The sequence below is a fragment of the Marmota flaviventris genome, chromosome 4 (assembly GCF_047511675.1).
Source record: "Marmota flaviventris isolate mMarFla1 chromosome 4, mMarFla1.hap1, whole genome shotgun sequence".
In the NCBI taxonomy this organism is placed as follows: domain Eukaryota; kingdom Metazoa; phylum Chordata; class Mammalia; order Rodentia; family Sciuridae; genus Marmota; species Marmota flaviventris.
In genome coordinates this window covers 76,877,630-76,943,073 of record NC_092501.1, presented here as the reverse complement: position 1 = coordinate 76,943,073, position 65,444 = coordinate 76,877,630, and the positions used below count along the sequence as shown (strand labels likewise).

General features: G+C 44.4%; 3 protein-coding genes across 4 annotated transcripts; 2 read left to right on the top strand and 1 right to left on the bottom strand.

The window, feature by feature from the left end:
• The first annotated feature begins 18,065 nt into the window (after nt 1–18,065).
• On the top strand, nt 18,066–53,723 carry Rassf4 (Ras association domain family member 4). The gene is made up of 11 exons (XM_027947915.3): nt 18,066–18,190; nt 27,552–27,642; nt 29,574–29,649; nt 40,945–41,087; nt 42,515–42,606; nt 43,284–43,441; nt 48,668–48,769; nt 49,091–49,142; nt 50,091–50,212; nt 51,032–51,129; nt 52,311–53,723. The coding sequence occupies exons 2-11, from the start codon at nt 27,581–27,583 to the stop codon at nt 52,369–52,371; spliced, it is 966 nt and encodes a 321-aa protein (XP_027803716.1). The 5' UTR covers nt 18,066–18,190; nt 27,552–27,580; the 3' UTR covers nt 52,372–53,723.
• Depp1 (DEPP autophagy regulator 1) lies at nt 34,243–36,916 on the bottom strand. Its single transcript, XM_027947916.3, has 2 exons — nt 36,683–36,916; nt 34,243–36,089 (listed from the first exon to the last, which is right to left on the bottom strand). Exon 2 carries the CDS (start codon nt 36,060–36,062, stop codon nt 35,424–35,426), a length of 639 nt encoding a protein of 212 aa, XP_027803717.2. The 5' UTR covers nt 36,063–36,089; nt 36,683–36,916; the 3' UTR covers nt 34,243–35,423.
• A 5,690-nt stretch (nt 53,724–59,413) lies between the features above and the next one.
• Znf22 (zinc finger protein 22) lies at nt 59,414–63,718 on the top strand. Of its 2 annotated transcripts, none has more exons than XM_027947899.3 (2): nt 59,414–59,482; nt 61,779–63,718. In XM_027947899.3, the coding sequence occupies exon 2, from the start codon at nt 61,866–61,868 to the stop codon at nt 62,580–62,582; it is 717 nt and encodes a 238-aa protein (XP_027803700.3). In that variant the 5' UTR covers nt 59,414–59,482; nt 61,779–61,865; the 3' UTR covers nt 62,583–63,718. The 2 variants fall into 2 exon arrangements, with proteins under 2 accessions (XP_027803700.3, XP_071467389.1); XM_071611288.1 differs by lacking the exon at nt 59,414–59,482 and adding an exon at nt 59,732–60,288.
• Nucleotides 63,719–65,444: the final 1,726 nt, after the last annotated feature.

The window sequence follows — 65,444 nt, the reverse complement described above, 5'->3', positions numbered from 1 at the left end:
ACCATGCTCTGGGGCTGGGGCCAAGTATCAGAAGTTGCAGAGCCACTCAGGGAAACAATGCCACTCTGTGCTCACTGCTGGGAAAGCAACACTCATTCCAGAAGCATTGCTGAGGGCTCCCTGTATCCCCACCACGGGGTTCTTCCAAGATTCCAAGTAGATGATGCAAACTAAAAGATTCTGAGATACTATGACAACATTCACCAGTGACTGCCAGGCACAGTACGCAGTGCTTGCTGTACCCCAGGATCCCAGAGACAGTGCCCTGGAGAGTCACATGGCACAGAGAACTGGCTCTGCCATACTTAGCCACCTGCTAGTGGAATGCATGATAAATACAAGTTTTTTCAAAATGGGAGAGAGGGAGGCAAGGGAAGGATCAATTGGAAGATAGTATTCTAGGAAGCAAGTTCCCTGCCAAAGGGATATGGAGGTAATGGTTAACCCAGAATGAATAAATATATTTGAATCACACATTTTTTGGTAAAAGGATTTGCAATATAGTTTTTATTTCTAAATAAGATTCCTTTGATCCTGGAGAGTGTTTCCGGGAAGAACAGATGTGTTATGCCTCATAGACAATACCAATGTATCAGCAATCTGATAAAGGAAGAGTCCTATGGTTTCCCAGTCCGTGTGAGAGGATTGGCACTAGCACTCCTTAAGAGCAAGTCTTAGATCACATGCTTGTTTGTTGTTGTACCATTTTCAACAGCCCCAACAAGTTATTGTGTGGAGATAAGGGCCAACCAGAAGCTTGCTTCTGTCTGGTATTCCAAATAAGCAAAGCTCTTTGTGCAGTCATGCAATAGTTTTTTTTTTTTTTTTTTTTTCTCAAATTGAATGGCAAATTGATAACAAACACATTCCCATAAGCCTTGATGGTGGGAGCATTTGAGCGGTTTCCTTAGTTGCCCTGAGAAGGGAAGTCAGAATCTGACTGTTCATAGCAGACAGGGAATGTAGGTATAGATAAGTGGGGATCTTGCTCCATTCCTGGTGGAATGGGGTCCTGGGTAGGCTCCTCTGCACAGAAGGATCCTCAGTGTGGAGGAGCCAGTGGTTGGTCTTGCCTGTGTTGAGTGGATGTGATGTGAATGCCATGACCATAGATGCACCACAGCCTAGGCATGTCAGGGCTTACACATCAGAACAGCCCCATGCTCATAGTCTGAACCAGTAGAGCTGAATGACCAGGTCACAAGAAGCATACCCAAAAGTGAGCTGTCGGAACCCATGTAATAAATATTTTTATAAACCCAATGGCTAAAGCATTGTGTTGGATGTGTGTTAGAGGTGAGGAGTTCCAGGTGATGATGTACGTGTGATTTAGAAACATCTAGGCTTTGTGGTGACTGTCATCAGTTAAAGGGGAGTCTTCTGTGTGTGCAGCATTAGAGAGTGGTGATGACCTTTGCTAAGATAGCAAAGTAAAGCTTGAAAACACTCTTACCACTGCCAAAAATAAAGCTGGGATGAGATAATTAATCATTAGGCAGACCGGAACCTTTACACCTTCCAGTGGACAGGGCAAGAAAATGACACCTTCCTCAAAAGAGATAAATACCATAGGTCTCCATTTGGTCCTCAGCCTGTGCTTTAGTCAGCTTTTTCTATGACCAAAAGACCTGACAAGAATAATTTTAGAGAAGGAAAAGTTTATTTGGAATTCACAATTTCAGAGGTCTCGGTCCATCGACGGGACTCCATTGCTCTGGGTCTAAGGTAAGGAAGAGTGTCAGGGAGGAAAGCAGCTCAAGACATAGCCACCAGAAAACAGAGAGAGCTCTGCTCACCAGGGACAAAATATATATTCCCAAGGCATGCCCTAGTAACCTACCTCCTCAGCCATACCCTACCTGCCTAGAGTACCCCTGGGTTAATCCATTCAAGTGGATTAATGTACTGATTGGTTAAACCCAATCATTTCACTTCTAAACTTTCTTGCATTGTCTCATACATGAGCTTTTGGAGGACACCATAGGTCCATAACAGCCTGGGATACCTTACACTTTTATCTGTATCCCCTGGTATCCCTACAAAGCAGATGTACTGATAAGCCTCATCCCTACTGAGAATCAGACTAGGTTGGCTGAACCCATTGTGTCCTGCCTCCTTCTCTTAGAAGAAACCAGAGCTGACACTTTGTCCATGTGGAACCGAGCCATTGGAATTAGAAAGAGGACTAAGCTGGGGATTGTTCAGTCCTCCACTAACATGCTGACTGCCCTTGGCCAAGACCCTTAACATCTTTGGTAAGTGTTCCTCAATTAAGTGTGAATAATGGCAATGGCTCAGTAAGATATGGAGAGGTGTTTTCAGGCTACAAATCACAAGTCATGGTAAGGTCCCCTGTTCTCATTGCTGTTGGACCTGTTGGCAGGTCCAAGGCAGGTCCAAGACAGGTCCAAGAATTTCTTCCTCAACCTCAGATTTTAGGACTTGAGTTTGGGGAGGGTATAACTGCCAACCCCAGCAGAGACAAAGAGCTACATGACCCCCACAATCATGAGGAGCTGTGCACTGGTGTCCTTCCTTTCTCCCATCAACCCTAAGGTTTTTGTTTCCTGTTTATTTGTTTTTGTTTTTTTATTTCTTTGGTTTATTGATTGGTTTGAGTTTTCTTAAATATCTTTATTGAGACAAAAATTCACATACTAGAAAATTCACCAATTAAAAGTGGACATTTAAGTGGTTTTTAATATATTTATAATCTAAGTTCACCACAATTTCCATAACCTATATTCACATTTTCTTCACACTTGAAAGTCCCCAACCCAGTCCCCATTTCCCATCCCCTGCTCTAGGAAACCACTCATCTACTTTTTGCTTTTTTAAATTTGCCTACTCTAGGCATTTCATATAAATTCATATAAATGAAATTATAAAACACCATGTAATATTTTCTTTTTTTGACAGCTTCTATCATTTTACTGATATTTTCTGTTTAATAATACTTCATCCTACTTTCCTTTAATCCTTTAGACATGGTTTCTTTTAGTTCTTTGAACATACTTAGGATTGCTTTGAAGTCTCTGTCAGCTACTGTCCTACATCTAGGTCACCTCAAAAGCTGTGTCTCTTGTCTGATTTTTTCCCCCAATGTAACCCACTTTCCTGTTTCTTTGTATGTCTCAAAAATTTGTGTTAACAACTGGACATTTTGGCTAATATATAAGGCAAACTTGGATACTGGCTCTCCCTTCTTCTCTGCCGGGTTTCTTGTTATTTGTACATTCATGTGTTTGTTTACTGACATGGCTGCACTAATTCTGTGAAGTCAGATAAAAGTCAGATTTTTTTTTCTTGCTTTTAATCTTTTAGTCACCTATTAGTTTCTGTTTTAGTCATTTTTTTCGTCACTGCAACCAAAAGACCTGGCAAGAACAATTAGAGGAGAAAAAGTTTATTTGGGGGCTCATGTTTCAGAGGTCTCATGCCATAGATAGCCAACTCCATTGTTTGGGGCCCAAATGAGGCAGAATGTGGTGGCAGAAGAGTATGCTGGAGGAAAAGTGGTCCAGGACATGGCCAATAAGAAGCAGGGTGGGGGGAGCTCCCCTCACTACTGACAAAATATAAATCCCAAGGGCACATCCCCAGGACCCACCTCCTCTAGCCACATCAAACTTGCCTACAGTCACCACCCAGTTAATCCCTATCAGGGGATTAATGCACTGATAAGTGTAAAACCCATAACTCTATCATTTCACCCCTAAACTTTCTTGCATTGTCTCACACATGAGCTTGGCAGCGGTGCCTCATAGCTAAACCATAACAGTTTTCCTTGAGTCTTTATAAGCCATTTATCTCTCTGGACCAATTAGATTCTTATACTTCACCATTGCAATCTGTAAGGCAGGGAGAGGAGGGGAACTTGCAGTCTTCTATTACGTATCAAGGAGTTTACACTTTCTCTACAGTTAGCCAGGGACCAGAAGCTGTGACATCCTTTCTTCTGATACTCTGGAAAAGAATCATTCTTGTACATATAAAACTGTTTGCCCGAGTGATTTTATTTTCAGGACTTTCGCCTGGCCCAATATTTAGTTAAAGGATGTACTTAAATCCCTTATGCCTATAAGCCATCTACCCTTTGTTGACGGATCCATGTGCAGATGGGGAATGTTTTCACATCTGCCCCCACAGCCTGATCTGATTGCCCCAGAATACATCCAGCCTAGCACTTGCATATAGCCTTCCAAACCCCTGGAATTGACTGATTCCCAAAGGGCTCTTCTTGGCTGTCTCTTTTCCATTTCCCTATTAAACATATGACTGTCCTGTTCATTTGCTTACTGCTACCAGAACCATGACTTACAAACACCCTTTTAATTGTTTTCCATCAAGATTTCCATTGTCTTTGGGGGGGGGGGGCAAGGACTGGGGATTTAATTCAGGGTCACTTGACTACTAAGCCACATCCCCAGCCCTATTTTTGGTATTTGGAGGTTTCACTGAGTTGCTTAGCGCCTTGCTCTTTGCTGAGGCTGGCTTTGAACTCATGATCCTCTTGTCTCAGCCTCCTGAGCCACTAGGATTACACGCCAGGCGTGTGCCACTGCGCCTGGAAAGATCTTCATTGTCTTTAAGAGCTCCATGATAATGGAATTCTCCACATGCTGTGGTAAACAGTCATTCCTCTCAGACAGAGCTCCAAGCTCTTAATTCTTACTGTCTTCTTTCTCCCTGAGCAAAACTTCTGCAGCTGCACAGGAGCTGGGGGTGGGGACAGCTGCCTCCCTGGAGGGACACTTTACCTTTGCTCTACAAGTAGGTACAGGAAGGAATAGCCCCTGGTATTCTTAGTGCATCCTTCCCAGAGTGGAACCTCTGTACTAGGAGTGAGTTGGGGCTGGGAAATCAAGGCTATCATATTTTCAGCCTGCTAAGCCTGGAGTAAAGCATACTGTGTATGAGTGGGAGCTTGGTAGGAGAAGGGAGTCAGCCATTTTGATATCCCTGACTGGAATAGAACTTCTGCAACACAGGGCCAAAGGGTATGAGGAACAGAGCATCTTGCTCCTCCCAAAGTGAGATCACACCCTAGATTTGGAAGTGAGGTAGAGGAAGCCCCTGTGTTTTGGATACATAGAGTTTCCATAAGGTGGAATTGAGAGGAGCATGCCATAGCCCCTTCCTCACTGTTCTTCTAGATATTTAGTAGATTTTCTTGAATGAGTGTTTCTCTGTTTGCTGTGTGCTCTTAGGACAATTTCCAGATAATTAAAGGAGCTATTATGTATAATTTGCTCCAGTTAATTTTTGTTTTTTCCGGGAAGAGTGTCCTCTGAGCTACTCTGGGTCAAGAAGTGTTGCTCCTAATTTTTAAAATGTTGTTTATTTGTTTGTTCGTTTTACAAAGATCATGAAAAAATGGAGGGCACTTATGAGAATTTTGACCATCCAGTGCACACCATAGGCCCTAAGCTTGAGCCCTGTGCCTGTTCTTCACAGACTGTGGGGCTGGAGCTTAGCGAACTTCTCTAAGCCTCCTTTCTCCCATTATAATGAGGGAATAAGAGTACCTCTATCTGAGATTGTACCTCTAGCTGAGGATTGATTTTAATGCTATAAGTTTGTTCCCACAGGGTCCTTCTGCCCTTGAATGCCCTTTTCATGGGACATGAGAGCCTACAGCTGCTCTGAGGTCATTTGCTTCCTCCCTGGTCAGCTCTGCTGGCATGCAGCTCTCTCTGCAGGCTGCAAGTTACTCTCATCAAGTCCCAGCTCCTGCTTTCAGCTCAGCCCATAGCTAGCACTTTGCCAATGACTTGTCAGTTTGAGAAACTAATCTGACCCATCCCATTCCTCACTGACTTTTCAAAGTCAGTGTATATCCACATGGAAGAATCTCTGGCCCATTCCCTGTAGGCACAGCAATTTTAAGATTTCTCTGCAAACTGACCAGTTATTCAGCTGTCACCTGCCTCTCAAAGCCCTGGGCTCAGCTGCTGGCCTTCTGGTGAATGGTCAGCTGTCTGACCACATGGAGAGGGAAGGAAAAGGGGAGTATTCTAGGGAGTTGAAAAGGGACTGTCCCTGTTGGCTGGAATGGGACTCTCCCTTGGGACATTCCTGGCTGACCAAAAGTGGATTGTTATTTTCCAGAGAAGAAGGAAGAACTAACCCATGACCTTTGTACAAGAGAGACAAGGGATTTTTGAGAAGCAGAGTTTTGGGATGTTGTACCCTGAGTTTCATGACATGACAAGGGAGAAAGAGAGAGAAACATCAAGCTAGAAGGCAGATGGCCAGCCAAGAGTGTGTTCCTACTTGTGATTTGGGTCAATGGGCTCATATGTAACTTAAGGGATGAGGCCATTTCTAAAGGTTCAGCCAGCTTTGAGCATCAGAGATGTCTAGCTATGCACATTAATGGACATTTCTCCAGGCTGTAGAATAAGACCAAGGAAAATTCAGCATGAGTATAGCAATATACTGTGCAATTTTTTAATTAAATTAGATTTAAATTTTAATCAAATTAAGATTCAATTGATTTTTTAAATTTTTTAATTAAATTTGAATAATCACTTAGGTCAGCAATCTAGGTAAATGGAAGTCTCAGAACCCAGAATAATCTGGGGTGGGTACAAAAGCCCAAGGGAATGCCTACCACCTCGTGGGTATATTGTGAGTTAAAGAGCAGATAACAAGTGAAGTGAATAGTCCCTGCCTTTAATGACCCATTTGTCCCTAAATAACTGCTTCTCTCTGAGTCTGCATATGGCTCACAGGGTGAGGGTGCCCCCAGCCCACTATCATCCTAGTTTCCAGGAAACTGGGTGAATATTTTCAGGCCCAGGTCTTGGTTCCTCTTTCCAGAATGGCACATGTTCCGTTCTTTTAAACCAGTAAATATAAACTTAGAAAATATGTTGCTAAGGACAAGTCAGTTTAATTTAGCAAATGTTTACCAAGCACCTACTGTGTGGGCCAGACAGCATGAGCTTCTGGGTCTGAAGGGGTGAGTCCGCCACCCTGTCTAGTCCCATGAATGGAGCATAAGTAAGTGGGACTGACGTGAGGAGGACATAGCATTGCAATACGCTTGCAGTGTGCCATGAGAAATTCATTCAGGCAGAAGGAAATCTAGGAAAGTAGTTGAATTGAGCTTCAAAACCAGGATTTTTACCAGTCACATCATTATTTATCCTGAGACAAAAGAAGCATGACCAAGTTCGTCAGAGTCTGAATAGAACAGATAGTCTTTCCATCCAAAACAAAGAAGGTTTTTGTGCAGTAGAAAGAACGTAGGGCAAACAACAATGACAAGAATGACTGACAGACCTGAGTGTGTTCAGGGTTTTCCGTGTTCTGTCTCCTCCAATCCTCACATCCTGGGACACTGCAAATGGGACTGAAACAGTGGATGGGAAAGCACAGCATGGAGAATCTCATAACTTACACACTAACCTACACAAGTTAAAAATGGTAGAGCCTGTGTTCACTGTATCCTCCAGAGCAGAGGCTCTTAATACCATTAGGAGACCAAACACCAATGCTGGCCAGTGGGACTTACCTGCCCAATGATCTTGACCCCTTCCTCAGGGCCTCCCTCCCGTCCTTTTTAAATGAGTGTAGTTTTGACCTAAGATTATATCATAGTTCTTGCTATTGTAACAAACACTAAGCAACTTAAGCAACATTTTTTAGTCTCACAGTTCTGGAAGCTTCCATCCAGGGGCCCAGGGCTTGCTGCCCTCTAATGCCTGGGAATTCTAGAGAAGATTTTCAGAGAGAGAATAGCCACATACAAGCTCCCCAAGCTCCTTGTCACTGACCCCAGAGCTCACTGGATAATTTCACCAATTCCCAGCAGCCTGGTGGGGGCCTTTCTTGCCTAAAACTTTAGAAGTCATTCTTCATTTCTTCATGTGTATTTTCAGTTCTTATTTCTCCAGCTTGAGTGGCTCACTGTGTCTCTGGCTGGGTCTTTCCTAATCACCCCAGAACCTTGCTCCTCATGCATGATGTTCTATAGAGTATAACTGTTCTCTTGTTCTTCTCTCTCTTCAAGATGTTCCCTTCTCTCCTTAGACTCTACCTACTCATCACATGATGAGTCCCAGCAATGACCTTGCCTCCTGAAATGGATCCACCTTATTTGCTGGTACTTTGAAGAGTTAGAGTAGGGATTAAGGAGCTTCTGCCCCAGGACACCACTGATTCTTTCCTTGCAGGTAAAGCCTGGGTTTTGATGGCTTATATACCTTGGCCAGCAGTGTGCTTTGCCCAGCCAGTCACAGTGGGTCCATCCACAGCAGGGCTCCGTATCCTGATCTGATCAATGGGAGCATTAGGAAATTTCTAGGAAAGGTTCCTTGGCATTAACAGAACCCTTGCTTCAGCCCTCCCCCCTGGAACCATTTTCAAATATCATGGGGAACTAAAACGAGTCTACTGAAGATGGCAGAGAACAAAAATGGAAATAACTTGGATCTTTTAAAATTTTTTTCTTTTATTAGTGAATTATAGTTGTGCATAATCATTGGACAACTTTTTGACACAATCATATATGCATGGAATTCAGTCCCTAGTTCCCTCCCTTTCTCTCTCCTCTTCCCTCCCCCAGTCCTCTTCCTCTACTCTCCTAGTCTACCTTCCACTCATTTATTTATTGATTTATTTATTTTTAATTGGTGCTTTATAGATACACATAAAGGTAGAATTTACTATGGTATATTTATACATGCACATAGTGTAATTTTGTCAAACTCATTCTTCCCCTTTCCTGTTTCTCCTCCCTCCCCCTCAATCTTCTTCTACTCCACTGACCTTCCCTCTATCTTTATGATACCCAATCCCTTCCTTCCACCCCCCACCTTATTTTGCTCTTGCACTTGGATCTTTAAAGATGACTTTGAGACAATGAAGGAACCAACTTTGGGACTACCCATTCATGGTTTTTTTTTTTTTTTTAAAGGTGAGATAATAAAGTCTTCTTTGTTGGGGATCTTTAATTTCTCACAGCTGAAATCATCCAAACCCTAGTGTAGCTTATTCATCCCTTTCAGCAGGTTTGATAGAGAGAAAAAAATCCGTATCACCCCCAGACTCTTCTTTTACCTGCAGACCAAATCAGGCCTTCTGCTTATTTGAGTAAAAAAGAAAAAAAAAAGTTTTATTGGAACACAAGCCACACTCACTCATTTACATATTGTCCACAGCTGCTTTTGCTTGAGTATTTTCAAGATAGATAGTATAACCTTTGAATATGAAAATGGTTACATCAGGCCCTTAACAGAAATGTTTGCCAACGCCTAATGTAGACTTATTAGGCTGGGGGGAAAAAAAAGTTCTTCAAAAATTGCCACAGGTTACATAGGTACATTAAAACATGAAATCTGCCGGGTGTGGTAGCACACACCTGGCGCAAACCTGTAATCTCAGCGGCTTGGGAGGCTGAGGCAGGAGGATCATGAGTTCAAAGCCAGCCTCAGAAAAAGCGAGGCACTAAGCAACTCAGTGAGACCCTTTTTCTAAATAAAATACAAAATAGGGCTGGGAATGTGGCTTAATGGTCAAGTGCCCATGAGTTCAATCCTGGGTACCCCCTCACACACACCAAAAAACAAAACAAAACATGAAATCCCAGAAAAAAGGTACTGTTCCATCCTGCAGAGTCTTGAATGCCCTGCAGTTGGACCACACTCTGTCACAGAGGTTGTGCCCTCAGAGACATGCAACTGGCATGATGGCTAATTTTATATGTCAACATGGCTACCCTATGGGGTCCAGCTAGTTGATCAAACGCCAGTTTAGATGCTGTGTGAAAGTATTTTTAAGCCAGATTAACATATAAATTAGTAGATATTGAATAGTGAAGATGACCCTCCATAATGCCAGTGGGCCTTATCCAATCCATTGAAGATCTTAAGAGGAATACTGAAGCTTTCTGGAAAAAAAAAATAAAAAAGCAGTTTCACTTCACAACTGAAACACAGAAACCCTGCATGAGTTTTCAGCTTTCTTGCTGACCTGCAAATTTCAGACTCATTGCAACATTGACTCTTATCTGAATCTCCAGCCTGCTGGGGCCTGCCCAAGAAATTTCAGACTTGCCAATCCCACAATTGCATGAACCCATTATTTCTTAAAATCTCAATCTCTTTCTGTCTCTGTCTCTCTGTATTTCTTTATCTTTTGATCTCAATAGGATATATATAGTCATTATTCAGTGTCTGTGGGGAATTTATTCCAGGACTTCTCTTGGATGCCAAAACCTGAGGATGCTCAAGTCCCTTACATAAAGTGGTGTTGTATTTGGGTATAACCTGTGCACATATACTTTAATCACCTCTAAGTTACTTATAATAGTGAATGCAATGTAAGTGCCAACAAATAGTTCTTGTATTGTTCAGGGAATAATGACAAAGAAAAATGTCTGTACATGTTCAGTACGAACACACTTTTTTTCCCCAAATACTTTTGATCCACAGCTGGTTGAATCTGTGGCTGTGGAACCAGCAGATACAGAAAGCCGTGTGTGTGTGTGTGTGTGAAGAGACTCTCTCTCTCTCTCTCTCTCTCTCTCTCTCTCTCTCTCTATATATATATATATATATATATATATATATATCCTATTGGTTCTGTTTCTCTGGTAAATTCTGACTAATATATTGATCATTATACTTCTATCCCTGGCTATAATGTCCAATGCTTATTTGTTTTACTGAGAGAATTTTCAAGGTGAAAAGCCAGAGATGATTCCCAAATGGAGACAAAATTTTAGCAATTATATGATGCTATCCTTTCTTGAACACATAGATCCTTAGTTCACAGCCATAAGGACTGGTAAGTCAGTTTGGGGATAAGCAGCCCCCACCCCCCAGGGGCTACACAGAGGTGGCTTTGACAGTAGGCTGGGGGTGCAGCTGGAACATCTTTCAAACACAGAGCTCAAAGGTCAAGCCTGGCTGGCTGTAGGCCAGTTTGTCTCCTCCCTCTTGGGGAATGTTTTGCATTCCTTCAAAGCTGCATACTTGGAAGAAGAGATGGTGGGAACCGTTTTCCTCCAGGACACAGGAGCTACCCATTCTCTTGCTTGCCTGAGGACCATCTATTTTGAAACACAGTCCCGGAACTGGACAGACAGCCCTTGTCTGTGCAAATTTTCTGTGCTTTCTCAAGCTTCCTTTCTTTTCTGTCTGGGGGGTCTCCACTTCCTTTGGCTGCTTCATATCCTGGCTTGAGGGAAGGTTCTGATTGCTTCCTAGTTCTCAACCTTGCATCTCCTGTTGGCAGCTCACTATTCATAGGAATTCTGGCTCCCGTGCAACACCAGGCCTTTTGTGGAGGACATTATTTCTGAAAACATCCTCCTGTAAGAAGCACTGCCCTCTGTACAAGCTTTGTACTGTCTCATGCCTAGCTCCCCAAGTCCAACAAACAGAATTGCTATTTGTTAAATGAAAGAAAATATTGAACAAAATGGAGTCACTTTCTAATATTACTAAAATCATTGTTATACTGCAAATGCACTTTGTTGCAGAATCTTGCATTGCCCCGTTATTTTCATCTTAGTTTTACGATGTCATCCATTCAAGGCATTACAATGTCAGTTAGTCATCATCAAAACATTTTCTGTGATTTCCAGGAGCCCCAGTCCAAAGTGGAAGGAGGAATGAAGTATGGATGAAGTATGGGGAGGTGGTGCAGGTCGTGGGGAGGCAGGGAAGCCTAAGGAAGTTGGGAGATGTCCCCTCCCTAGCCTTCCAATTTGTACTGTTGGATGGTTCCCCGCCCCCAACCCTGCCTTCAAAATTCTATATTTCCAATATCAGAAAAACGGGGGGAGATAGTGAATAAAAAGAGCTTTAGAGTCACTAACAAACTGGCCTATTGGCACTCTCTGCCTGTGGATCTGCAGCCATCCTTGTCCCCACATGTTTTTGGAGCACATGAAGTTTAGATAGTCACACCCTTTTCTCAGAGATCAGGTGGAGAAAGGGCTTGGGCCAAGCAAATGTTTCTCCCCAGAAGAAGTTTCAGCAGCAATTTTTGGCTATATCATCTTTTCTTTTTAACATTATAATCTTGTTCCATACTGCTTTTAATTATTCATGTCTTAGAAACTCCGTATAATTTATTATGATAAATTATGACATTTCATTACATAGAGGGGGCTATATCATCTTTTAAAGCAAACTCCCCCCTGCCCAGGCAACTCTGTGCTCAAACACTAATTAGCTCTGTAGAGTGGAACACAAAAACTTTTCCAAAGCATTAACCATAAAGAAAAACTAATACATTGTTGGGTATGTGTGTGTGTGTGTGTGTGTGTGTGTGTGTTGTATGTGTGTGCGTGCACGTGCCTTGAATTAGAAAACATTTATTTGCCATAAAGTCATTGAAATTTATGTCCATTTGGGGAATAAATTATCAGTTTCAACCTGCCTTTTTTATGAGTTCAGTGTCCCTTATATATTAACCTGAAGTTATTATTTCTATGCTAGCAAATGGTGCTGATGAAAGCAAATTCACATGAGAAAAAAAGATAAGTGGAATGCATTTTGAGAAGTCACCTGAAAATTAATGACAAATCCTCACAAAACCTTCTATATGTGAAGAACATGCAGTGGGGTGACCCTATTACTCAAGAATTCCACCAAAGCAAATAATGCAAGAAACACTCTGTAAATGGCCTTGTCCTGTAAATCAAGTACCATCCAATTGTTTTCTCATGAATACTCATTTAGAATTGAGACAGGATAGAACACATAAGGATAGGTTAAAAGAGAGAGAGAGAGAGAGACATGCAGAACAACATAAGAGTAGCCAAGATTAAATTTTGGAATTAAAAAGTCACTTTCACGTAACTTAATCACAAAGAGCAATATTCAATCAATTATTAGACCTTATTCACAGCTACACCAATGTAGTATTGTGTTCACAAAGCAGAATTCATCAAAAACAAAGAAGAAATGAAAATGACCCCTGCATCCTGGTAATGGGTCAATATATCAGTAAATGACCATCTCAGAAATAGTTAACATGTCAGTAAATGCCCCCTTCCCTGTCACCACTAGTAATGTTCAATATGCCCATTTACCAACAAAATGTACTAAAAATGCCCTCTTAGAGCATGTCCCTGTACTGTTGATTTTTCATGTATAAACAGGCCTATCTGAGATGTAGCTGTGGGTTCCTCTCCAATGCCTGCACACTACCCTTTCTTTCAGAGTATATACTTTTTTCCTTCTCTTAACAAATTTGGTCTGAGCCTCACTTTGATCCATCCTCTGGTTCTTTTTTTGTTACAAGATTAAGGACCCTAACGGCCCAAACTGAGGTCTATTTTCCTTTGTGGAGTCCTTCTCAGGACCCTTATCCTGTAGACAATCACACTAACTTCTTTTAAAATTACTTTTAAAAAAAAATCATTTGTTCTAAATTTTATGTCCGTGTGATGTTCCCTAGAAGTTTCTGTGTTAATGCAGGAATGTGCAGAGGTAAAACCATTACATTATGAGATCGGTAACCTAACCAGTAGGTTGTGAAACTATTCGATTATGAAAACTGTACCCTAATTGATGGATTAATTCATTTGATGGATGAATAATCTGAATGGATTATCTGGGTGGTAACTGCAGGTAGTGAGGCATGGCGGGAAGGAGATCAGTGGGGGCACGCCTTGGGGATTACATCTTGCCCCCTGGCTCCTCTTTCTCTGCTTCCTGGCTGCCACGAGCAGCACAGCTTTTGCCTGCCTTGCCCTTCTGTCATGTCCACCTCACCTGGAACCCAGAGCGATGGAGTCAGCTGTCCATGGACTGAACCTCTGAAACTGTGAGCTAAAATAAACTTTTTCTCCTCTTCGTTGCTCTTGTCAGGTATTTATGTCACTGTGATGAAAAGCTGACTAATACGGTTGGAGACAGTGAAGGGAAAGAATCATATAAAGTCATCCAAAAAGGCCTCAGGCAAGCAATCGTTCATTTTAATTCAAAATTCTACTTACTGTTTTCAGGGATTACACTTGAAAAATGACTCTCCTTATTAATTCTATTTACATTAAAGTATATGAGCTTATATTCAAAACCCACAAATCTAAAGTACAATCTTAACACTGTGATCGCACCCAGGTGTTTTCATTACTTTTTCCGGAAGCACTGGAGGGAGGAAGGTAATTTCTCAGTCACCCTGAGCAGCACCTTGCTGCCCAGATGCAAACTAGGGCAAAGAAGCCTGCCTCCAGGGTGGCCTTACATGACAGTCCCTGTGGCTTCTTTAAGCTTTTCTACTTGCAAATCAAACATAAATTCATTCTTTGTGGCTCATTAACAAAACATCAAACAGTGGGTGTTTCCATTTGGCTTTTTATGGATCTTACAAAGTCAGTCTGAACTGTTCACAAAGCAATGCCATTTTCTAAAGACTTCTGGTGTCAGATTGCTATAAAGAATAAGACAGCCCGAGATCAATATGATACCCTGTCCCTTAGTGGATTCCCAAAAGCCTCCTTTATTGGGGTAACACCATAGGGTAAGGAGTCCTGCAGAAACTTCTGTGCCACCTCAGCACTCCTGAGTATCCGTGACAGGTAGTTGTTGTCCTACTCTCATTCCTGATGGCACAAATACAACCACACCACATAGGGCCACCAGGGTGCAAACCCTGCATCTACCATGTTACTTGCTTGTCATTTTGGATGAAGTATGGAGCCTCCCTGAGTCTGTTTTCTTTCCTGACCCTGGCAACAAGGGGGGAAAATCAATCACATAACAAATATTGATGAAATACTTTGTAGTCTAGGCAGTCAGTGTTTAAGAAAACACAGTGCCCTCCCTCCAAAGAGCTTTCAACTAAGAAGTCAGACAGCATACTAGAGAGGGGTATGTGTGGGTCAGGAAATGGGTATGTTAGGGAGGGGGCCAGGAATACCTCAGAGAGAAGGTGATTTGTGAGTCAAGACCAGAAGGAGCTGAGGAATTCAGTCTTGCAGACATCTGGGGCAATCGCCTTCCATGGTGAAGGAACAGCAAATGCAAAGTCCCTGAAGCAGGAACAGTCCTGGTATGTGAGAGGAACAGCATGACTAGGGCAGAAAGGAGAGAAGTAAACGGAGATGAGATCAGAGAAGCCATAAAGAACACAAGATCATCTAGGCAAGAAGTTGACAAACTATGGCTCATGTGTCACATGTGTTATGCCATCTGTTTTTGTAAACAGTTTTTGTTTTTTTTTTAGGTGTGGTGCAGATATTCTATAATGTTAATACAAACCCAAATCTTTTTATCTTTATAAGCCACCAACCTCAGGACATGGACGACGTGTTGTTTCATGATCTCAAAATGGTTGCCAATGTTCCAAACATTACACATTGTATTTATATTTGAGACAGAAAAGCAGGGCAGGTGACATCTGTTCTTCTACCAGGAAAGCAAAAGATGTCTTCATCTACTGCCCCTGGCCAGCACGGGCAGCTAAACTAAAGGTCACTTGAGTGAATTTCCTAAGGTATCAGATAAAACACAGACACACAGTTTACCTTTAATTCAAGCCCTGGGTCAGCTCCTCTGCCCTCAGCCTCAAGCTCCCCAAACGGAGAGTGAGAAAGAGAGAGAGCTAGCACGTTCGGGAGTAGTCTTCTATTGGGGGGACTCTGATTCTTAAAAATTTCCATCCAAAAAAGGTCAAGAGGGGCAGGGTTACAAGGACAGGTAAGGTAACTCAATCCCTGGGGATGTAGGAAGACATGCCCACACACATGAAGACACATTTGGCAACATTTTTAGGACTCTCAAGATCGGGGCCACCATCTACAGCCACTTTGATGCGGCCAGACCACTGGAAGTGACCAACAGAGCCTCAACTAATCAGGAGAGGAAAATGCTGGTCACATGACTTGGGGCCCTCCCACATTCATCCTCCATCAAATCCTCTCTCTCCCACATAATTTCCCCCCCTCTCTTAGCCCAGAAGTAGATGTTATGGCACTGCTAGCTTCAAAGGAAGCTGACTGAGATGGATTTTTTTCATTCTTTTGACTGTGATACACAGTGAGAAACACATTTTATGTCACAGCCTAATACACACAATTGAAACACAAATGACACAAGCCAAGTTTTATGAAACACAACTTACAATGCGTGCTGTATACTGATATTTTCTCATCTATTCTTTTAAGTATGAGTCTCAACATCCACTTGATTAATCTCATGACCCATTATCAGGTTATATGTATAGTATAAAAAATGCAAGCAATCTTGATCCATTGCTAGGGCCTGGCATGTTGCTGCTCCAAACAAAGTGATTTCTCTCCTTTCTTTCTCTTTTTTTTCCTTCCCTTTTATTTTCCTTCCTTCCTTCCTTTTTTTCATTTTTTCTTTTCCAAAGGAGAAGGGAATGATTAAGAGTACTCACAGTATCTATAGCATTCATCATAAGTGAGGGGAGTGGCAGAGAAGGTTCTATGGAATACTGAAAAGCAAGGTGACCCCTCCTTCTGAAAGAATAGAGGATCCTGCTATGGATCATGTGAAATGCAAGTAGAAACACCCACTGCCTGGCAGACTCACAGAATTGCAAGATCCCTAACACAGTGTCTGACATACAATGGGTGCACAGGACACATGGGTTTGCTTCCCAAGCTAAATCACCACTCCAGGCTAGAAGAGCATTAACTGTGACAATGAATCATGCTCAAGTGCTGGGAAACCTTAGGGAAACCAAATATCTCCTGGATGTTCTCTTTACTTTTCCTATTGGAAATTAATTAATTTTGGGGATCTAATGCTCAGAAGTTGAGAGGTTGAATTTTATGTGTTGGTTTTAAAAACCTTTAAGAAGCATCCAATTATTGTTCTCAGCTTTAATGTGTCTGACTTCTGGGTTGTAGAAGGACAAATGTCAGCAACCACAGGGAACCCTGGACCCGGTAGAGGATGGGTCATTCTTCAAGAATACAAGCAAAGTAGAGATGGGGGAACTCCTCAATTGATCATCTTTAGTGCCTTCACATTTTTTATGTAAGAAAACAGGCCCAGAAGCGTTGCAACATGGGCAGGATCACGGAGGGAGGCAGTAGATGGCATAATCTCTTTGCTCCCAATCCAGCAGTCCTAACAACCATTAACACAGCCCCACTGAACTGAGGTCCTGGGACCCATTGACTCAAATCCCAAGTTGAATGTGACACATATACACCTGCATTTTTTAGAAGATCTCTATCAGATTTTAAAATGGTCCTGTGAACCTGGAAAAATTAGGAAACACAGACTGAGCAAAACTAAAATGACTTATGTTGAGGCTGAGGCCAAAAAGTTCGGAGGTCAGGACTTGGAATGATGAGATAAAACAGAAACTGCTAACCATAAGATACGCTCCCAATCCTGCCAACCCTCACCACAGAAACAGTGAATTCTTTCACTTTCCCTGAATGGCCTGTGGTTTTTCTGTCCTTTCTGCTTCAATGCCTGTAAAGATTAACTTTTTCCTTTCTTTTCCTTTCCTTTCTTTTTTTCATAGAATGAGAGTTATTACATGATACAAAAGTTATTGAACAGGCCATGCCAAGCAAATCGCCAGACTGCATACAGGTGCCCCTTGCACAATAAATAACAAAGGCTCGAGTGTTTATTGATAAGTCCCCCCTCCACTCCCCGCCCCACACCATCCCAAGAGGCAAAAGTAATAGCGGCGCCTGCGCAGCGGCCTTTGTTGTAAACCAAAGGGTCCACATCATCCAAGGGTCCACATTATGCAAGGGTCCCCTAGACGCTGTCAGCAGACCCGGTTCTTTGGGGCCAGGTCGAGCTGCTTTTCTTCGCGCATCCTGGAACGCCCTCGGGGACCACAGATTCGGGTCTCGCGGCGCGCCAACCGGTAGTCCGAGGACACCCGGCAATCAGTACGCAGACGTCCCAAACCTTCCCCATCCACCCTCCGGCACCGCCAGGCGCCAGGTCTCCGCGGGTGCCCAGGGCGGAGCGGGGCGGTGCACAAGAACGGTCCCATCGGCCAGTGAGAGGTAAGGGGCTAGTCCAGGACGGGAGGGGAGGGAAGGATGGGGAGGTGCCATTGGCTGGATAGGGGTAAGGGCGGGGCGAGGGGCGGGCCGGGTCCCAGTGCAGCAGAGCCGGTGGACCGCAGGCGCTGCGGGCTCAGCTCCCATGCGGGCGCAGCTCTGGTTGGAGGCTGGGACACGGCTCTGGCAGTGGCTTCTGGATGGAGCGATGACTGGACGGTGAGTGATGCCCGGGCAGGAGTGTTAGTGGGCGTCCATGGAGCACCACACCCCCGAGCCCCGGGCTGTCACCCGGCAGATGCGCTGGAGCCTGGGCACTTGTGCCCTTTGACCGCTGCGCGCGGAGTCTCCTCCCACTGCCAGCCTGGCGCATTGCGGGCTTCGGGCCCAAAGCTTTCAATGGGCACTGTGCCTGGCACCTCCTTCAAGAGGAAGTCACTTTAGGAGCTAAGATATTAGCATGATAGGTGAGTGCGGTCTCAGGCTTCACCTGTGCCCACCTCAACCCTCACCTCAGTCAGTCTCCTAGAAGAATAGATCCTAGAGTTGGGAAGAGAGCTTCAGAGCACTTTTGCACAACTCTCTGATTTCACAGATGGAAAACCGAGACCAAAATATAGGCAGAAAGAGGGGCTTGTCTCACAATCGCTATTTGTGGAGGGTTCGCCTTCTACTAGACTCTGTGCTAAGGGTTTCAACACAATATACCGCACACTCTGCGGCATTGTGATATTGACACTTTCATTATCCCCATTTTCAGATGAAAAACTGAGGCTTAAAGAATTACAGAAGTGTCTACCCTTACTCAGAAGAGCCAGTGGTAGAGCAGGAATTTAAACTCAGGGCTGGCTGTGCCTTCAGGCCTCCTTCACCCCACCCCCTGGCTTTGAAGCTTATACAACCTGCTTCCCTGCTCTTCCTGTGTCTGAACCTACATTGCTGAAGGATGCCTTAATGTTATCATGAGTCTGGCATAACCCTGACAAGGGAGGCCTCCTCTCATACCAGGCCAGTGCCAGGCCAGCCAGCACTTTATTAAAACTCAGTAAGCAGAGATTTAGAAACCCTATTTCACATGGGAATTAAATGAGGTCATGCAGCAAATGAGGCCTGGGATTCTGGAATTCAAACCCAAACAGGTTAGACTCCAAAGTTTGCCACCACAGTGGCAGAAGGGACCCTCACTGTCTTCACTATACTTAGCTGTGTCAATCAAAATCTGTTGTCAGAAATGATGAAAACAAAAACTGAAAGTGAATACTGTAACCAACAGGTAAATGCAAGTCTGCAGACCTCCTGATCCTCTGTGTAGTTCCTGGGCTACTGTCACTGGGACTGGAGGTTCTAGGGAAAAGAAAGGAGTATGCAGAGGAGAGAGGGAGAGAAGAGAAGATGAAACACATTGCAAATAGGTGAAAAAGTTGCTGGCTATAAGTTGTAATGGGGTGCATTTCACCACTTTGTCAGTGTATGATCAGTTTGTCTTTATTAGTTCTAGTCATAATTCTGTGTGTAGTGTGGTGTTTCCAGACTTGTCATTGAAAGTAAGGTTGATGCACAGATTAAAGTGTCCATCTGAACCCCAGGAGCCTCTAGTGGTGGGGGGACCTGGAGGTAGAGAACAGAATTAAGGTTCAGTATCACCTTGGGTCAGGGCCACCTGGATCATGGCAGATAAAAAGCATGAACAGAACTTGGGTGTGTGTCATTTTATTAATGCAAAGCCTCAGATGGCCTCTGTGAGGCCATCTGAGGCTTTGCAGCCCTGGGGATCTGATTCTGGTTTCATGAGTACACTCAGTCTATTTCCTCACTCATAGTCACTTCTGCAAGAAGATAACTCTCATCCTCTTTGAATTTTACATTCCCATTTCCAGAGCCTTATTGTTTCTCTGGAGCCCCTAGAACTCCTGACTCCCAATGTCAACAGTGATGTTAATGGGAGCTTCTGTTTATTATAGATGAGTCCATACTATGCCCATCTGAAAGGTCTCATTTGCCTTCATAAAATTCATCTAGAATTATAATTATTTGATAAATGAGAAACCAGAGAGGTTCAGAGGGGGAAGGGAACTTGCCAGGGGTCATACAGCCAGAGAAACACAGAACAGAGCTTTGAGCTCAGCGCATTACAAAGGTTGAGAGGTTATCTTCTCACAGAGTACACTGAAGAAAATATTTTGAAATTGTTTTAAAGTAAATTAACATCAAGTAGGAAGTGGGTGCACTTCCCAAAATGTCTGTAGTTTTCTCATTTCTGCTAAAGGGGAACTTCGAGTTTCCTAGGTCTCCTTTTCTGTGTCCAGCCTCCTTCCCCAGCATGTACAACTGATGGAAATCTCTTAAACTCCCTCTCCTTGACTTGCCTGGCCTTGGAGAACACAGATGGGATGTCACAGAGCCCAGGAATACCCTGCTTGGAAGAGTCCTGAAGACATTCTAGTCCAGCTACCACTAAACTCTGGCAAGATCCAGGCCCCAGAGATGCACTGCCTACTGAGGTCATATACCAAGATTGATGCCACTGCAAAACATACCCATCTCTCTGATGCTCCTCTGCCTCCTCTTTTTCTTGCTGTGACACATTTCAGTACAGATTCTCAGCCTGGGATCTAGGGACTCTAGGGATACATGAAAGCAGTCTCCCTGGCCCTTCTTCAATAGTGTGCAAGTTTAGTGTATATGTGTGCACACGTACACTCATGCAGTTTTCTGAGGAGAGTGTGGTAAGTTTTCAAGAGACTCATAAGGACTCCATGAGCCAAAAAATTCTGAGATCCACTGTGCCTCCCAGGGAACCATTCCCAGCAGCTTCCTGTGGTACACAGCCTGGGGCAGAGGTAGCACGGGTAGGACAGCTATGGAGATTGCCCAGGGCAGCCAGGCTGCAAGCACTTGTTGGCAAGAGCTTAGAGGGTCTGCCCTTCTGCTCTGCACCCCTGGCCCCAGACAGTTGGGATGTTGTCTAGCTACCATACTAAGTACCTTAATACTAAGCTATTTCTGGGAGGATCTTTCTTTCCACAGATCCCCTGTTCTATAGACAGGAGGTAAACCTTATTTGTGGTGGCGGACACAGAGCCAGGGAATTTGGGTATAAAGTATTAAGAAGGGACAGTAAGATTGGAAATGGCTTTCTTATTCCAGATTGCTGTGACTTGCAAACAAGGGCAGAAAACAGAACCCAGCCCTGGGAGTCTGGGGGAGGGCCATCAGGAAGCATTAGGAGGATGGCCAGTCTGCTGTATGCATGGGGGACAAAAATCAGGCTCTTCAGAGAAAGGGGAGGTCCAGGAATCTGAATGGGCTCAGGGAAACCCTTCAGGGGAAGCCTAGGACTGTGGAGGGTTAGGGATCCAATAGAGAAGAGCTGGTTTGGTCAGCCCAGAGTGGAGGGAGCAATGGCTGCGTCTGCCTCTCCTGCACTTCCCAGGCTTCTGTCACTTCCATCGGACTGTGTGCTGCATCCTCTAGCGCTTCCCAGCTGGCGCAACTGGAGCTGGGTCAGGAGGCTGAACCAGAGGTGGGTGATGGTAGGGGTGGAGAGAAAGGGAGGGGGGACATTGAAACTGAACAGCAGGAGAGAACAGCAGCTGCACAGTCACTGCCCGCTGTCCACACTTGAACAGCTGACTTTTTTTTAGCAAAATCTGTTGCTAAGGGGCAGCCTGCTGTCCAGCCAGACCCCCTTAGAGGCAGCTGGCTTCTTCCCGTGGCGAACCTCCTGCCATTTGCTGGCTAACAGGTGCAGGGAGGACCCTTTTAAAGATTCATTGTTTTCAGGGCCTCCCTGCTGCCCTGGATGATGTTTGAAAGTTGTGGCCAGGGCTGCAGAGGAGCAGAGGACTCAGGCTTCCCAGGAATGCAGGGTAGAACAGCCTGTACCCAGTTGTGCCCCACCATCTGGCCTCCTTTCCTGTGCTTCCCAGGTCACTTTCTTTATTACCTGTTTGATTTTAATCATGCTCAAGTGAGAAAATAAGAGCCGTGATGTCATAAAATGTTAGAACAGAGGTAACCAAGATTTAAACAGGTAATCAAGAGGTAATCCACTTAGATTTCACTGGTGCTAGCTTTGAATCTTTTAATTTGGATGTATTATCCATATTGCCAAGAGAGGATCCCAACACCTATGCAAAGAAGGCAGTATATAATCTTACTGTAAGAGGCTTTCAAGTGCACACAGTTTAGTTTCCTGAAAATCCTACTTCATTTGGCTCCTTTTTCTTCTTTTACAATTGACCTGTAGAAATTGGGCCCCAATGTTTCCCTGAAGAATCATAGGGTCACCTTCTTCTGTAATAACTAGCCCCAAGACTTCAAAAAAAGAAAAGAGGGCCCAGGCTCCGTAGTTGTAAAGGCCTCCCTGGCCTTTGTCCCTCCATAGCAGGCTGTCTCTGCACGGCTGGCAGAGCAGCCGCTGAAGTGGAAAGTGAAAACAACTCACTGCTTGTTCTCTGAGGACAGGTAGCCTGGCTGGCACACCCGTGCCCCTGGGGGCCTCTCCTCTGAGGAGCCTGAGAAGCAAGCTTGGAGGCCTGAGTTGTGTGCCCTGGGGCCTGGGGCCAGGGAGCAAGCCAGGACAAAGAAGGCTGCTGGGGGGAGGGGAGGCGCCCTCAGGCAGGCCAACTAGGCCTGTCCAGCTGCATCTGTCACTCTGTGTTTTGCAGACTGTGCCTGGGTGGCAGGCCAGCCTTAGCCTCATCCTTTCTGGGCTCAGGCTTCTGCTTGCACCTAAGCATCCTCTCTTGAATCAACTTGTACTTTCATTGGGCTTCTGCCTTTTCAAGATTGTGCTGTTATAGAGATTGAAAAAACAGTTTTTCAGAGATATTCAGAGGCCTTGCCCAGGGCACAAGGAGATTCAATGCATGGAAGGCAGTCTAAGGAAAATGTTCCAAATGGAGAAACATCCCCCTTCCTCTCCTGCTGGGTGTTACCTTCTTTCCCACAGTTCTCATTCAATGTCATTTCTTGACATTTCTTGACTGTGTCTTAGATACTATTTGAAACTCACCAAGACCCAGAGTGAGAGAATGAATGAAAATCAGCTCCACCCTCGATCTGGTAAAGCAGTAGACACAGTGTTTTCATTTGAGTAGAATTCTGCCAGCCATTCCAGAGAGAGAGAGACTCAGGAGCTCAGGGAGATAGGTTGTGTTGCATGCTTGGGATGGAGGCATCTGAGAGCCAGAGAGACCAAGTGACTAACGTAAAGGCCATGCAACTGATTAAAGTCAGAGGATACAAATACATGTATGGTTCTCTTAAAAGAGAGACTCCTTTTCTGTGGGACTAGAATTCCTGTCCCATAAGGTGCATGGCCCAATCCAGCAAACAGAAAGAGCCCTGTTACTAAAGCGGGCCCCATCACACCTCCCAACCTTGCTCACTATCCTCTCTGCCCTCCCATGGGATGGTGTCCCACCCTCTATCCCTGCCAAGCTTGCCTGTTTATCTTATAAGCCCATCTTTCCCTTTCTCCCTTCACTTTGCTATCTGCAGTCTAGGGCCCTCTTTAACTTTCCTCCTGATTCTTTCTCTGTGCAGTGGATGTCACCCCACCTCAGCTAGAGACTGAGCACACTGGCCACGTCCTTACATAAACCGGCCCTCAGAGGCAAAGTACTCCTAAATGCTAGCCAAGGAGGCCAGTGCTATCCAAAAAGGAAATCTTGGTGCTCTAGTGGATGGGGCTACATGACACACACCTTACTGTCAACCAAAGCAGCTCCTTTTAGTATGACTTGCATAAATTTTTCATTTGAACAAAAATTCTACAATTAAGAATATGTCAAACACATTGGAGGTCAATATTCTTTATGGTACAGATGGGAAAATTAAGTCTCTGAAGAAAAAGCATGCATAAGGTCTTAGCAGCTCCCAGCCCAAAGCTTTTTAGGAAATAACTTCTATTAATAAGAAACCACCATCTGACTTATAGGGAAATTTTATTTTTGGGTGTTTCTACTACATACAGCAAAATGCTGTGGAAAATCAAAGTATTGTAGAGTTTTGTCATGAGTTAGAAGACGAAAAACTAGAGCCCCACTAAATGCATCTGTCTCAAAAGTGTGTTAGGTCTGACTATATTCCTTTTGAAATATATTTAAATATAAAATATTAAGTTAAATGTATATACCATTTTAAATTTACTGCATTAGTAAGGCTAGGGTGGGTTATGGTGCAATAACAAATCTCTGAAATACCAGAGGCCTATCACAGAGATTTATTTCTCTTTCCCATTGTATATCTGATGTGGATCAGCAGAAGGCTGTGATTCAGAGTCACTCAGGGACAAGGGCTTACTATTGAGTAACTGTGCCAATTAGAACAAGTGGCTTTCTCAGTAATCACGTTAGGAGACAGGTGTTGGTTCTTAAATGCATTGGCCTGGAAGTATCCATAACACTTCTGTTTGTAGCCCATGGGCCAGAGTTCATCACATGACCCCATTGAACTCCAGGGTCTGGGGAAGGTTAGCAATCACATGGTCCTTTCAAGAGCAGTAAATACCTACAATCACTTGACTTTAAACAGTGGAATATAACCCTAACAATCCTGATTTCTGGCTTCCTATCAAACCAGATGATCTATACCTTTGAAGGAGTAATATGTGCCCAATTTCCCACAGATTGTGTGTTTCTCAACTAAGTCCCCAGATTCTGTTTTGTTATCCTGCTATGTATGCCCAACTCTGGAGGAGCTGACTTAATGGGGAGTTTGTGGATCTTCTTGTAGTAATTCAGTCATTCAACAACCATTCAGCCTCTGTTGATGTGCCAGGCTGTGGGGCTGGAAACCAGTAGTAAAGTAGAAAAGCATTGCTACCACCTCACCATGCTCCTGTGCTTCTGTGAGTTTTGGAACAAAAGGTGTGGCCTTCAGGGCCCAGCAGGGTGGGAAGTCAAGAGGAGGTACCTGGGCAAAGAGGTGCTGCACCTATCCTGACAGAGGGCTGTTTGGGCAAGGGTTTCTTAGAGAGCTAGCATCAGAATATTGGAGGAGCAGCAGGCTGCGTTCTGATTAGAAACTGTAAATGTACTAAAGGAGGAAAAAGCTTGGCACCCACTGTGAGCTGCAATCAACCCAGCAAACCTGAGGCTCAGAATAGGAAGTGGGATTGAGGCTGGATATAGAGGAAGACAAGAGAAAAACCCACCTGCAGTTGTTTCTTTGTAAATCCAGCCCTTCCTACAATAAGCTTTCTTAAAAATGTGGCTGTACCTTGTACACACAGAAAGTGTCAACCCAGAAGCCCAGACTCAGGGCAGCTCCTGCCCCACAAGTGTTTGAGGAACTACCCAAACATGCAGCTGGCAAATCACTTTTTCCACTGGCAAGCTGAGGAGTTGAGGAACTGAAACCCTATTTTGAAACCTCTGCTGCCTGACCAAGAAGAATGCAGCAGCGTGTCCCCAGCTCCAGGTCTCAGTGGTGCCATAGCACTGTGTCCTTGAGTAGGTGGGAGGGTCTGCCTTACTTTAGAGCAAGGCAAAGGGAGTGTTAACTGGATGACGCTGAGGTCACTGAAAAGCTCACCTCCCTCAAATCATTTCCCTTCTCCATGCTAATTGTATTTTCTCTGCTTCTGCAATCAAATATTCATTCCCAACACAGAGGATAGGTTCATGATATTTGTGAGAGCAAGGAGGAAGAGAACTTGCTGGACGGTCAATATCAGTGTCAGAGGGGACAGAATATTCTGCAGTGACAGGCCCTGAAATCATTAGTAAATATAACAGAAGTTGGGCCTGACCTTGACTCCCAGTAACATTTGCACACACACAGTTCAGCTTGATAGGCTGTAATGGATTCATCTGAACAAATGTTGGGGGTTTGTGAATAAGCTGATCTCTGTGGTGGAAGGACATAGAATGCACCCTGGCTGTGTTACCTTCCAGTGTCACTCTACCCCTTTAACCCCTAAATGCAACTGGGAAAGTATGAAGAGAGAAAAACTTTAGCTCATTGCCCAGCATGTAGGAAGCCTTGATAAGAGAGGATCCTCAGCCAGAATGTAATCCTCATCTGTAGTTTTGTTTTCTGTGATTTTTGTTACCCAGGGTCAATCTTAGTTGAAAATACTGTGGAAAAAAAATGCAAAAAGGAAGCAACACTATTCTGAGTAGCATGATTAAATCTCATCATCCCACTTCTTCCCACACAGACATGAGCCATCCCTTTGTCCAGTCTATCCACACTGTGTACACTACCTGACCATTAGTCACTTAGTAGTTGTCTCTGTTTTCAGATCAGCTGTCATGGAATCACAGTGATTGTGTTCAAGTGACCTTTATTTTATTTTATTGCATGGTACCCAAATGCAAGAGTAGTGATAATGGCAATTCAGATATGCTAAAGAGAATCCTTATAGTACTTTCTTTAAATGAAAAAAGTTCTTGACTTGATAAGGAATAAAAATAATACTATACAATGTTGCAAGGATCTATAGTAAGAATGTATCTTCTCTTCATGAAATTGTGGAGAAGGGAGAAGAAATTCATCTGGCTTTTTTTTTTTTTCCTTTTTTCTTTATTACACCTAAAACTATATAAGTTAGGCCACAGCCTTGACTAAGTGCTTAGTCAAGCTGGAAAAGGGATTAGATTACAGTATTCAATACTATCACAGGTTTCAGGAATCCCCTGGGGATTTTGGAATGTATCCTGTATATGTAAAAGGGGTGTGTGTTATTATAAGGGGAGACAGAGAAGTAGGAATCTGGGCAACATACCAGCAAGATAGAGAAGACTCTCCTGATTTGCCCTCCGTGAGAGAAAACCAGGCTGGGCTTGAGAAGCCCTTTAAACCTTTTACAGTATGGAGAGGCACACAGATAGCTTCACATGATAATCCACTACTCATCCTGAAGGCTAGATATGAGCCTGCTGCACAAAGGAGAAAAGGAAGCTGATGGTGGGGGAATGCTAAATCCCTGCCCAAAAGCAATATAGAGAAGAGGTTAAGAGACAAGAATCAGAGGTTCAAATGCTTGTGTTCAGTAATGACTTCTTGTTTGCCAGGTGATCTTAGGCAGCATGCTTCACCTCTGTCCCTGCTTTCTTATCTATAAAATGGGAATATGTGATCCCTACTTCATAATGTTGTTGTAGGACTAGGCGATTCATAGAAAATGCACAACAGTGTCCAGCATGCTGTGAGCACTGTACTGAGTAACCCTGGACTTGGAACAGGCCCAGGGGAACTGACTCCCAAGGCAGTGCTAGGGCCACTCTCCCAGCTTAGTGGGAAGGGAAGAGAGATCCAGGGTGGCTTTGAGGACTTGGGGAGCAGCCAAGACTGAAGCCATCATTCAGGGTGTTGCCACCAAGGAAAGAGAGCCACATGGCCTGAAATGGTGAGAAAACTGTTCCAAATTCCTAAAGATCATGGAGTTTTTCAGAGTGGGGGACCCCATCCTCTGGGCCTGATTCTTTCAACTATAGTCACCCTACACTTGAACAGCTATGAAGCCAAGGTTACAGGCCTCAGTGCTGGGGCCCCAGGTGCTAAAATATACCAGGTAGAACTCTTCCTGGCTCACCTGTCTGTGAACCCTCCCTCATCTTTCCTCCAGGTAACTTCCAGGTCTGCAGACAAGAGAAGATGAAGGAAGAGTGTCCATCCAGCTCTCACGTGCCCATCAGTGACAGCAAGTCTATCCTTAAGTAAGCTTTGGTGTGTGGTAAAAGAGATTTTGCATCTCCTTTTGGCACCTCCCTGCATGGCAGTCATGTGGAGGGATGGGGGACTTTTTCAGAGATAGAATATGTGCCCTAGGGACAATGGTGGGTGCTGTGTTTTGAGGCCTGTTTCTTTGGAGATCAGTGTACCCTTCAGAGTGTGGGTTTGAGCCCAACCTCCTAGAACTCACAAAACCAGGAAGGCAGAATGGTACCCACTGGGGTTCCACAGGGAATATATTTAATTTAATTTATTTACAAACTAGAATGATACTAACACTCTCGCTAAGTTGAATGGTTAACTGGTTTTGAGTTTTTAGTAAAAAAAAAATGAGTTTTTAGTTAAAAAGTATTTTATTGATGTATTTTTAACTTTGCTTATTTCTATTTACTTTCATAAAAATATTGGGGATATTTTCTCAATCCATTTCTTAACTGAAGAAAAGTATCTTTTTCATTTTATCTTGCATTTTGAGTCCTGAGTCCAAATATTTTCTAATATTTTCACCCTGCCAACTTGAAAGTGAGCCAACATCCTTGAAATGATTAGCTTTTGCTGGGGACCTTCCCCCAGGGGTCCTCCCAGGAGCAATCCAAGAAACACACATCGTTATATCACATCATTGCTTCTCTTTGCATTATTTTTAATTTAAATTTTGTAATAAGAGCAATGTAACAATATAATCTGAAAAGTCATAAAAACTTTAATCATGATTAAGTTCATGTAAATATGTATTTCCTAATAATTTTATGCTCAGCATTTATCTCCTACACAATGGAGATGTGACACTGAGTCCTGCCTTCTTAATACCATAAGTTCATACATCGCTTCCCCTATGAGTTCCCATCATGTCCATGTCACATACAGACCACAGACTCAGGCCCTAGAGCAGGTTCTGCTGTCCTCATTTTGTGTTGCTTGCATGTGGCGGGAGGCACTGCCTGAAAAGGAGCCAGAACCTTGGGCTCCAGCAGGGGAACCTTACACCTCTGGTAAAACTGGCTGGGCAGGTATGGTTCCTAGACCCTCCATAGGGAAAGCACTTTGGCAAAATAAAAAGAATGTTATCGGCTTTCACCAATAAATTTTGAATTGATTCTGCTGATAGTATAACAATTTAGATGTTCTGGGTTCAATAAATATGTTATTGCTACTAATTTTACCTGTTTTGTTTTCCCTTTCAATGTGACTACTAGAAGATTTAAAATTGTTTCTGTAGCTGCATCTTGTGTAGATTGTCCTGTGCTGCCTTGCATAGCCTTTTCAGGTGTGGAAGCTATCCTGGTCTTCTCTGTCCAGCACGTCTGTCAGGGCACTGTCACTTTTCCTTTTTAGTGGGAGAAATATGTGGGCAAAGTGGGCCATCAGGATCTGACTCTCAGCCTGTTATCTTCATCCTTTGATTGTTCCTCTGGAGAGTCAAGATGGGCAAGAGGCAGGCACCCCTCCTGTTCTCTCTGCAGAAGCCACACAGGGCCTTTATAGGAATCAATACCAGGAAAAAGCATGAATCTTTGAAATGCCAATAATCCAAGCCCGGGGGATTCCTCTGAGGAAGTGACTCAGAGGTAGAGCACAGGGAAGTTGTCAGGAACGCTTATCTGTGATACTGAAAGTACACATACCCTAGATGTCCTTGGGAGGTTGGGGCCTACCTGCAAGTTTTGCTTCTTTCTGAGCTTCCTCACCTAGAACATTCCTCTTTCCACAAGGATCCACATGCTGAACCTTCTGGAAAATGAAAGGATTGATGTCATGGTGGCACCATCAGGGCCCTCTACTGATCATATGCAACTGACAAAATGTGTGTAATTATGACCATTTTATGAGGGAAGAAACTGAGGCTAGTGAAGTCAAATGCCTTGTCTGGGCCCCCTCCATGCCCCAAGTGTACGTGTGTGTCTTTACCTTTTAGGTCGGAGCTCTTGAGCCTGCTGAAAACCTACAACTGCTACCATGAGGGCAGAAGCTTCCAGCTGAGGCACCGAGAGGTGAGGCCTGCAGGTCATTTTTGTTCACAGGGTCACATCATTTATGCTGCCTTGCCGAAGACAGCCTTGGCCCACACCTGTTTTTTCCAGGGTAATTATGATGACTATTCTCTTCACTCTGAATGTCCCAGCTTGGATAATAAATTATATGATTACCCTGTCACTTCCTGGTCAGGGACCAGGTTACCAGCCAGCAAAATAAAGTTGGAACATCCCTGTAAGAGTTCAGAGAAGATAGGAATCACTTTAGGTATCTTTTCCCTCCACCTTTGTCCAGGTAAATTGATAGGACAGTGGTGTCTGAAGTCTCAGAGACTGCCTAGCCTATCACAGTGCTTAGTGGAGGAGACCAGGGAAGAGTCAGTCCCTCTTTTTTCCCTACCAACACAGCCCAGTATCCCTGCCCTTCTAACCTATGTCCTCAGTGCTCTCATTTGTAAAGTGAGGTATTTGGGCCACTCAGGGTTATAAGTTCATATGGTTGCAGGGCCTTACAGGCTACCCATGGGGAGTAGGTCCAAACTGGGGTTAGCAGCTACCCATCAGATCCAGCCCACGGCTGCCGTGCAAGAATTTGGGCCTCATTCAGCCAAACCTCCCCTATTTTTCAAAAGCAACTAGATGTCTGGAACTTCACCAAGAATTTCCCAAATCTTAAAACATCATAAAGGCTTAAGAAAATATGTCCAAGGTCAAATGCAGCCTCAGATACCAGTTGTACTCCAGGGCTTGTCCTGCAGGACCCAGGCTCAGTAGCCATTTGAGGGAAGATGAAGCAGAGCCTGGTCTTCCACCAGAATCTTCAGACATTTTACACAGGAGCATTAGTCACAGCTTTGTACTCCTATCTGGGTCGAATTTAGTGTATTATATAGCTTAATGGTGAGTCTTACCATATTAAGATTTTATTTGGGGAGTTTCCATGCTGAGATCCTGTTGGCCACCCGTACATTCTCCATCTATTGGTGACTGACAAGGGCCTGTGAATTTCAAGTCGCCTTTCTGCTGTCAAACATGGAATGGGAAACTCACAAGAGACTTCATCAGAGTGGAGGGCACTGACTCACTAATTCTCCCTCATATTAATTATTCATCAGTCCACATCCTTCTTAAGCAGCAAATGAGAGTGAGCCAGATACACAGTTAGACACCTGAGGCACTCTACAGAGCATGCCAGAGGTCACTCTCTTTAGCATCTAGTTATGTAGGCTGTATGGCTGGGGAGCTTTAGGCTCCTGAATCAGGAAGGCTGGGTGGCTTATGACCACCTGGAATGGCACAAGCCTCACACTCCACATTCCTTTGATGTGCCCTCCTGACTTGGTGCTTTGGCACTGGCCCTAACACTTGTCCTCCTCTCTATGTGCACCTCATCCTCTTTTCTCTTCCAGGAACTATCTCTCCAACACCTCTCTTACCTGATCTGCTCCCAGACTACCCTGTCCACACCCAGCTCCTTACTGCCACTGGCATGGCTCTAAACCCACCACCTTGCTATAGTAGGTTCTGCTATAGTAGGTTCTTTTCTTACCTGAGCAGTGAGCCCCTTGGAGCTGGGTCTAAGCCTCACTTGGTTCTGGCCTTGGTTCCCCAAGCCGCTGGTATCAGTGTGTACCTGTGTGTGCACAGCTGTTGGGTGACCAGCCACAGATACAGGCCTGGAGTGAGTTGGAATAAGAACAGTGTCCTGAGCTCCAGTGTGCTGGGCAGTGGGGAGGGACAGGGGGGAGAAGGGTGTGGCAAATGGGGTCAGAGGGCTCTTGCTCTTTGACCTGTACTGCTAAGTGAGGAGTTGGTTCCCACTTCAGATTGCTGATAGAGGCGGGGGGCGGGGGGGCGGTATGTTAAGATTATCTACCTGCTGGGCTTCCATTTTTCAATGCAGAGCCTTTCAGAAATTGATCCAAGATCCTGGTTGTTCTCCTTGTGAGGTTCCTGTACCAGCAGTTTCAGCATCACCTGGAAACTGGTTAAAAACACATTCTTACCACCCCTCCCCCAGGCCTGCTGGATGAGAAACTCTTGGTCCTTCCAGCTGGAAGGGTTTAACAATCCCATCAGTGCATTCTGATGAAAGTCAAGTTTGAGAGACATCAGTAAGAACTTGGTTTTGGCATCTGGGATTCCCCAAGATAATCCCCTCTGTAGGAACAGCCATGTTGGGGGCAGGACTGTGAAGTACTCCTCTATTGGTCTTACCCTGTGTGTGCGGGACAGTCCAAGTGGAAAATTGGGGGACTCCTCAGCCCCAAGGAGCATTTCTGACAGCCTGCAGTGGTAGGAAGTTAACTCACAACAGGGGGTTTTCAGGTCCCTAACCCCAAAGAGGATGTGAAGATCTAACCTGATCTCCATAGAGCCAGAAGTACCTTTCAGGAGCTTTCTGCAGGCCTGACAGACATGGGGGTGCCAGTGTGAGTGAGTGTCTTTTTAGGGTAACAACCCCATAAAGATAAGGCTGAGGGCTGGGACTGTGGCTCAGTGGTATAGCACTTGCCTAGCATGTGTGAGGCACTGGGTTTGATTCTCAGCACCACATATAAACAAATAAATAAATAAAAGTCCACCAATAACTACTAAAAATATTTAAGAAAAAAAAAGACATGGCTGAAGGTTTGGGGCTCAGCATTATTATACTGATAAGGATGCCAGGTTCTAGGGCATCATGCCTCTTAGGGTCTCTCTGAGTCTTTGTGATATACCCACCAACCATCTCACAGATTGCAGATCTGATACTTCCTGGGCCTCTGGGATCTCCCAGTCTCAGGCACTTGCTGTAGGGCCATCCCAGGCTGACATTTCCTTGAGCAAAACCTCTAAAACTATAATATAAGAGTTTCGTCCCATGGGAATGACTATTTTTCTTGCAAAGAAATTCCATCTCTCAGAGATTGTCTTTAGTCCAAAGTCACTTTGAAGCAAATAAAAGATGTCAGCAGGGTTCTGAAGTCTGAGCAAAGTTGTTTATAATATAGCAATTCCATTTCTGACCCTAAGGTTCAGAGGTCTTTAGAGGTCACTGCTGAGTATCACTGAACAGATCCTAGGAATACAGTGCTGTTTGTAGCCCTTGATCCCCAAGCTAAGGTGCCTTTGGGCTGCAAAAGGGCTTGCTACCCAGGTGTGCCCTCCTAAAGCCATACAGTGTACTGAGAGACCTCCTGCATATTGTCATTGGGCCTCCCTGGTAGCACTTATAGCCTGGGTGCTACACTTAGGAGGCACTGTCTTCTTCACAGTCACATCCTGTGTCTGTAGAACTTGGAGAGATGAGGTGCTTCTGTGGACAGGGACCATACTCTGGGGCAAATGTTTCCTTGTGACCCTTCTCCAGCTTCCTTAGGGTGAAGGCATAGATTCCTTTCTCTGGAGGCTAAGATACCAATGAGCTTTGCCTTTGGGATGATTTTGTTTGTATTGCAATGAAAAGTATAAGCTGCTGAGAGAAATTTGTGCCTTTTGAAGATGGCAGTTTTAAGTAGACTGGCTGGTGTCTCAGAAGAAAAGCTGACTACCTAGAAATACCTGTATGTAAACCTATCACTCTAGACTTAACAGATTAAGAGGCAGGTTAACTCTCTCTGAACTGTTGCCTTGTACTCAAGCCTTACTCTCAGTTCTCAATGGGCTTACAGGCTCCCCCTGATGGGCATGAGCATTTACTACACCCAGTCTAACTTAGGACTTCACAGGCCTTGAACAATGTAACAGAAAGAGCTTCTCTATCTACTGTGCTGAAAGACAGGAGCCTCTTTCCTAGGAAGGTTGCCCAATTCCCTCTCCTAAGCACTGGAAGACCACTGAACCCTGAAATGAGTAGTTGGCCCCTTGGACAGCTGTTCCTTGGAAGCTACAAAGGGCCTTCCCAGCCTGCTCCTTAGGGAGGATCTTGAGTCCCAAGCCCCCTGGTTACTCCGAAAGCCAGGAATCAGGAGAATGTGATTGCTCAACAGGGGTACTTAGCATAAAAGGAATTCTGGGATGTTCTGTCTTCAACAGCTTGGGACACTGCCAGAAATCCCTCTTCCAGCTTTTTAATTCAACTGCTGGTTGGAGAGCACTTTTTGAAGGTGCCATTAACTTCTTTCATATCAAGGATTATTTGAAGAGTCAGAATCCAGGCATCCACTCACTCCATTTGACCATCCCCCCACCATGACCCCTTGCAACACTGTGGTTTCTGACCATAAATAGGTTATGAAGTTCCACCAGAATGTTGTACTAGTTGCCAGTTACCCACAGTGGCCCAGTTTTCATGCTGCCTTGCAGAAGGGGCTTAAATGAGGGTGGCCCAGCAAACCTGGATTATCTAGTCCCTAACTAGGAACCCACTGGATAGGACATCCCTGCCCATCACTCCTGAGGACATTATAGCTAAAGAACACCCTACATATATTTATAGCAGGTCAGGGACCCACAGGTTGAAAGTTATTGAGGAGACCCAGCAGGCTGTGATAGATGCAGACATGTGTAGTTGGTGCTTATCATTCCATCTCCAAGTTCATTTGTCTAGTTTCCCAGCCCCTGTAAGGACAGATGATGGTGTCCCCCACTTTACAGATAAGGAAATTGATTAAATTACTTGTGTGGAACTTTTTCATTTTGGTATGTGGTTTATATTCTGCCTTCCCAGAAAACCCACAAACAAGGATCGATAAACATTTAACAATTCCAAAGCAATTAAACTAGACATACAAACACAAATGAAGAAAGAAAGAAAAAAGATTGATAGTTCACCAAGCAAGATGATAGAGGAGACTCTAGCTTGGCTTGAGCTTGGCTGTGGGCCCCCACTCCTTTTCTCCTTTCTCTCTGCCACTCCATCTTGATGAGGGTCAGCGCAGCACAAGAGAACACAGTGAAAGGTCTTTAGTCATGATTCTTTTCAGTTATCTGAAGCCATATACGTCTCTGAGGACGGAAATCCACCCCCATTCCCTGTCCTTTTTCTCATGCTCGCTAGATACCTCCATCAACTGGGGTTCTCCAGGCTGTGAGAACCCAAAGCTGACCTGTGTTGGTCAGAGTCTTAGGACATATGAACTGGCTGGAGATGATGTGGGTAGGGGTAGGGACCAGGCCAATAGGTCCAAGCATTTGGCACCCTGCGGGTTGAATGGTACAGAGTCTGTCTTGGCATGGGGACCTTCCCAATGCCACAACAGGACTTATGAATTGGAGCCATCAAGGTTCCCCCAGGGTACCCAATGACAATTCCCCCTGGAACACAGTGGTGCATTTGTTAAAATTCCATGTTTTATGTTGGTCCACATGAAACAAGGGCTCTGAGGGTAGGGACCAAGAGTCTGACTTGGGTATGTCCAGGGCCTTGCTCTGAAGTCTCTTGGGAGCTGAAAGCCCCATCGCCAAGCCCTGCCCCTAATTTCCTCATCTGTGGCTGCAATAGCTACCTAGAGTACAGGCTCATGATATTTGTTTACTCATCGGAACAGCCTGAAGGCAGGTTCCATCAGTTATGTTCATGTTACCCATGAGAAAAACAAAGAACAGAGACACAAGTCACTTGCCCAAGGTAACAGGCCAGTAGGGAGTAGAGCAAATGGCATCCGTCATGTCTCCTCATGTGAGACAGACTGTCATCACTCTTCAGAATAGGGGGGCTTCTCACTGTGAATTGCTAGAACAGGCAGCTCTTGCATGAAAGCATTTCCCTCCCAAAGACCTGCCAGGGACAGTATCCACCGTAAGGGAGGGAGGTGGGGAGGCAATGTGGACCCAGCACACTCTTTACAGAAGCCTTTATTGGGGAGAAGTCAGAGTTCATGGATCACAGGGAGGTGCAAGTAAAGACTTCTGAGAATACTACTTGGGCGGGGGTTGCAGGGGGAGGCTGTGGCCCGACCTGGCTGCCCAGAAGTCCAGGTATTCAGGTTGGAGCTCTGGTGCACATCCTGTGATGGTCTTGTCAGAGAGTGTCCAAATGCCCTGGCTTCAAAGAGCCTCCTTCTGGGGGACCCACTGGGCTTGCCACTGTTGGCCTCTCTGTGTGCACTCCTGTGTCCTGCAGAGGGGCCAGTTCTTCTGAGCAGGTTCCTCCTATTTGTCTCGTTTCTCTGAGACTCCCCAAAGATCCAGTCCAGAGGATCAGTAGTGCCAGCAGAGGGCAGTGTGGACTGCTGACCACTGAAGCTCGCAGTGTTGTCCTGTAGGGATGCTGCAAGGTGACTTTTCTCACTGGACCGGGCTGACCTGTGGGGTCTGCTGGGTTGGCTTCCGGCTATGACCTTGTCAAGCAAAGAGGTGGGCTGTGCCAGTTGACAAATAGACCTCACATAGTCATCCAGGCTGGGAGAGGCTGGGGGATCCTGCCCAGTTCCCCCCGGCAGGATCTCCTCTGAAGTCTCTCGAATTGTGGGCAGGTGGGCCACAGAAAGTAGAAGGCGGGACCTCATTGCTTCTAGTAAAACAGAGGCAGCAACCTGTTGGCCGATAGAGAACAAGTGGTGAAGACCCGCCATGCCATCCCGACAACTCCCCCCACCCCCGTATCCCCTCCATTATCTGAAGGAATCAAGTGCCCTGAGAGCAATGTGAAATCTGCAGACCAGGAATAAGACTCCTGGGCTCATCCTTCCCACCAACATTAAAACTACATGTGCTAAAGACTTTATTACTGTGGTTTAAGATTGTGCACAGAAAAGAGAACCCAAATGCACAAATGTGGGATCGGAAGAAACTTGGGCTTAAAGTCAGCATCTGCCATTTACTGACTTTGAGAGCAAGATCATCTCTCTAAGCCTCCACTTGCTTTTTCATAAAACAGGGTTATAAATATAACCCTGGCAGGGGGCTGTGGGAAGCACATGAGATAACACCTCTTGTGTGACAGCTCTTTGTAAAATCAAAGCCTTCTGCAGATGTGGCACTTAGCCCCCGGCAGACTGCCATTAGCAGCCCATTCTAGTCTCTATCCTATAGAGAGATTGTACAAGTCAAGGCTAACAATTGCTCTCAAAAATAAACAAAACCCTTGTGTTTTATCTCAAATCAGAGAGCATTTACTCTCTCTTACCTGTAGCTCAAAGATCTAGGAGTGGCAGGGAAGCTGGACGACCAAGGACAATCCTATCCAAAGGGAAGCCCCGGAAAGCTCCAGGGTGGATAGGTGGGAGTCCGGCAGCTCGAGCCCTGTGTCCAGTGTTGGGTCACTGGGAAGAGGATGGTAAGGACGAAGCGCTGTGGGTTGATATCCAATGTCTGCAATGGAAGGCTTCTCCCTGTGCTGTCTGGCAAACTTTGAAGCCTGCTGGCCGCTTTTATACCTTTCCTCCAGTCATCAATTACTGTCACGAGGGCCAAAAATAGCAGTGCTCAGGAAGGCACTCTGAGGAAAACAGTTTGACAGGCGGGGCCTGGCCCAGCTGCCAGCCTGGAGCATGTGTTTGTGCCTGTGGGAGGGTGGAGAATGTTTACACTGGAAGGTGGGGGCGGGGTGGCCTTCACTCCTGGACACCTCAGTGTACTTGCAGAGTCGGGGGGCTCCACGGATTCCCATAGCCAGACCCAGGGGCCCAGAGTCTGCCACCTGCTCTTGTATTATATCAGTAGCCTGTGACCCTCGGACATCCTGGTGTTGTGGTCATCCTTGCTGAGTGCTGGGCCTACCTCTGTGAGGTGGGGCTGGCCAGGTCCTCAGGCATCAGCCATGCAGAGCCCCAGCCTGGAGGCTTCCTGGGCCTACCCCAAGGTGAGGTATATCCACCTTGGACTGGGACCAAGGGCAGCCTGCTGGAAGTCTGATCCTAATCTTGCAACATCCCAGATGAGGTATTTTTAAAAGCGAATGTGTTTATTTACTTGTCCACTAAATACATCGTGTTACTGTGTGCAAGAGACTGCTTTAAGTGCAGTAAACATAGCAATGGACAGTCATGGCCCCCTGGAGCTTATATTCCAGGAAGAGAGACAATTAGGTCATCTGTGAACAGATGTTGTGACTTCAGGTATTGATGAGAGCTGCAAAGAAAAGAATAGCAGTGGCATGGGACAGGGTGGCAGACTACGCTGTAAGTACAGCAGTTAGGAGTATCTTCCCTAAGAAATGACATTGATGTAGAGACTTGAAAAATGTGGCAGCATGGGCAAAGACCCTGTGATATGAGTGTGCTCGACATGTTCAAGGGACATTATGCCTGCCCCTATGGGAAGTCATAGGATCCTAGCCTGGACACTGGGTTTCCCACAGAGGCTGATGGAAGGACAATGCAGGGTTTGAACAGGGTCCTATAGTTGGACTTCTGCTCTGGCTACTGTGTCTGGATTATAAGGGGTGGCTACTCGGAAGGCCAGGGAGACCTGGGCAGCATTGGGAAGTTGGGGGGGGGGGGGGCTTCCAGGACAGGAAGTGGCTGAGGACAAGGTGGGAAGGCCCTGGGAAAGGTCTTGGTAAAGAATCAGCACTATGCCAGCTCAGACAGGTCCCTAGGTTCTCCACCCCAGCCTGAGCCCACCTGGAACACCCCTGTCCTCAGTTGGGGGAGGAAGAGGAGTCATAGAAGGGAGAGGGCTCCCCAATCCTGAGATCTTGGTCTTCAGTTCTTGCTTCCAAGTGGGCAAAGGTGTGAGGCACCTGTGAACGGAGAGCAGGATTTCAGTGCAGCGGGGCAGTTACCCCCTTGGCAGTCCTTATATCTGAAGGTTTCTATCCTTTGTCTGTTTCTCTGGCACTTCGTTGGATTATTAGTAATTAGCTAATTAGTCAAGAGAATGAACTGAGGAGGAAAGAGTTGACTGGGACACAGATTTAGAGGGCCACAATAACTTTCTGGTATGTGAAATTTGAGGCCTTTCTAAGGTTGGTATTACCATCAGAATCAGGAGACACATCTCCTGCCTCTGCCTGCCGGCACTTCTACTAGCAGATTAACCTAGTAGAATCTGCTCTAGCCTTAGTTTTTCATTGATTTTATCAGAGATAGCTTTAGGCTAATAGGGCCTCCCATCCATTAGGATGGATCTAGAAAGAGGGGAGGGTATATCCATGGTGGATGGGCATGTTGGGAGCACAGGACACACATGGGTAGGGACATCCAGCATGGTCCCATCCAGTCAACCCATACCTTGCCTCCTCCTTCATTGCAAGATCCCCAGATTGTCCTCCTTCAAGGACCAGACTTGGCTGTCCAGCCCCACTGCCTGTCCGAGCTGTGCCTTTTCCTCTTCCTGGAGTGGGGTAGGCATTCCTTCCTCATTGAGATGCTGACTAAACTCCCTCCTCTCCCCTCCAGCAACCTCCAGGACCTCTTCTGGTCTTGGGCAGTGGGGAGTGGCCAGCTTCCTATCTTTTTCAGCTGTCTTGGGCTTTCTTCAGGCTGACCAAGCTGTTCCTTGCCTGCCACTGCCTTTGTCCAGGCAGGTCCTACTGTTGGGAATGCCTGCTCCCCCATCCTCTCCATCCACCTTCAACCATTTCCAAGGACCAGTGTACAGGTACCTTCTCCAAGAGCCTCCCTCAGCTCTCCTTCTGCACCCAGGCGTGAGTCCCTTGTGGCTGCAACCACGTCTGCTTCATCTCCCTCTGAGGGTACTCTTTATGAATGAATGAGGTGATCCCACAAGCTGAGATGTTACAGGTAGGGCAGGGTCTTGTGATAGAAGTACCTGAGGCCAAGACAGAAGAGCTGAATCTTACCTTGGTTTTTCTTATTTTCCCCAGATACCTTTAATTCCATAGCTCAAACAGCCTTTATAGGGAGTTTGGTTTTACATCTGAGCCTGCATATCATCAGTGGGTATCAAAATAGCTCTGATATTTTCTTGTTTGGTTTCTTTTTTCAGCAAATAGGACAAGGTCATATCATAGAGTTATGTGTATGTTCAATAACTTTAGAGGAGATCATTTTATCAGACTGTTTGAACTAGAAATGATTGCTAACTGTAATTCTAAACCCTGCAAGGCACCTCTGTAAACACTGCCAGAGATATGAAGAAATTTCTACAGTGCCCTGTTCTCATAGGGCTTTCACTGCCCATGAGGAGAGAGAAATGAAATTTGTGAATCTAAATGTTGTTCAAAAATAACGGCAGGATTCCACCCACTTAAGTGAGAAGTCTAAAATAAACTTACAGATTCATAGAGAAGAACGGTGGTTACCAGGGGCAGTGGGGAAGGGTGGGTGAAATGGGGATTGGTGTTCAATGAGTATAAAGTTACAGTTATGCAAGATGAATAAGTTTAAGAGATCTGCTGGACAACACAGTGCTTAGAGTGAACAATACTGCATTGTGCGCCTAAACATTCATTAAGGGAGCAGGTCTTGTGTTATATGTTCTTACAACAAAAACAAATAAGTAAATAAAGAAATACAATATTGGATGAGATTGTAATGGGAGAATGATGTTTAAGTTCTCTGGCTCAGTGGGGAGGGTGTTCAAGGAAGCCTGGTCAAGCCCACTTATGGGGTCATCCAAATGGGCACAGAGAATCTGCGATGGTCACTGAGAGACTGAGGCCATAAAATAGGTCAGAGACAAAGAATGAAGGACACAAGGGGTGTGTGAGCCAGAGCCAACCAAGGTGCTTGTGGAGCAGAGGGCTCTGTGGATTAAGATTTCAGGTTGAGTGGCAGGGAAGGAGCTGTTCTATCTGCAGAACTAAAGAAACCAAGAGTGGTTGGGGACACAGGATGAAAGCGGTTTTACAGAAATACTGGAGGGAGATTTGGGACTGGCAGTGTCCTAGAAGTAGTGAGAAAGGCAAGATCAGCTATCAGAAAAAATCCAGCTTGGAATTCTGGTTGTAGAATGAGTCCCAACAAATGGGAACTGCTGCCATCAGAAGTGTGGGGAGAAGGACAGGGCTGAGACCCATCTGGAGGAGGAAGTCCTTTGTCCTAGCGCACATGAGATCCAGCAGGATCTGGTGAAATAGGAACCTTGCCCAGGCACAGTGTAGGCAAAGCAGTGTCTTGTGTAGACAGGTGGTCATACTGTGCTGCTCTGGAACACGCTTCCTCACTGCAGTGTGGACGTGCCTGCTAGACAGCTGTGGGTTCCTGTGGGACACCTGACTCAGTCCTCTGTTCTGACCCTGGCTGTGCCTCTGGCCGGTGGAAAGCACGCCTCAGGCTTCCTCCCACAGGGCCCTGGCCTCCTGTCCTGGAGCACGTAGAGTCTTGCAGCTCTTCCTTGGCGGATGAGGAAACGCCAAGGAGAAGGAGTGTGTTTGGGGGCTCGCCTGAGTGTCCTGTCCCTGCGTGGGTATGGGAAGAATGGGCAGTAACTCTGAGGGTGGCTGCTCTGGGGGTGGACGTTTGATGTATGTGGGCCCCACAGGAGGAAGGGGCTCTGATCATCGAGGGACTCCTCAACATCGCCTGGGGACTCAGACGGCCCATTCGACTCCAGATGCAAGATGACCGGGAGCGAGTGCACCTCCCCTCAGCTTCGTGGACACCTGGACAGCCCAGCTGCCCACTGTGAGTGCCCAGAGGGCAGAGTGGGGTCAGTGAGCCTCATGACACCTTTCAACCCTAGCATTACTGTTTAGGGTGTTTGTGGGATAGGCTCAGCCTCAGAGTGGACAACCCACTCTGGACAGGTTCTGGCATGGGAGCATAGCCCAGCCTGGCCTCCATTGTCCTGTGACTACCTCAGTCCTTCCTCACTTTATGTGCACAAAATGCAGCCTTGCCCAGGGTAACTTTGCTAGATAACAACCACATTGTCTCCCTCACAGAACATTCCTAGGCTTCTATCACCTCCATTTTACATTGCTGGAGGGGGATCCCAGGGCCAAGCACTCTACCACTGAGCTGCATTCCAAGTCCATTCAAACCCTATCTGCAGGGGGAGGGGGACTAAGAATTCACACAAATTTAGCTTCCTACTACTCTGTTTTATTTTAATCTCAGATTTTATTTTTGTAAATATGTTAGAGTTTAAGATCAGACTTATTTTCAGGAGAATGTTTTGATCAGAAGGACAAAGTTTTCTTACCAATCCTACTGTTTCATGGACGTTTACCTCCTCCCACACTCCTACCTCTCAAAAGGGCACTTTGCTTGTTTCTGCATGGATGCCTCTTTTTAAGAGGCAAGCATTCAGGACTGTGCCCCCTACAAACCTGGAGGTAAAACGGATGCTCTGGGATGACTCACCATGTTGACACATAAGCATATCCCCATATGCTCAGAGGACAGATCTGAAGTGCCTAAAGACCTTCTGGGCTCCATGAGACAGCATATCCCCATATGTCCCTCATCACTTGTAGCAAATTTTGAGCCACACAGACTTAAAGCATAAAGAAAGACTGGATAGCTATGGGTTCCTGTAAAGCAGTAGTGTGACCCATGTCCCTTTCCTGAGATAAATCTGGTCCCAGGTGCTATCAGCAATTGCAGACAGCAGCCCACGTATTCCCCTGGACCCTCCTGTCTGATTCTTCCTGGTAACGCTTTATTGAAGGCAGTATCCCATTGTGCCTGTTCTTTCTCCATCCTGGCATGGAGTATATGGGCATGGGGTCAATCCTACAAGAAATGTGGAGGATGGCCCTTTGGAGATTGCCTCTGCCTGACTCCCTACCAGGCCCTTGGAAAACTCAATTTTCAAAATTGTTCAGGACCCTGAAGCTGAGCCCACTGGGTACATAGCTGCATAGGGATGTACAGCACTGGCCCTGTGCATGTGTCTAAATCTTGCAGCCTAGCATGGCCACTAGGGTCTATGGGGCTAGACATTTGCTCTTCCCACAAATGCCTGTGGGAAAATTTTGCATTTCTTTGGTTTTTTGCATTCACTTGTCTCAGCTTGCCCCATTTCTGTCCTGTATCCTGCCCCCAGAGGCAGCCAGCTTCATCTCTTTGGCCTAAGCCACCTGAGTATTGTGATTGTCTCTTTTCAGAAAGGAACCACCTCCCCAGGACAGCAAAGTCACTACTGAGGAACCAAGCACTCAGACTGTGCCCAAAGCTGAGAGTTCCAGAGATGGCTCAGGTAAGTGGAGCTCAGGAGCTGTCAGGACCCTGTTTCATCCAGGGGACCAGGGAATTGATGCACAACCACAGTCTCCAAAGTGCACGCTTGTGGAATAGCCCCAAATGGCTTCATTTATCTTAGGAGTGACCTGTTCTAATAGAAAGCACTTTGCTTACAACCTCATTTACTCCCCTTTATGGAAAAGGGAGCAGAGACTTGCAGAAGGGTCACAGTGTGTCAGTGCCTTGAGTCCCCTGCACTGTGTCATGCTATACAAAGAAGGAACATCAGCAGAAGGCGCCATGCCCTCCTGGCCCTAGGACTCTGGGGCTTCATTCATAATCGCTCACCTGTCCTCTTTGTGCCTCTTCCCCTAGCACTCAGTGAAGGAGTGGGTGCACAGAGGACAGGTCTGAAGTGCCTAAAGACCTTGCTGGGCTCCATGAGACAGACAGGGAGGCTTATGGTCATGTGATGTGACACAAGTTACACATTCCTGTCTGCAAACTGTCTGCAAATTGTCCAAGCTCTGCCCCTGCCTCTAACACTAATGTCACTGTGTGCTGCAGTGCGGTTTGACCACAGGATTCTTGGGAGCCTCACAAATCCCAAAGGTTGCCTGGTGGCTAGACCCACGGCAATTTCTCTGCCGCCGCCCTCCACTCTGCCACCATCTGTTCCATTTCTCTCCAAAGGGTCCCTGGAGGAAGAGGAGGAAGTACCACAGTTGATGAGGACCAAGAGTGATGCCAGCTGTATGATCCAGAGGAGGCCCAAGTGCCGTGCACCTGGCGAGGCCCAGCGGATCCGCCGACACCGATTCTCCATCAATGGGCACTTTTATAATCACAAGGTGATAGTCCCCCCTAGTATCTTCTAGTGCCCTGAAGCTGAGAGCACAGGAGCCATGCCTAAGCACAGGCACTGCAGCCCTATGATCCTTGTCACCCGCCCCCCCTTCCTAAAGGCTCAGGAGGAAAAGAATCTTGCCCAAAGACCCATTAGCATGACAACTCATTCATGATCTGTGCTTTCTCTGCCACACACTCACTGTCTTTCCATTCTCTAAGTGGTGTGGATTTTTGGCAAGCTCAAGGCAGACAGTAATGCCAATTTATCTTTAGTGAGGCGATGTTCTATAAAGTTTCCCTCCAAGTTCAATTGATCATTCCATGGGAAAAGTATGTATCCAGCCATCACTCTCACTTGTTAAATTAAGCCTGCTAGCAGAGGTGTGGCTAGGAGCAAGTGTGTTTGTTCCCAGAGAACCTGAACAACTCCTAATTCCCAGCACCCGCCTTTTGTCCGAGTATGTATTGTACTGAACTTAGGAAAAGATCACCTTCCCCAAATTACATCATTCCACAAACAAACGGAACTGTAAAAGGAGAAGTTAATTGTTACTATAAATGGAATGAGTGGCAGTTTGGGTGAGGTCCTGGTTGGAGTGTCCTGTGATAGGCCATATCCTGCTGCCCTGGGAAATGAAAGCAAAGGTTTCCAGTTTGAGCAGCTGCCTTCCTTGATAGAGCATGACTCATGAAGATAGAGGAACCTGGGAGGTCCTAGGATTCAGGTCTGAAGGAACAAGTAGGTCAGGTCTTCTAAAGGTTATTCAGGCTGCCCTTGAGGCACCCTGGACTTCGGGATAAAGATTTCAACTCTGCAAGCTGAAGGGAAAACTTTTTTAATCTCATTACCTCCCTTCCGTGCCTTGCTAAGTTTGCAGTCAGTGTTTACAAATGACAGGGTTTTATTTGTTAAGTCCAGAAAAATTCAACGTGAAAATCAAGTCTCCTGAAAAAGCACAGGGATAGCCAGGGTTGAAGTTCAATGGAGATTAAGAATATTATATAGATTAACAATAAGACCATATTATAATTTGGGTATCCTTTAAATCTTGTTTCAAAAAAGGTTTAATCTGTAAAAGGTTAAGCTCCAATTGTTAGTATTTGAATAAATATTGACATGCTATTTTAAGAAATTTTCAAAAATTGTCAATGAATTTGTATATGAGGCTAGGTGTGGAGGGACACACCTGTAATCCCACTGGTTTAGGAGACTGAGGCAAGAGGATGCAAATTCAAAGCTAGCCTCAGCAATTTAAAGAGACTCTGAATAACTTCACTCAGTCTTTCCCCAAACATGATCTGATTCACAGTGAAGTTAATTTTATTTCCAGACTGGGTAAAACTTTTTAGCTGTTCTCACTGCTTTGTCCTGGCCTATTGGATTTGAATGTGGTCTATTAGAGAGAAACATTTTGTGGTTAATGATGAGAAAGCAGCCCTAAGGCTTTTGTTCTCACTTGGAGTTGGTTTGTTTCATCTTGAGTTTGTTTTTGTTTTTTTGAGGGGGGTGGTTTCTGGGCATTGAACTCAGGGGCACTTGACCCTGTCTCAAAATAAAAATTAAAACAGGCTAGGGATGTGGCTTGGTGGTTTAATACTCCTGGGTTCAATCCCTGGTACCAAAATAAAATAAAATAGAATATGTACATAAGTTTAGGTTGTTTCTAATTCTGTGCTCCTAACAAAGAAGAATATTTTGCCCCATGGCTCAAGGTAAAAAACAGTGGGTTGTAACTCCAGTACATTGACTTCTCTAGTGTCTCATTTGTCTCTAAGAAGTATGTCTGGAACATTGAACCTTATTTTAGGCATTGCAAATATCTCAGGAACATGATGTCTGGAGCACTCTGTGAGCTTAAAAGAAAGGAACAATGAGGTTTCTCATCACAGCCACAGCCTTATTTCCATTTGAACCACCCTCCTAAGAGAGGCTGCTCAGCCAGCCACACACTCAGGCCTTGGACTATTACCCCAGGAACAGACTTACCTGGAGAATATGGATGCATTTTTTCCTGACAGATGTCCTACTTTTCAGAACACAGACATTTTGGACAGTTGGATCACATCTCCTGGGTGAGATAGGAGCTTCAAAAAAGAAACCCTATGTGAAAGCCCTCATTCTTACCTGCCCTACATCCATACCCAGTTAGTATTCATAGAAATTAGGGTACAAATTCCCTGAGTCACAAGCAACAGTTGAAGGGTGGGGGAAAGAATAGTAGCACTGACTTCTGGTGGGAGTTGTTCCAGGGTTTATTTCTTAGAACTGTGTACTTGTACTTCACTCAGTCATTTCCACAAACTGTTCTGATTCACAGTGAGACTGGTTTTATTTCCAAACTGGGTAAAATATTTTAGCTGTTCCTATACTGCTTTGTCCTGATCTATTTATTGGATTTGAATGTGGTCTATTAGAGAGAAACCTTTTTGTGGTTAGAGTTGAGAAAGCAGCCCTAAGACTTTTGTTCCCACTTGGAATTGGTTGGCTTCATCTTGAATATCTGGTTTTTTTTTTTTTTTTTTTGGCGGGAGGGTAGGTGGTTTCTAAGAATTGAATTCAGGGGCATTTGACCACTGAGCCACATCCCCAGTCCTATTTTGTTTTATTTAGAGACAGGGTATCACTGAGTTGCTTAGCACCTTACTTTTGCTAAGACTGGCTTTGAACTCAGGATCCTGCCTCAGCCTCCTGAGCTGCTGGGATTACAGGCATGCGCCATGTGCCTGGCTCATCTTGAGTTTCTCAATGCTTTGTGCAGAAGAAACACCAACAGTCTCTTGTTAATAAGATCTTTCAACTCCTTGAAATGGCTTAATCGCTCTTTTCCATGTTTCTTGGGAACTGATGGCTTTCTGAATAACGTACAACCCAGAGTCAGTCTAGTTCTCAGCTATGGAAGAAGCAGGTTGGGCTTTGAGGCTGCCTCTGGATCTTATCAGAATAGAGACCAGCTGGGTTACTGAGAAAGTCCCTTAAGCACCCTGAGTATCAAATACTCTCTTGAGAGGAATATGTGAATTTGAACTTGGCTTAGAAAGGAAAGAGAACTGACTACTTGCAGAGTAGTCCGTTTCTCCAGGAGGCACCTGAACCCAGAGTTAATGAACGGCTTTCAAGCATTGCAGAATCCTTATGTGGCAAAGTTCTTTCTAGATAGGTAACCCTGAGCAGCTATTTGACCTCCTATAATCCTATGTTTTCTAAGAAAAAGGGAACACATTATAGGCACTTAAAATGGTTGTTATGAGGATTAAATCAAAGATCTGATGTAAAATATTTAGCAGGTTCACTACATGGTTAGTATTTACTGAGGACTTATTAAGTATCAGGCAGTGTCCTAGGTGATTTCATATTCAGATATTCCTCCACTTGTGTTTTAGTCACCTTTTTCACTGCTGTGACTAAAGGACGCAACCAGAACAATTGTAGAGGAGGAAAATTTTATTTGAGGGCTCACAATTGCAGAGTTTTCGGTTCATATACAGCTAGCTTCATTTCTCAAGGCTCAAGGTGAGGCTGAAGATCATGGCAGAAGAGTGTGGCAGAGGGAATTAGTTCACATGATGACTAGGAAGCCGATAGAGTCTCCACTCACAGATACAAAATAAATACCCCAAAGCCATGCCCCCAATGCCCCACCTTCTCCAGCCACACCCCACCGGCCTCCAGTTACCATTCAATTAATCCCATCAGATGATTGATTCTCTGATTGAATTAAGGCTCTCATAACCTAATCAATCATCTCTTCTCTGAACCTTCTTGCATTGTTTCACATGTGAGCTTTTGGGGGAATGCCTCACATTCAAACTATAACAAATTGTTATGAGATTGTGTCCCAATAAACCCATCATATATTGAAAATATCAATGATGAAAATGTATCTAGTACACCTGACCTACCAAACATCATTGCTTAGCAACACAACATTCTGTAGAGAGCTGGTGGTTTTTCCTTGTGATTCCATGACTGTCTGGAAGCTGTGACTCACTGCCCTGTCCAGCACTGAGAGAGAAGATAGGATCATATTATCAGTAGCCCAGAAAGATCCAAATTCAAAATTCAAAGTACAGTTTCTACTGAATGTGTATTGCTTCTGCCCCAAAGTTGAAAAAATTGTGAGTCAAACCACCATAAGTTGGTGTCTCATAGGCAGAAGCAAGATACATGGAAGATTATAATGTCCCCGTCTTCCGAGGAAAAAGCAAAACTGTGAAAAAGCCCATATGGCTGGAACACAGGGTGCTTGTGAGGGGGTCTTAGTATCATAGATGCATAACAATTAGAGGAGCTATGGATGGTGTTGCATAGGCTGTGGGAAGTCTTCAGATCTTTTTAATTAGATCCATGCTTTTTATTTTAATTATATATATATATATATATATATATATATATATATATATATATATATATATATATATATATTTGTTATAGTTGGACACAATATCTTTATTTAATTTATTTATTTATATGTAGTACTGAGGATCGATCCCAGGGCTTCGCACCTGCTAGGCAAGCGCTCTACTGCTGAGCCACAACCCCAGCCCCCCCACCCCGCCCATGCTTTTTATAAATGTCTCTCTGACAAATTGTACTGTACAGATAGCATGGCCTGGCATTCTTTCCAACTGCAGATTCTAAGTCAGGAGGTCTGAATTGGGTTAGGAGAAGTGGGAGGGCCGAGGTGGGACTTTAAACTGTGAAGCAGACCAGACCACACACTATATTTCAGGGTTCTTTAAAAGGTGGTACACATATTTGGGCAGCAATTTGGAGACTGGTTTGGAGGGGCTGAGATGAAGGGAACATGTTGGAAACTGCTATAGCATGACTTGAGGACCTCTGCTCAGGCACCGCTAAGAGAATGTAGAATAAATAGATTTGGGACATTTAAGTCTTAGAATCAGCAAACACTTCGTGATTCAATTGACAAAAAGAGTGAAGGGAAAACTGGCTTCCCCTTCCTCAGTGAATTACTTCCAGGACCCTGGTTCTTAGGATCCAGAGGGCTTTCCCTGGTGGTATGCAGGGAGTGAGGTTATCTTCCTTAAGGATCTCTGTAAGACAGGAACCATTACAATTTCCCTGAGTGTCTCTAGGTCTGGGAACAGTTTGCACATAGATCTGCATGAATGGACAGGTGCAGGTGTTCCTAGAGCCCAGGCATCTGTTGCTTGAGTGTGCTCAGCACTGTGATGCCAGCCCTGAGCTGTCTTCCTACCCCACACAGACCTCTGTGTTCACTCCTGCCTATGGATCCGTGACTAACGTGAGGGTCAACAGCACCATGACCACTCTGCAGGTGCTCACCCTGCTGCTGAACAAGTTCAGAGTAAGTCTGGGCACAATGGAGCAATCTTTCCCTGGGAGGATGACACTTTGCTGTTTTGCTGGGAGGAGAGCTGGAGAGGCAGAGGAGGGCTGTACACTAGCAAGGCTTCCTGTGCTGAACTGATATCTCTGGTATTTTCAGTAAAGATGGAAGTAAATCTCTGGTATTTTTGTTGGGGATCTCATGGGTGTCAGGAGGGGCTCAGGCTGAAAAATCATGTAATTTTGGTGCCTTGTGTATGTGGCTTTGTGGCTGTGGTTACTTTGTTTCATTTTGTCTTAAAAAGTTGTTAAGACTGACTTTCTGTGACTTCCTGTGCAGGTGGAAGATGGCCCTGGTGAGTTTGCACTCTACATCGTCCATGAGTCTGGGGGTAAGTGTCAGTTTCTGCTTCCAGATTATAAAAGCAAGAAGATTCTGCTCCTATGGCAAGCTTGCCAACTGTACTTCTTACCTGAGGGCTCTGGGCTGGCCTTCCTGGCAGTGGGCAGCCCTCCTACACTGGCATATACTGCACTTAAACCGCACACCTTCTTCCCAACCCCAACCCAGGCACACTTGCCATCACTCTCAGAATCCCACCAAAATTGTGTACAAAGCCACCGTCACCAACCTACCTCTTCAAATAAAACGGACCATTCTCAAGCTCATTGTGATTCAGTCAGGAGAGGTGGGGAGTGTAGGCCAGAAGCCGCGACACAGAGCTGCTGCCACAGAGCCTGCATGCCCCTCTCTGCAGCACTGGCGTAGCAATGTCCTGTGACTGAGCTGGCCTGCACTTCCCCATTTCTTTTCTCCCTCCTGTCTACTCAGCTCCTGTTTCTTTCCTGGCTGGATTTTGTTGAATGACACTATAGGAGAAGGAAAAAAGTATTTTTCCTCTACCCTCCTTTTTTGTAAATAAGATTGGGAAGAGAAAAACAAAAGGGGATTTGTGAACAGGTGCATGGTCCATACCCATGGGAGCTCTCAGGAATGAGTGACTCAAAGGGGCGGTTAGAAATTGGGCTTTCAAAGCACTTCAGCAGAAGAATAAGTTTTTAGAAAAGTGACCAAACAAAGAAGGGATTTGAGTTTCCAGGGAGGCAAATAGTGTGAAGGCCAAGATATCATTCCTTCTCAGTTGCCTTTAGCTCAACATAATCCTGTGCCAAAGTGGCAGATTGGGGTTGGCTTGTCGTGCAGCCTTTCCACAGGAAGTGAGGTCTGAAGAAGGTTCCCTGAGCTCCCTGAACATCCATTCCCTACAATGTTCCTGTCCTGGTACAAAGAGAGGCATTTCTAACATCTTATGGATTTTATAAATAGCCTTTTGTTTCAGAGAGGACAAAATTAAAAGACAGCGAGTATCCACTGATTTCCAGAATCCTGCATGGACCCTGTGAGAAGATCGTCAAGATCTTCCTGATGGAAGCTGACTTGGGCGAGGAAGTCCCCCACGATGTGAGTAGGGGCTAGATGGGGGCCTGGCTTCCTTGGGAGGGTCTAGGAGGAGACATGTGGATTCCAGAGGGCTCTAAAGATGACCTTGGCCAGAATCCTCTCAATGTCTCCTGGGACCACACAGTTGTCCTGAAAGGGCTCCAGGTCCCTTTCTTCATAGTAACCACCAGCTTCGTCAGCTGGCTTAGAAGAAAGAAGTTGAGTCCTAGAAAACTGGGGCCCTGTGCTTTTACTTTCATACTAGTGAACCCTCTTCCTTCTTTGGAGTGTACCTTATTGTTATTACATTAAAGACCCACACAAGAGCTCCTTGACTAGGGCCTATGCAAGGGAAGAAGATGGCTAAGTCCTACCAACAGTCTGACCAGACAATGAACACATGTTCAAACTCCTGTGCACAGAAAAAGCCCTAAAGGTTTGGACCCCAAGGAGACAGTCTAGTAGCCCAGTCTCCCTCAGCCTCTTCCCAGAGCTGGTACTGTTTCATTCCATTGTTAAAAACAATGCTGTTCTCACCAGCCTCCCCACACCCACCTATAGAGAACACCCAGTGTGACAATGCTGCAGTATTGAATGCTCTTCCTAATATTCAACTCAATATTTCCTCCCAGGGATAATAGTTGCCTTTGAGATAAGAATGGTTCCCATTCTCCCATCCTACACAGCAGGGCAGTGTTGGGGGTAGGGTGGGAAGAAGGGCAGCTACTTCTGTGGACACAGGATGTTGGCTGGATTGGCCACTATGGAAGCCATGAGAAAAAGAAAATACATTTTGGGCTTCTCATTTAAAGCACATTAAAATGTTCTTGGATTTTCTAGGTCGCTCAGTACATTAAGTTTGAAATGCCGGTGCTGGACAGTTTTGTTGAAAAATTAAAAGAAGAGGAGGAAAGAGAAATAATCAAACTAACCACGAAGTAAGCAGCACTTAATCAGCCAGTCGTGGGTTCTGATCATCAGGGCATGTCTGCAGGGCACGCCTGTGCTGGGTACCTGGTGCCCTTGCAGTTTGAGGAGGCCTGCTTGTCCTGGCTCCTAGCATCACCCTCTGGTCTCTCAGTACTGACAGCATACTGGGGTGACAGCCTGCCAAAATGGAGGAAACCCAATCTAGACTGCCCAGCCAGCCTTGGCATTCTCAGAATCCTGGAATATAACGCAGAAAACTGGGAGGGAAAGGCAGAGGCAAGAGCAAGGGTGGGCACTGGATCTAGTGATCTAACTCTGGAAAAGCAACCACAGAGAGGGCCTGCTAGGTGCAGCTTCTGTCTGGTCTGAGACCTTTTGTACTAGCAGGAATACTAATCCTGCTGGAAGGTGGCAATTGTCAGAACTCAAGCACCAGCTGCTATTGCATCAAGGATGAGTTCAATAGAAAGGGGAACAGGGCCTGGCTGTGTGAGATTAGCCAGACTGCAGGACCCCATGACCTATCTATCCTTCAGCAACATGGAGCAGAACATGTGGAAACATTCCCAGGGCCTGAGGAAGGAAAGGCAGGCTACTCACTGTAGAACCTTGGGTTGGTAACTGGTTTGGATTCTTGTGTCTGACTGAATGACTCTTGGAAAACCTCATCCCCCCAACAGCTTCCAACTGTGCATTTGGGCCCCACAGAGGGAGTCTGTGGAGATCCCAGAGTGAAGGATCTCTTGTGCCATTGATCATGTCACTGTAGGGTTTTAGAGCAGGAAGGGACCTGGGGATCACTTGATCAGTCTACTCAGTTTGCAGGGAGGAAACTGAGGCCCCCAATGAGGAAGGACGTAGCACAGGTTATCTGTAGAGTCTGGGCTAGAACACAGGCTTCCTGACCCCTGACATGTTGCCCCGTGCATTCCAGTATGCCCCTGCCTATGCTGGAGAGTTTTTGGCATGGAATTGTAACAATCTCTACGTGGCAAAGAGCCTTACTGATGCTCCTCACAGGAGCAGGCTGGACTCTTCTCTTTGCTTCAAGAGGATAGGTAGTGACTGCCAATCATCCACTCAAGAGCAGTGATGTGGGTCAGATATCTTTGTGCTCCCTCCCTTCTTCTACTCCTACCTTACTGACCTCCAGCCTCAGTGATTTGTCTTTGTCTTTGTCTCCCTCCAGGTTCCAAGCCCTGCGTCTGACAATGCTGCAACGCCTAGAGCAGCTGGTGGAGGCCAAATAGCAAGCCAGCACATGTCTCTTCTAACACCCATTGCAGCAAGTGCACATGGAGTCCCAGCAGCCAGGCCTTGACTGGTCACACTGATTAATGGCTGCCTAAGGAATCTAGTGCCTGTGTTTTTAACCTGTCTGAAGTCTAAGCATTGTGAGTCCTGCATTCCTATCCTTGGCTCCATAGTGAGCACACACAGGAAGCAGACCCAGGCCCCAGGAGCCAGGAACTTGCCAATTGTATTCTGCTTGGCAGGCTAGCCTTGAAGTGATTGGCACCGAAACTGTGCCAATGGCTGTGTCTCCTGCTGAATAGTATCTGACTAGCCCCTGGGGTGTAGGCTTCATCCATTTGCCTAGTACCTGGCTTAGAGTTCCAGTAGGGCCACCAAGCACTGTCCTCATTCTCCATGTGCACCACGAGATCCCTGTCTATCCCATATCATACTGCTACTTGGTTACTCTACTGGGGAAAGCAGGCGCTGCCAGAAGTTATGGGATGTACCCTGTTTCCAGCTATCACTTTATCACAATATCCCAGGCTTCTAAACCTCTTTGCACAGCCCAGCACCTCTACTGCAAAGCCTAAATCAGGAATAAAACCATGGGGAACCCATCTGCTTTTTGCAGAGATCATTCTTCTGAACAAAGCCCAAAGGAATTATTAAAAGAAGCTTGCTGAAAGAAATTCACCAATTTAATCACGTTGGGGAGGTGGCTTCTATGGCATTGAATGGACACTGCTGGCAGTGGCTTAAGAAGGCAGTGCTTGGCCCTCATCACCACTGTCCTGTGGACACCTATCTGCCTCGTGCCTTCTCTGGACATGTGTACTTCCTATTTAGTGGACAGGGGGCAACTGTAAACACTTCCCTGTGTGGTAATGAGGAGAAAGGTCTGTTTGAGGGAGAAAGGGCTTTAAATTCCCTGGGGCCAGATACTGAGCAATTGGTGTTTGTTGACTATTGGAGAATTTTTGGAGTGAATGAGAAATGCTTTGCAAAAACTGTAACAGTTTACATCAGCCATGTTGGTCTAAAACAGAAAACAGAAGATCAAATTCTTCTGCTGGGGTCTGTGAATGGCAGATTTAAAAGGAAGAACCATACAGACTTGCATACAGACCCCTTATGGGATCCCCCAAAGAGCAGAACATGGAAACAATCAGGCAGTTTGGAGTCACTTGTCAGAGTAAACTTCATACCAGATTGCCCTCACCCAGATCTGTCACCATAGAGACTCAAAGATTCCAGGGGAGGTCTGACAGCAGTTCTCTTGTCTTTTTTTTTTTTTTTTTTTTGATTGGCGTATATTTTCTTAGGTGCTCAATAAAGGTATGCTGTATTAAACTGAAGAAATGAAGACCAAGCTTTTCTTTTCTTTTTCTTTCTGCATATCCATATTGACCTCTTCTTCTAATCTCTAAATTTCTTAGAGAGCTTGGCAGGAGAGCCACAACCCAATTCTACAGGACTCCTGTGTTTTTCAGGCCTAGCTTGCAGATTGGTGTGGGGTCTGAGATGAGACTGTTGTAGGACATAAAGGAAGAGTCACGGTGACAGCCTATGAGTGATCTGAGCAATATGGTCACCCTGCATCAAAGAATCTTAGCATCAGAAAGGCCTCAGGAATCTTCCAGGAAGTGGCTCAGTAAAGGGTAGAAAATGAACCAAGCAGAAACTTTCAGGTAATTTTATTTACTCACCAGTCCATATTTACAACCTCAGGTCTGACAACTGCCCGTCTATTGTTCAGGAGTAACTGAGTGACTGCCTTACGCCAGACCTGTGCCCAGCCTGGAATAACAAGATGGAGTGACCATCTGTCCTGTGTTCAGGGATCTCTTTGTCAGAAGCAGGCCATCTGGGAATGTCAGGAGACCAGTTCAGCAAGCCAGCTAATCTCCCAGGAAGGAGGCCTGAGGCTGAGCTGCGAATGGCCAAGATAGTGTGTGTGTTTTTGCAGGCCAGGAGACACATGCCAGTGAGGAGCAGGACAGGGGCACGATGCTTTGGAAGCCACTGCAGCAGGAAACTCAATAAGCTCCAACCTGGTTGTTTAGTTAGTTTTTGCAGTTTCTAAAATACTATTTAAGGCCTTTTAAGCTAAGTGTCACTTTCAAAATAGATATTATCAAAACTGATTCCTGAATATCATAGCTAGGAAAAATCTGTATCAAGTTGTATAGACAAGGATATGTCCTCTCCTGGAATCCTCTCAGGGCTCACAAATCTTTTTTTCAATACCACGTTTGTTTTCCTGAGGGAATCAGAAAAGGATTCATCCAGGTCACCCCAACACCAGGATTTCATATTTTAGACTTTGTGATTTCTTATTGATTTGGGGGAGCATCGGCTTCATACAGTTTACAGTATTTCTCATATGAGATAGTAAAGGTATCTGAAGATAAAGATCCCTGCAAGAATGTGCTGTCTTCCTAGGCCAGCCCTCAGGGACCAGCGAGTATAATAAACAACTCAGGATAAATCAACATGATTGCAAAAGGACTGGAATCTGGAAAAACAGGGTTGTTTGTCCAGAACAAATGACCAGAAGGGATCAAAAAAAACAGCTTGTTTTTCTGCCATGATAACCATGTGCTACCTGCTTAGAGTGTTTACCAGAAAGTGGATTAAAGGCCTTCTCATTGTCAAAATAGATCCATCCACCCAGGACACATCTGGCCCCTAAATTCTAGAGAAACAAGGCCCAAGGTTTGTGCAGTCTGACCAGGTGATTTGTAGAGGAATCAAGAATGCCCAGTGTGCCCATGTGTGTAGAGCACAGGCACCCCGCAGCTGTACAGGAAGCAGTGAGATATCTTTGTCAGGTGCAGGGGTGAGCTGCAGCCCCCCTGACCCTCAGTTCCTCAGCAGTGTTCAGGCAGGAAGCTCAGTTGGTCAGATCCAAGCAGCTCCAAGTGTATAAACAGCCAGATGCACACACTATATTTAGAACTCACAAGCTGTGATTGGGAGTGAGCCAGCTGTAGACGTGCTAGAGATGCACAGCATGCAGGGTGGGGCACCAAGCCCTCCTTATGGGGCTTTAACAGAGATATTTTCTGCAGGCACAGGAATGGGAATTCCCAGGGTTTCCTTTCCCAAAGAGCTGAGAGGAAACTCTTTTTTTTTTTTTTTAAACCAGCTTAGTGGACAGAAACATTGTTCAGGGACCCTGTGCTGAGGGGTCTGCTTTGTGGGAAAGGTACCACTCCGGCCCCTTCATTCCTGTCACACTTGACTGGCTTGTTGCACTAGGGTTGTGACTCCATGTTGCCAAACGCAGCACTCCCTGTTGAGACAGTGCATGTGACTGTGAGTGTGTGTGTGCTTGCACTTGCATGCAAACACGTGTTCACACACAAGGGAACAAGGAGTTCAAGGGAAAAAGCCAAAGGAAAAGGAAGCTGTCTTTCCAGGATGTTTCTCAGCTCAGAAAATCCTTCTTCCTAAAAAGAGCCCTTCAAACACTGCCACACTCAGTAACACAGAGCCTCTGCTTTCCGAGAGAAGTCCCAGCTGTGAAGGGGCTGACCCTCTTTTGGCTCAGGTTCCCCGGAAAGATGCAAAGTTAGATGCCTAGGGTATGCATGCCTCCTCCCTCTTCCCCCTTCTTTGTATTTTGTAAGTATAGTGTGTGAACCCTCTCAATTATTTAACTGACATAAAAACAACCTGGAATTCCAGACTTCCTGGCTTCAGAGTCTGTGTCACTTATAAATGTGTGACTTTGGGTGTTTGGGGAAAATTGGGTCCTAGTGTTTGAGAATTGGCCGCCAAAACAGAAGTTGTCATGAGACTGAAGAAAGGCAGATAGATCCAGGATTGTGCAAAGTGTAATTCATTAGTGACTTGCAGACTGAAGTGTGTCTTGGGTGGCAGCAAAATATGGATCTCTGCACACCAAGGCAGAAAGAAAAGATTTATATGTTAAGGTAGACAAAGGTGTGTATTTGTACCAGAATGTACTTGGCTTAAAAAAAACAAACAAAAAAAAACTATTAACATATTCAACATCAATTAAGAAACAATCTGGGTGTCAGTGACCAGAAAACCATGCTTAGCTGTCTTAACAACTTTGTCCTATAAAGTTTGGGATATGTGCCAGGGTCAGCTGGTAAGCAAAGTGGTGGTTATAATAAAGACAGATGTAGTCATGTCAAGCTGGATCCTACATTGGGCAAGTTACTTGCCTCAGTTTTCCTATCAGAAAAATGGGGTGATAATAACAATTCCTCTCTCAAGGTTGGTAAAAGGTATATTAGCTTTTAGGGCACTAACAAATGGCCTCAAGAATCTCAGCCTACAAGAACATTTATTTCTCTCACATGTTCCATGGGATTGTACTGACTACAGGTGTTCCATTGTCTCTTTCCATCCTGGGTCCTAGGCTGAAGGAGCAGCCCCTCTTTGGGACACTCTATTATTGAGGCAGAGAGAAAGAGCAGAGTGCTGGGGCAGAAGCACACTGACTCAAAGCTGCTGCTGGGCTGGGTTGTGTCTCCCATCCACTCATATGCAAGTCATGTGGTAAAGTCTACATTGGTGGGATGGGCATATTGTTCACTAGGAGGCACGTAGAGTCACATGGCAATGGCCAAGAATGAAAAATCAGAGAAAGGTGTCACAAATGCACAGGTATAATCATACCATGGGAACATTAACAAGGTACTGTAAGTACTTTAAACAGAGGCTGGCACAAAATAAGCCTTCCGCAAATGTTAACTATTTTTAAACTAATAAATAAATTATGAGCATAAAATCGTGACTAATTATTTTCAGTTCTTTTTTCTTTTCCCCTTATTACCCATGTCCTATTCCATGTTCTTTCTTCATCCTTACCTCTTACTCCATCCACTCTTGGCCATTTGCCTCTTCATTCTTCATCTTCCTTTTAAAATTCATAATTCATTACCCAGTCCTATAATCTGCATACCCCATGGGACTTCTGTGGCTGGCTCAGTTGTTTTCAAGATAGGAAAAGGAAAATCCACCTTTAAATGGGACATGGCAAGACTTAGTTTTTAAATTTATGGCTGTCTTACAAAACGTTTTTGAAAAATTTTATTATTTTCACATACATAGAACAAATAGTCCTAGCAGATAATCTTTGCTCTTAAAACTTCCTAAGCCATCCCTGGCGTCTCTGGTTATTGCCTTTCATCCCCAGCACATCCAACCACCAATATCAATAGCTTGTAATAATAATTTAAAAATAAAAGTAATAACAATGGCTCACATTTCTTATGTGTTATGTATTGTGTTAAGTGCCTTACGTTATTTTACCTCATCCTTTCAATAGTACATATATTATCTGGATTACTGAGTTTGATCTTCATGATCCAGACCTCCTTCAGTTTTATGCTTTAACATTTGCAGAGGCAGCTCCTTGAATAACAAAATGTTCCAGTTTTGGAGTATGAAAGAGAAACATGCCTCTTACTTATCTGCCATACAGATGTGATGGTCCCTGATGTATGAAACTATAGTAAAGATGAATGACCAGAACATACATGTAAAAGCAGTTTGTAAGCTGGGCATGGTGGCTCAGGAAGCCGAGGCAGGAGGATTGTGAGTCCAAAGTCAACCTCAGCAAAAGTAAGGCACTAAGCAACTCAGTGAGACCTGTCTTTAAATAAAATACAAAAAAGGGCTGGGGATGTGGCTCAGTGACTGAGTGCCCCTGAGTTCAATCCCCAGAACCAAATAAATAAATAAATAGAAAGAAAGAAGGAAAAAAACCACTTTGTAAACCATTAAGCATCTTATATATTCATTCTTCCAACAAATATTTATTGAGTGGCTTCTTCCTGCTGAGCACTGTTCTTCCCACTGCAGTCATAATAAAGAACAAAAAAGATACATCATGGTTGACACATTTATGGTTGTTGGGTTTTGCTCTAATGAGATAGGAAGCTTTTAAAGGGTTCTGAACACATGAATAACACGGTTTCACTTGGGTTTTAAGAGGATTATCTGGCTGTGAGAAGAGAATAAAATCCAGTCAGGAAGCCAATGCAATAATCCAGCCAGGAGGTGATGAGTGGCTAGGTGGAGATTATAGCAGCGGAGACATTGAAAGCAGCTTGATTCTCTATATATTTTGGATATAAACCCATTAGAATTTGTTGGTGGATTGGATGTGAGTTTGGGATGAAAATAAGAAGAGATAACAATGACATCCAAGTTTTTGGCTTGAGTAGCTGAAAACAATCGAGTTGCCATCAATTGCTGGGATGAAGACCATTGAGGAACAAGTGAAATGAGTATCAGAAGTTCATTTTGAGGTATATTAAGTTTGAGATATCTATTGCACATACAAATGGAATTCCTGAGTTGCTGATTGGATGTATGAGTCTGGAGTTCAATAATATTTGCCTTCCAGGATCAGTCTGGAGTTAACAATGAGGGAATCCTCAGCACGTATGATGGTATTTGAAGACTTTGGACTAGAGAGGATTCCCAGAAAATGCTGCACCAGCCAGGCTGGCTGAAGAGCAGCCTGTAAAAGAGCAGAAGCAAGAGTGTTCATTACTAAAGAGAAACAAGAGGGGTATGTGGAGAATCACAAGGCTTCGAGAGGAAAAGGGCTGTTTCAAAATTGGGTAGTTCACTTACTGTGTGAACTTGAGCAAACTTCTTCTCTAAGCCTTGGTTTCTTTCCTGTAAATCCAGTGTGATCATTCCCACCTTGGGGAAGCCTTCTGGTGATAAATGACTCACGAAAAACATCAGGAACAGTTTAGGCTCTGCAAAGGGATCTCTGTATACCAGACACTCAATATTTGAATTAAAAATACAGTTTCGAGGCTAGCAGGCTGGTTTCAAACGCCCTGACACAGGCTACGGTTTCTATCAACTATTCAGGTCAATCCTCGACCGCAAAGGGAGGCAACCATAGGTCTTGTGGTCCTGGGGTCGCCGCATGCCTTCCGAGAAGTGGGAGAGTTTAACAAAGCAAACACTGGAAGAAACCAACAAAACGGTCGGGTGGGTCCGGGACCATAGAGGGTCGCTCCGCCACATTCCTAGAGCGGCCGCGCGGCGCCAGCAAAGGGCCCGTACTTCCGGCGGCGGGAGAGGCGCGGGGCGAGCGAGGGCGGCGGCCGGCGCGGCGCGGTGAGTGGGCTGAGGGCGCGGGGAGCCGCGGCGGGTGCTTAGGAACCCTTGGGCGCTGGCTGGCTGCCGCAAGGGAGGCGCCGGCCTGGCTAGCGGCGTGGCGGGCGCCTCGGGCCTCCCGGCCGGGCCTGCCCCCAGGCACCGCAGGGAGGCCGTGCGTGTCCCGTGCTGACCACGGCCAATGGGGTGGGTCCGTGCGGAGCGGCCCAGGGATGCCTCGGGAGAGGAGAGAATTTAACCGGGATACCCAACCAAATGGGGCCAGAAAAGGACAGAAAAGAGTCTGAGAGCCTCGGGCCTTGCTTCTTCCGTTGCTCATGGCGAGATTAAAGATCAAATCTATTGAACAAAAACGTGAACAGCTCACGGTTGTTCTGAGCGATTTATAGTGACTCATTTTTAACTTCTTATTCCCTGAAGAAATGCCATTTTTCTTGTCATCCTCTCAGTTCTATGGATGAGGAAACTGAGGCTTATTCCTGTTAGTTTTGCAGGAGAGGAGCTCCTATGGATCAAATTCACCTGAGTACCCATACCTGCCCAAGAATGTGTGGTCTCAGTGCTGAACTTGGTTTTGAAAGAGGTGACAGATGCATCAGTACTGCCCCTAAGAACACAGGTTCTGGAGTCAGGCTACTAAGAATTGGGAACCATGCTGGTGTGTTAACTACCATTGTGCCTGCATTTTCTTAGCTCATAATGGAGATAATTGCATATAGCTGCTATGAGAACTAGAGACCTAGCCCAGAATTAAATAAGCTCAGTGGCTGGCACATAGGCTTCCTGTTAGTATGATGTTTTCAAAGGTAGGTATATTTGATAATCTCAAGAGTTTCTGACCAGATCTGACCTCTTTAATATCAAAGTAGACACGTGGTTTATTTTTTAAAGTACAATTATCATTGTAGCTGTTTTTTGAATGCTATGCACCTAATACAGTGTATCTTAGATTGTCTGTAAATGTTTTGAGAAAGTTAAGAAATGGGTAGTGCTCGCTCTAATTTTGTTTTCTACAATTTGCACTTTCTGATACCATAATTATAGCATATATAATTATTGAAAATCCCCACCCACAAAAGTCCCGGACACTATTAGGCCTGGAGTCTCTATATGCTAAAATGAAAAAAGGCAAAAAAGAAAAAAATGTTATTTGTGTTTTCATTTACTTGGTTTATATGCTTTTATGTAGAGAAACTCAGGATAGTTACTCCTGTTTTAAAGTCTACTTCCTGACAAGATTCAGAAAATAATTTCCATAATTTTATTATTTTTGTAGTCCTTGCTTCACCCACATCTCACCTATTTGGAATTTGTGGAGTTTTCTCTGTTGTTTTGATTATTTTAAACAACGCTGAGGCAACTCTATAAGTAAATAAAAGTATTTACTTGAAAATTTTAATTTTGTAGCATTTGGCTATTTTTAAAATGCCATCCTATTTTTACATGAAGATTATTTTCTTCCCTTTCTCCTTTTCACATATTCTACCTACCATGCTTTTTCTACTCAGTTTTAAACTTTCTGCTACCTTATAAACTTTCTGTTGAAGTTTCTCTTAGAAACTTTGAATTCTTGGATTATTCAATCTAAAAAAAAGTTATAATAAAACATCTATTATTTGAGATTTTACTCTTCTAGTATTTAAGATAAGACTCCTTTAGAACTCCTTACAGAGTAGCTTTTACTTTCAAAACAGTATGCTACATAGACCTGGGTTGTTACCTGTAGATGTAAAAGTGGAATCGCCAAATAAATAAGAATAGAGAGGAATATATCATAAAGTAGTATGATTTGTCATTTCCTTCAGATTTGGATGCTTTAGATAATCACTATTAAATAAAAAGTTTAATAAGAGAGTACATATTAAAACATAATGGGATGTTGGGGATGTAGCTCAGTTAGTATAGTGCCTGCCTTGCATATACAAGGCCTTGGGTTCAATCCCCAGCTCGGCCAAAAAACAAAACAAAACAAAAAGACCCATAAAGAGATTCTATTACACAAATGTTGATTGTCTTTTGAAGTTATTTCTCCCCATTAACTGCTTATCTTCTCTCCATATTTTAGTCCATCAAAATAGTGTACTCATTTAATAGTACCTAAAAAAATTGTATTTTCCCTTATCACATTATCCTCTAGAATTATTATGCAAATATTTTTCCCTTCAGAATTATTTTTTCATTTGTATTGAATATGTTTTTAATTTAAAAATGAATGTAATTTCAATGGATTGTAAAGGCATTAAAGTTGAATAACAGATCATTAGTAATTTGTTTTTATTTTTCATTCTACCCACAGAAAACTGAGCTTTGTAGCGCTAGGAAATGAAACCTTAGTTCAGAAGAAGACAGTAGACTCTCTAACGAATACACTTGGCTATTCACCATGAGGTTAGGAAAACCTAAAGGGGGTATTTCTCGAAGCTCAAACCAAGGAAAAGCCTATGAAAACAAGCGTAAAACGGTTCGGCAGCGGCAGAAATGGGGAATGACTGTTCGTTTTGATTCAGGCTTGAGTAGACTGAGAAGAAGCTTGGATGAAAAACCCTATAAATGCACAGAATGTGAGAAGTGTTTCAGTCAGAGTTCAACTCTTTTTCAACATCAGAAGATCCATACTGGAAAGAAATCCCATAAATGTGCTGATTGTGGGAAAAGTTTCTTTCAAAGTTCTAATCTCATTCAGCATCGACGGATCCATACTGGGGAAAAGCCCTATAAATGTGATGAGTGTGGAGAAAGGTTTAAGCAAAGTTCAAACCTCATTCAGCACCAGAGAATTCATACTGGAGAAAAACCCTATCAGTGTGATGAATGTGGCAGATGTTTCAGCCAGAGTTCCCACCTTATTCAGCATCAGAGAACCCATACCGGGGAGAAACCCTACCAGTGCAGTGAATGTGGCAAGTGCTTCAGCCAGAGCTCTCATCTGAGGCAGCACATGAAGGTGCACAAAGAAGAGAAGCCACATAAAGCCCGGGGTAAAAACATCAGGGCAAAAACTCACTTAGTATCCTCTTGGAAAGCTGGTACAGGAAGGAAATCAGTGGCTGGTCTCCGCCAAGTTAAGGGCAGTGCTTCAGCCCTCTTTAAAAAAAAGTAAAGTGTAAAGACATAGGCTATCTCTTAGAATTTGGGATACTATAGTAGAGCACTTAGATACTGGATTCTTCTTTAGCATGGAGACATTGAAAGTTTAATGACATTATAGGGCTGAAATAAAGACCAGTTGACCTTATTTTTATGTAACATGGAGCACAAAAAATGAAAATATAAGATCCTTGGTCTCACTTGAAATTGCTTCCTGCATTGTTTTGACAAAGAGCATCATGTTTTCATGACATTTGTGAAAGTGCAGGCATGCCAATGATTACTCAGTTTTAAGACTTCTGTGGAAGGAATGAAAAGAAAGGGAGAAGGAATTAGTTTCATTAGCTTTGAAGTTATCTGACATTAGGAGAGTTTATGTTTGTAAAAGTTTGTAGTATATTAACCATTAGTTTATAAGTGTGACTCGACTAAATAAAATGTATTCAAGTTCACAGACTTTTTAACCAACAAGGCCCATCTATGTTAGTTTTGTTTTTATTCTCTTCTACTTAAGTCCCTGTTTTTCACCATATTCTAAGGAATCCAAAGTGAGAACTGAATTAAACCACAAGTCTCCTATTTCTACTAATACTGTTCTTTGTGTTGGTATTACTGCTGTATTGCTGGTTTTCTTGAAGTTGGGATGGATTTATATTGATTGATGTCCATGGCCTCTTTTGGTACATGTTTGACAAACTAAGCCAGCCTTCTAGACTACATGAATAAACATCATATTCTATCAACAAAATTTCAGCTTCTGGCAAAAAAAAAAAAAAAAAAAAAATCAAAACAGGAATTTATAGGCCTTCCTGCCAGCAAGACTTATGAGCTTTTAATTATCCTGGTTTTCTTAGACAAATATTTGTTGACAGCAAAATTCATTTAATGTGTAAGTACACTGGAGCTCCTTTAAAATTTTGACTTTTTATACTATAGGAATTATTTAATAAGGTTAACAATGTTTCTTAATGTCCATCAGAAAGGTGCCAGGTGTTACACGTCTCTGATCAGCCTTTAGCTCAGGTTTTATTTCTATTAAACTCTTAACATTCTTCTGATTTTTTTGGTATCTTTTATAATCCTATCAGTTCCTGCTGTATTAATGACCAATTATCCACAAAAATAAAGAATGAAATATTTTGCATAATACTACCTTCTGTTTTTCTTTTGGGATATTGTTTTAATGATTTAGATCTAAAAATCACAACTTAGACGAATCATTTGTTATATCAGTTTTGATTTCCTCAAACCTGAACTTTGCCTCCATCCTGGCTTTGCACTGGGTTCAGGGCCATAGATTTCAGCCTTGTTGACAACACTTTCATCCAAAAGGATATCCAGAAAATATTTTCTAAGTATTAGGCGATTATAGTTATCTTTTACAAAACACTTGATCTTTTACTACCTGTTATTTATAGCAAAGTCACTTTGTAGCAGTGCATGATTGTAGGGCCCTTTTAAGGATCTACTGTCAAGTTATTCATTTTGTATCTGGAACAGCTTCTGACTAGAACCAACCCCACTTTTTAAGTTTGTCCATTTTGAGAGCAACCACAGGGTCTTGCAAAAGACAAAACCTCTGTATTGCTGGAATTTATAGTTTACATTTTATTTTTGATAGATTTGTATTCTCTATAAAAGTAAAGCAAGTGCTCTTCAGATTTTAGTGTAATCCCAGTTTGACTTAGTTTGCATTTCTTAGAGCCCCAGAGCTGAGAACAAATAGATAAGTAGCATGGTAGCTTTCTGTGGTAGTTAGTGGACATTGAATAATGTACATCTGGTAGGTAGTGCATCAGAGTACAGTCTCATTGATGAAAATATGCTAGCTGCTCCTCCTCTCCCAATTCTGAATTTCCAGCATTATTCAGGTGCTTACCAAACATTAAATCCTTTTATTCTTTGGCAGACCATCCCCACTCTTTCTCCCTGAGGTACTGTGGATTGAACCCAAGGACTTTGCAAGTGTTCTGCCACTGAGCTATATCCCCAGAGGACTCATTTTTAAATACAGAATTTGTTTGTTATATTTTAAATCTTGTATTTGGGGAAAACAAACCTCCAAGGTTATTTTTCTTAAGTATTGCTGAAATTTCTTCTGCCCTAACCAGTGAGCCAAATGTGTTGTTAAAAGTTACCTGATTGGGGCTGGGGTGGTGGCTCAGTGGTAGAACCCTTGCCTAGAATGTGTGAGGCACTGGGTTCTATTCTCAGCACCACATATAAATAAAATAGAGGTCCATTGAAAACTAAAAAATATTTTTTAAAAAGTCACCTGATTTCCATGCTCTTATTTATTCATTCAATCATTTAATATATGTGGCAGAAATAAAACATTAAATAAGAGAGCTTCAAGGAACTTAGGTTAAGTAGTAAAGCAAGCACAAGGGGCTGTGGGAGCACGTAGGGACATCTACTTCAGTGATTCTCAATTTCAACATGCATCACAATCACCTGGAGAGCTTGTTAAACCAGATTGGTGGATCTATCCCCAGAGTTGCTTATTTAGTAGGTCTGGGCCTTAGCCAATTTGCATTTCTAGTAAGAGCTGCTGATTTGCTCCTTGAGCACACATTTTGAGGACCACTGCAGTAACTCATTACTTTTGCTTGTATAAAATGGTGTCCAAGTCATACATAATACTATCTAGATGAGAATTTAACAGTGAATTTATTTGGAGTCAGTTATAGGTTTGTATCTTAGCTGTTAATTGGACAATTTGAATTTTTGCTCTGAACTATAAATTGGAGAAGATACCAATGATTGAGTTGTATGAATAAGGAACTCAGCATAGAATCTGAGAATGTTTAAAATTTTTTAGTTGTTTACTTTTTAGATCACCAGAAGCAGAGAAGCTATTGAATCAAATCTGAAA

Bases quoted from the DNA above. Each gene is read 5' to 3' on its own strand.
- Rassf4 (XM_027947915.3), top strand. From the start codon at position 27,581: ATGAAGGAAGAGTGTCCATCCAGCTCTCACGTGCCCATCAGTGACAGC. The intron at 50,213-51,031 runs GTGAGTAGGGGC...TGGATTTTCTAG, and splicing joins GCGAGGAAGTCCCCCACGAT to GTCGCTCAGTACATTAAGTT. The intron at 51,130-52,310 runs GTAAGCAGCACT...GTCTCCCTCCAG, and splicing joins ATAATCAAACTAACCACGAA to GTTCCAAGCCCTGCGTCTGA.
- Depp1 (XM_027947916.3), bottom strand. From the start codon at position 36,062: ATGAGGTCCCGCCTTCTACTTTCTGTGGCCCACCTGCCCACAATTCGA.
- Znf22 (XM_027947899.3), top strand. From the start codon at position 61,866: ATGAGGTTAGGAAAACCTAAAGGGGGTATTTCTCGAAGCTCAAACCAA.